Source organism: Schistocerca serialis, chromosome 2 (genome assembly GCF_023864345.2).
Source record: "Schistocerca serialis cubense isolate TAMUIC-IGC-003099 chromosome 2, iqSchSeri2.2, whole genome shotgun sequence".
NCBI classification, from domain to species: Eukaryota; Metazoa; Arthropoda; class Insecta; order Orthoptera; family Acrididae; genus Schistocerca; species Schistocerca serialis.
Window position 1 is genome coordinate 491,748,757 of NC_064639.1, and position 72,089 is coordinate 491,820,845.

At 43.4% G+C, this 72,089-nt stretch overlaps 1 protein-coding gene across 1 annotated transcript; it reads right to left on the reverse strand.

Moving 5' to 3' along the window:
- Positions 1–8,151: 8,151 nt before the first annotated feature.
- Positions 8,152–22,501, reverse strand: LOC126455614 (uncharacterized). Its single transcript, XM_050091377.1, has 3 exons — positions 22,372–22,501; positions 9,553–10,429; positions 8,152–8,543 (listed from the first exon to the last, which is right to left on the reverse strand). The coding sequence occupies exons 2-3, from the start codon at positions 10,408–10,410 to the stop codon at positions 8,154–8,156; spliced, it is 1,248 nt and encodes a 415-aa protein (XP_049947334.1). The 5' UTR covers positions 10,411–10,429; positions 22,372–22,501; the 3' UTR covers positions 8,152–8,153.
- Between the last annotated feature and the right edge of the window lie 49,588 nt (positions 22,502–72,089).

Below are 72,089 nucleotides of genomic sequence, written 5' to 3' on the forward strand. Positions count from 1 at the left end.
TGGTGATTTGCTAAACTGTAACGCACTGAAAACACTATTATTTACACATTGGTTTAATTCTTCATTAATAACGTGTGGCATTTTCTTTATTTATTGTTGAGTCTTGAATTACTGTTTCAAAAATAAATGTGTGTAACTGTAAAAGGCAACCAATAGTAACTGATTTCGCCCCCGTTCACAATCGCAACCGAATACTGCCTTCCCTTGACTAAAACGTTGCAATGCCCATATCCAGTTCTCACCACTGCATTTTATACCTTCGAGGAGACGTATAGATATATTTATACTGTCATTTTGATAGCTTTATCTGTATTGACAATTAGATATTGTTGATAATGTGCTTTGGCAAGGACTGCTTGCACAGCAGATGCAAATTTTTTTTGGCTTATTTGTTCTGAAGTTGTTGTAGTTTCTTTCATATATCTACGATTTTCTACCGCTATTTTTGTAGATTGGTAGTTTACTTCAGGAATTTGCAGTTTATTGTATATCACCTAACTGACCAGTATGTAACCACTGAATATCAGATTAATAGTTTTATTAATAAATAGTACATTTTTACGATGTATACCAGGGGTAGAAGGATGAAACCGGAATTTCCCTACAGATGGTGTTAGCCGTCAGTGTAGGGCCCGTGAGACCGCGTCTGCACCGCCATCTTCTTCCTGTAACGGCTGAGGACGAATGTGAACACGCAGTAACACAAGTTCCATACATCGGTATGTTTCAAATCCGTAAACATGTTGAGGTTTGTGCCTACGAACTATGATTTGCGGACAGAATTGGTTTTCTGTTATAATTTGAAGAAAACTGCTGTAGAATCACATCGAATGCTTGTCGAATTGGGAGCCAGAAGCCGTGTGTGTGTGTTACGTTCTGTTGCATAGCTTAGAGGTAGGGTACGGCAATGCAAGTTGGTTGGCAGGGCACCGAGTTAATCAACACAAAGGGGAACACTGTGTCACCGACCAGCGGAGGATGTGATAACAAGCAGCTCACACTACAACAACGTCGAGTGCGGTAACCGGTCAGTTACGCCAGCAGAGCAACACCAGAATATTCCACCGACCTACTGGGAAGTCACAACAGCAGACATCAGTGGCGGAAAGTCTCGTTTACAGATCATAAACCTGTTGGTCATCATCGACCCTCATGAGGCGTTGGAATGATGCAGAGCCTGTGTCACTCAGTGCCTCCATCGGTTCGGGGTCGTCACTGTCATCGACATAGCCACATTCGTCGTCGCCGAGAAAGTTAAGAGCGGAAGGAAACTTCGCCCAGAAGGCCAACAACAAAAGGATTGCAGTTAATCAATAAATGTTGTTATTCTGTCATCATGTGCCACCGTCTACACATCCCCAATATCTCTTCCTCACGCCCAGCAAGGAACCCACGTTCGAATCCGGCGACGGGCAATGGAGACCCGTGTCTGTTTACATAGAGTGGAAATTCGTTATGGTTTACTGTATTTAATTAAGTATTTATTATTTGGCAGCAGACGTATCTGTTAGTTTTTGTCAAATAGTTACTGTAAATTAACTTATAGGGTATTGTTCTCGAGTATTATTCTGTTTTTAATCTGTCTTTGTATTTTCATGGTTGGTGAGTTGACGCGTACACGTCTGAAGATGGTGTACAGTCACCAAAACCAGTTGGCATAGAATAACGTAACATCTACACGACGGCTGCAGGTAATTCATTTTATTACGTTTTATATTGTTATTTGGTTTGTTAGGCACTAGGTAGGATACGTTCTTCTGCTTCACAAGCACATTTCGAGATTTCACGTGCACTACGTCTTGACTTCAATCAACCCAAAACCTTTTGTCTTATACTTTGCGCCCTTGTTTGGTATATACTGTCTCAATCTCTATCTTGTTGAGAAAGACTGTGATATTTCCCGGTTGTCTGCAAATATAAACCATACACATCGCTGCAGCTAATTATAAGATTATCTGAAATGGACTTCTAGCAACTAATTCAACCTCTTCGCTCCCTTCTCGATTGTTCGTAGTCTGAGTGTAGAGCTCGAAATAGAATGAGGGAAATGTTGTTATTCTTACCTACTCTCTAAATGCCTGTATCCGTCCCATCTGAATGTCAGTTCTAATTTTCGATGTTTCATTAGCATCTGTCTCATAGGCATGCTGTCGCAGTGTTTTAGAGTGTAGGGATCGCTACTTGTCAACGTATCGTCTTCTGTTACTCACCCTGATCTCCTTCTGATTTATTTTCGTTGGTAAAAATGACAGGCTTTGGACAGATATCCTACTGACTGCCCTATACCATTTCTTTGTTTCTTTCTCTCAATTAGTTTCCCACTTTTTACGGCTTCTTCCTTGTTGGTTAAGTCATTCTATATTTTCAGCAATTTTTCTGGCGTAATCTCCCTAAACAAGAAAACCACCATTTTTTATGCAAATATTGCAAGAGTTATGGAATCACAAAGTACACCTAATAACACTCGTGATAACCCTGTAACCGTGTGATGTTAAACAGCTTACATGACCTGGCGCCGGGTGTAGGATATGCAGCAGCACCAATCACTTCACACCAGCACTGTATAGGATGTAATGATATCGTCATGTCGTAACCACGATCAAGACAAGTTGGTTCCATATTTTCAGATTTCCAGAAGACTTTTCTTGCTGTTCCACACAAGTGACTTCTGATGAAAATGCGTGCCTATGGAGTAGCGTCTCAGTTGTGCCACTACATTCGTGGTTTCCTACCGAAAGGTCACAGTTCGTAGTAATTGATGCAAAGTCATCGAGTATAATAGAAGTAGTTTATGACGTCCTCCAAGAAAGTGTTATAGGCCCTCTGCTGTTCCTCACCTACATAAATGATTTAGGAAAAATCGTCGGCAGCACTCTTAGATTGTTTGTAGATGATGCTGTCATTTATCACTTTATAAAGTCATCAGATGGTCAAAACAAATTTCAAAACGGTTTAGACGAGATATCTGTTTGGTGCGAAAATTGGCAATTAACTCTAAATAAGGGAAAGTATGAAGTCATCTACTTGAGTACCAAAAGCAACACGCTAAATTTCGGTTACACGACAAATCACACAAATCTAAAAGTTATAAATTCAACTAAATACTTAGGGATTACAATAATAGATAACTCAAGTTGGAACGATCACATAGATAATACTGTGGGTGAAGCAAACCAAAGACTACAGTTTACTACCAGAGTACTGAGGAAATACAACAGGTCTATTGAAGAGAGTGCCTATACTATGCTTGTACGTACTCTTTCGGAGTACTGTTGTGCTGTGTGAGAGCCGCATCAGGTAGGATCGACAGAGAATATTGAAAAGAGTTCAAAGAAGGGGAACTTGTTTTGTACTGTCGCAAAATAGGAGAGAGAGAGCCACGGAAATCATACATGAATTGAGATGGCAATCATTAAAACATTTTCGTTGTGGCAGGTTCTTCCAATAAAATTTCAGTCAGCAGGTTTCTCCTCAGAGTTTGAAAATATGTTGTTGGCGCTAACCTACGTAGGGAGGAATGATCATCATAATAAAATAAGAGAAATCAGAGCTCGCCCAGAACGACTTAAGCCTTCGTTTTTCTCGCGCGCTCTTCTAGAGCGGAACAGTAGATAAATAGCGTGAAGGTGGTTCGATGAACCTCTGCCAGGCACTTAATAGTGAATTGCAGAGTAATGCACACGCTGATGTAGAAATCCAATTTCGAAGGAAAGGTAGCCAATGAAGTACAACACTTAGCACTGAATGTGAGTTTATCACGAACATCAACGTACAGGCAGATGGAGAGAGTTGCTATTTGTACAAACAATCAAATACACTGTCCAGTCTCATTAATGTGACCACCTGTCAAAAACATGAATAACCACCTTTTGTAGCGCGGACCCCTGCGAGGTGCGCAGGAAAAAGAGTCACTGATGTTGTGGATGGTATTCACAGAGATGCGGAGCCGTGTCGACTCCACTGCCGTGGCCAGATTACTCGGTTGAGTTTCCATGACGCGAACAGCCCGACCGGGGTGGCCCCACCGATTATCGGCTGGCCTTAAATCCTGGGAGTTTGGTAGCCAGGGGGGTTATGGTAAACTTATCCGACTGCTCTTAGAACCACTCACGTACATTGAGAGTTCTGTGACACTTTGCATTTTCCTGCTGGTAAAGGACTCATGCCAAAGAGAAACCGGTTGCATATAGGGGTGGTTATGGTCCGCAGTGATAGATACACACTTGCATTGATCCATTAGGCCTTTCAGAATTGACGATGTCACCCAGGGAACGCCACTGAAACATACCCCGGACCACAAAGGTCAGTCTTGCGACCTGGATCCGTCTGTCGATCCAACGGTCATCTGTCCGATGGACCATAAAACATGATTCATTTGAGAAGGCCACTTGTCGCCACTCAGTGGACGTCCACGTCGGTACTGGCGTCAGAGTTGCAGCTTTCTTTGTCAATAAACAACAGTCAGATTGTCTTTGTATTTCCATTCTTGTAGTAGATGGTTACAGTACGAAATGAAAATTAAACCACCTACAGCCGTCTCCTTAGCATTTAGTTTATTTGTGCAACCAGTTTCTATGTTCCAATAAACCATCTTCAGGCTCCTTGACCTAGGAGCCAATATTAAATAACCGGTGTTCGTTGACCTCCGGTTTACACGACACTATCGCTTCGTCCAGCAACCGATGATTGCCGTCAGCTGAACGGCGTCGGCTGATGAATGAAGTGATTGTGTCGTGTGAACTGGAGATCTACAAACACCAGTTATTTAATATTGGCTCCTATTATGACTGTGCACAAGACTGGATTCCTTCCAGTTTATGTTGGTCAACGGACCTGAGGATAGTGTGATGCAACACCGTAACTGGTTGCACAAATAAATTAAAAACAAAATAGATGCCTGCAGGTGTTTTAATCTGCACTCAATATGCGTGCGTGAACCAGACGCCTACTGCGGAGGGCCATACGCGGCAACGTTCGTGAGCGGCCGTTGAGCTGACGGGGTTGGTAGCGTCTCGGTTGATCTGGATGATCAGTTGCTCGTCTATTCGCCCGTGCACTTCTATACCTCCGCAGCTGTCGCTCACACCAGTCATCTATGGCGCTTCGATGGAGAAATATGTAAATTCCGAGCTCCTCTAAGTGTGCATTTAACTTTTTCTACGTGCGTCAAGCTGCCCGCAGCTCTACCTCTCACAGTACCTCCTTAAAAAAATTAGAAACAGTGCTCCAGAAACTTTTAGTTGGATAATGATGCAGAATGGCCAACATTAACCCGAGTTCAAGACATGTGAGAAAATGGGATTTTTCACATTAATCAGAAGCAGCCTAAGAGGCACTGACAATCTAACGCAAAACAATCAGTGTTACGTTGTGTAGAGCTAAAACGTAGGTGTACCGACTATAAGTAGCCATACAGAAACAGATACGCTGATAACGTGTATCGATAAAATATCTGTATATATGACGCACAGTTCGTCAAAGGTGACAGGAGATTGAGTTGTTCCTCGCTGTGACTATCTGCCAGCATATGCAACAACAGTGTGTCAGATTTGCCACTTTAAAAATCTTTTACAAGATTCGTGTATAGATCAAAGAAACCGCATATGAAGAGGGCAGATAGTAATCTATGACGGGTACGGCAGAAAATACATTTCTGATTTTCTCCACTCAGTGCAGGAGATGTTGCCCAATGCACGAGATTCACCACAGGAACAAAGAGAATTGCTGAAATTCTAAGACTTCTTGAGGCTTCTGGATACCTGCTGTTTCAGTAGCTACTTACGGCCCATACTTAGTGTTTTAAAACAACTTGCCACATATACCCTGCTTTTTAAGATTTCTTTCTCTTGAATCGAAGAAATCATCCGCGATCATGGACCTGAAATATTGTAACTGGTAGTATATACGAATAGTTCCTGAAGTCCACATTGCAGCCATAATTTAAAAGTGCTAAATCAACTGTATTTTCTTCTGAGTAAGCCAGATTAAACGTCATGCGTAGACTCATTGTGATATATTGCTCTGAGATTAACTAGCAGCTCCGTAATGTATGATGGAAAAGAAACGTATTACCAACGGCTTTCCACACTTGGTCCACACAGAAGATAGGGGTAGACAAAAACTAAGATCACTAAGGTAAATCTCTCGATGGACGGATGTGACCATTTTCTGTTCACATTTTTACCTTAACTGGCGATCAGAAGTAGAAGAGAAATTGTTGATAATGCGATGGAAGTAAGTTTTCAAGATCATCTCCCTGATTTACGATGTACTAAAAAGGTTTGTATGACTTCTGTTACTCCAATATTGTAAACTGAAGCTCGGTACATTACACTTGTCGGGACTGTACGTTTCTGAATCGATCGTCATCTCCACTAATCCTTCCCAGGCATGTGATTGTGTCGTTATGTTTTTATGTGGAGAAGAGTTTCGATCATTTGCAAAATTGGCTAGCTTTTGGACTGTTAAGGCTACATGCCGCGCGGGATTAGCCGAGCGGTCTTAGGCGCTGCAGTCATGGACTGTGCGGCTGATCCCGGCGGAGGTTCGAGTCCTCCTTCGGGCATGGGTGTGCGGGTTTGTCCTTCGGATAATTTAGGTTAGGTAGTGTGTAAGCTTAGGGACTGATGACCTTAGCAGTTAAGTCCCATAAGATTTCACACTCATTTGAACATTTTTTTAAGGCTACATGAAATATGTAAATGATGTTTAGTAGTTTCTTGCAGCATACATTCATTGCACAGTAAATGAGAGATGAAAAAGGCAATATGCGATGTTGCTGGTGCCTCACAATGACTAATTAGTGTATTTTTATTTAATTTCACTCCGTCGTGTGAATTGCTACACTCCCAAAGGTAACATGTCAGGCGGTTTGCGCCTTTACTGCTGAAAAATAAGATGATTGGAGAAAAGCGTTAGATCGTTTTATAAAACTGTTTGATGAATTCAGAACTGAAGATGATACATACGGAGAAGAACAATAAAACCGAAAATACAGTAACATCAGATGATGGCAGCACCAGGTCACGTAAGGTGACTGAATCGACGGAAAGCAATTACTCCGTCTCTACTGATAGATTGTGACAGTATAACAAGAAGGAAAAAAGGTAAATCTTACAATGCTAATGAAGAACTGCGAGCAGCAAAATCCTTTTGAAATGATATAATTTGCAACGGGTTGTATACTGGAGACATCTTTATTTATTCTATAAGTATAGGTTGCTGTGGCCGCCTCCAAGAGACATCACGGCGCCTAGAGTATCAGCAACCAAACTGACAGTCTGCAGCCGCGAGTTGCCCGCTTCGCAGGCACACCGAAGCACTACACAACCGACAGGTAATATTGATGAACGGCCATGACAACAAAAACAACAACAACAATAACACAGCAGAGACACCAGCGGTCACCAGGGGCCACTTCCGGCCCACATAAACATAAGGAGGAGGTCGCTGCAGATCCCGGAACTATTTTCACACGTCAAACTACATGATGGAAAATAGTTCTGAGGTGCTCATCCGCCGAAGCGCTACAAGGGCCGGTGCTCGGCCGCACATCGGCAGTTCATCAACCGCCAGCAGACGTGGATAGCTGCCGCCCCGGCAGCCCTGCTTGGATCTTCTCGTTGATCTCTGGATTAGGCTTGGTATATCAGAGAAGTCTCTGGCGGAGACTAGTAGGAAATTATTTCAGTTGTTTTCTATATATTTCTTGTATGTAGTTGTGAGTCGAAGACGGATCACTGTTTTGTGTTGGTGTTATACTTGGAGAATTTTTTTTGTTTTTTTTGTTAATTGAACAGTCCAATAAATTGTTTTCGGACTTTGATCGTTAGTTTCTTCTGCTTAAGCAGACGTATCATAAGTCACGTCTTCCAATTCGATTAAAGTTAATAGCACTTCGTGTATTGCCAATTTATTAATAATCTCTGAACTCTGAAAGTGTTTGCTTTTACTTACCAAGCAGAACAAGTAGCTTTTTCAGGTTCTTCGTGAAAAGAAAGCCGAGATAGAGTTTGGCAGTTTAATGTCATTACTCAAGGATACATCTGTAGTGAGATGAACGTTCAAATAATATTGGCAGATTCCAAAATAAAATTTACAGGATTTACAACACGATAAATTTATCACAGTAATAGACAAGGAAGCAGATCTACTCACAGAAGGCCCTTCTTGTCGTATATAGGTGCAAGGTATTTGAGATAGGACATAATGGTAGGATTTTTGTATGCGTTTTCTAGGACTGAAGAGCCATCTCCTTGGAAGAACTCCTTGAAGTCAGCGCCATACTTCTCCGAAGTGATGGAAAGGCAGCTCATGGCACTGTAGAACACGCCGAGGGTGGCCGCCGCCTCCATTTCATTCCTAAATTCCTGCAGGGTGTAAGCCTCGGCCTGCTGTTCCATGCCCAAGTGCCGTAGCAGGCCCACCAGCGTGCTGTGGTACTCTTGCAGCAGGTCTTCCATGTGATGCCTGTGGACCTCCTCACTGGCATTCGTGTACAGGAAGTACACCAGGTCACCGGCTGGCCCGTGAACTCTGCTAAACTATGACAGTTATGCCTATTTTACTTGAGCGGTACAAGAAAGCCTCTCTATATACAAGATTTAAAGTAGTTGCCTTAAACGTAAAATAAACAACAGCTGTAACCAGGTGGATTGAGATCTGATAAAGGTATGAAACTTCCTGGCAGATTAAAACTGTGAGCCGGATCGTGACTCGAACTCGGGACCTTTGCCTTTCGCGGGCAAGGGCTCTACCAACTGAGCTACCCAAGCACGTCTCACGCCCCGTCCTCACAACTTTCCTTCTGCCAGTACCTCGCCTCCTACCTTTCAAACTTAACAGAAGCTCTCCTGCTCAAGTGGTAGAGCACTTTCCCGCGAAAGGCAAGGGTCCCGAGTTCGAGTCTCGGTCCGGCATACAGTTTTAATCTGCCAGGAAGTTTCATATCAGCGCACACTCCGCTGCAGAGAGAAAATTTCATTCTGATAAAGGTATGTTTCTCTTGAAGATTCATCGACAGCAGTTGATATTCATCATCAATGACAAGATCCACTGCAGCTATAAGGAAACCACAACTTGGTTTCGGGACCTGTGTCGTATCTTCAGCTGCATGTAAATACGAGTCCATAAAATTCTAATAACTTTTATCGACTTACATTTTATATGCACCTGAGGATGGGGCACAGCTCCCGAAACCGGGTTGTGCTTTTCATTTAGGAAATAAAAAAGTTACAACTGTAGCAGATCTTATCGTAGGTGATTAACGAAGAAAGACGCTATCGTACATACAATAGTGCACAAAGTAAAAGCAATATCCCAACAGTCGTGATGTACGAACGCTTATGAAGACAAGTAAAGGGAAAGTTTTGAAGTGTCGTAATGTGAACCAAGTAAAGACCGCATCCCAAAGATGGAAATATTGAAACTATTACAACCGCATGTCAACTGCCCAGTAAAGGATGTAAGTCATAGATGCGGTATGGAAATTTATCAGTAAACATAAAACATCGCTAAATAAAAACACAAATATTGTCCCACATACTCACTCACCTGAAAGTCGAGAATCCTAATGTCTATGGGATTCCCTCCAACGTATTTAAACATGAAATTATTTTTCCAGCAGTCGCCATGCATTACAACATTTAACATATGATTATTAGATTCCCAGTAGGTCTTGTTGTTCTTCACGACTTTTTCCGAAAGGTTCTCATACTTTTCGGCGTATCGCTCGTAGCCAGCAGTCGCTCTGAATTCCCTCGCCACTGCTTTGAAGATCTTGTCAGCCATGCTCTCGAAGAACTCTTGCTGAAGGTCAGTCGATGCTGGGAGAAAACAACGTTCCCGATAGTCTGGCCTCTCCTTGAGTAGCGTGGCCGAGGCGGCGTGTAGGCGAGCGTACGCTCTCAAAGCTAGCACACAGTGCTGGTAGTCGAGTGGTTGGCCAGCTTCGGCCAAGCGGAAGCCATCCGCCGACAGGTCTTCCATCACCAGGAACTCTACGGGCTGCATCCCAAACAGGTAGCAACGGGCCGCCAGCGGGGAGAATCTCTCTCCCTCCACAACTCTCAGCGCACTGTGAACGTCTGGCACCAACTCGCACAGTAACAATGCCTCCTTCTCGAATACTCGGAATTCCTTTCCCACCTCGGTCAGATTGCCTTCCTCTGCGTTGCTGCACTTCACTATGAGTGGAAGTTCATGGCAGGAGGTGCTTTCGTCCAATTTGATGGTGGCTACTACTCTGAAGATGCAGCTCGTGTAACCTAGCCCGTCTTTGATGGCGTAATCGACAGTTGCAGCGTCCACTCTCACCTTACTTTTACTGTCTTTATTTTTCAGTGCCCTCTCTACGAACTTTTTGTCGATCCACGAAGGAGGCGGTGGTCTATGAGACTCGTCTTCCGCCATATTTAGCGCCGTTCTAAGTCTGTGAACAAATAGAAGAAATCGATTAAGTCCTACGTCTAACATCCAACAATACTATTACGGTGTCGACTGAAAAATTAATTTGTCGGCCGGAGTGACCGAGCGGTTCTAGGCGCTTCAGTCGGAACCGCGCCACCGCTACGGTCGCAGGTTCGAATCCTGCCTCGGGAATGGATGTGTGTGATGTCCTTAGGTTAGTTAGGTTTAAGCAGTTCTAAGTTCTAGGGGACTGATGACCACAGATGTTAAGTCCCATAGTGCTCAGAGCCATTTAAAAAATTAATTTAATAGTATACGAAAGCTAGATAAGGACAACAGGCGAAAAATTAGTGTCCCCCTGGAGACACCATGCTCATACTGTGATACTGTGTAACACCACCTCGGTAGTGCCCTTAATTCGGTGAGGTCGAGCGGCTGCGAGTCTTTTCACGTTCGACACCTTCCTTCTGAAGCCACTCACTGATGGTTATAGCCTACAGAGCTACGAAATTTCGAGGATGTCGAGTGCTACGCTTCACCCACAGTTCCAGATAATCCTAGTTATTTTCCAGTGTATTAAGATCGGGTGATTTAGTGGGCTAGATCAGGTTCGAGAGGCGAATGCTCATGATAACAGAAACACGTATGTCCAACTATGTCAATTATGACTTGTTATCTTCGAAGATGAGAGTCGCCACTGCATATGTTTCATGAAGACATAGTAGAAACAACCACGCTTGGTCAGCGAGAAGTTGAAATAAACATCCTAGTTCAAGTTTATAGCTACATGTCCCAAGTCAGTTCCCGTCATACTTGAAACCGATTGTCACTGAAAAGGTGGGATACTCGTCTCTTTGCCTATATGGTTAGGATTTTATGACGTCCACTTTCATTGAGTCGAGTTACGTGTATGCGAGTGATACACAGTTTTTTGCACGCACGTTGGACCGTACGTATTGACGGACAAAATGTCGATAATTTCATTCACAGTACGTTCATGGACACGTTCAAAGGCGATAATTCCTCTCTGCATTCAGATATGTCTGCATGTCAACCCATATTATCGTCATGAATCCTTACAGCCGACTGAAATGTATAGTTCACTTTACTACCATTACTTAGTCAGTGGTACCCGTTACCTACAGCATGCCACAGTGATCATTCTGATGTTTTAAGCAAGTGACTAATATTTTGTCTGGTGAGCTTATTTCTTTCGTATCTGTGCAAATACTACATATTTCCTGTTCTTGAAACTATTTTTAATTTCAGATAGAACTTGCGATGGCAGAGGCTCAAGAAAGATTCAGGTCTTTGGAGTTACGGGGCGACATGAAGTTTTCATTTCTCGAGAGAAAATCTGCAAAGGCCAGTCACACTGAGACGTCACAGGCACCAGGGAGCCGCTTCCTTTCTAACGCTGTGTCGTTCCAAGAATGGGTATTTCCTTGTTGAAGACAAGCCCCTTAGTGGGGAGCCCACAACATCAATAGACCCAACAACAACCGACGCTGTCCTTAAAATGTTTCTTAAGAAGAAGCGCATATCCACCATAATGATTGCTGAGATATTGGACATACTCTTAGGAGCGTGTTGGTTTCATTATTAACAATATCCTAGACATCAGGGATCTTTCTGCATAGTTGGTGCCGAATTATTTGAACAGCGAACAGATCACACAAACTACGACATCCAGAGCTGTTTTGTCCCTATCTGTTACTGCAGAGGACTTTTTGGGTATCTTAGTAACTGCGGAAAATGCCTAGCCTCATGCTTATCATCCTGAAACCAATATAAAAACCAAATGGATGACAACAAAGACGGTTCCCGTGAGTGAAGTACTTCCGCACCCACAAATCAGCCATAAAAGGCATATTTACGTTTTCTGGGGAAAAGAGTTCGTTATATTCGTGAACTACCTAATCAAGAGCACAGTATAACTGAGATAATTACTCCAGCCTGTCGATAGGCTAAAAAGGGCAGTTACCACGAAATGTTATTGTGGTTGACGCGGTAGGGTCCTTCACCTTCCTAAGCGTTTAAATTGGTGCCTGGCAAATTCAGAACGCACATTTTACAGTCAGACTATCGTGCTTCCCCCTCCCAATTCATTCTGTGTAAGGCCTGGAACTTTTCATATACAGCATATTTTGATATGAAGGATGGTTGGTGGACAGTCACATGTTACACAACAATTTTCATCGTCTTATCCCAGTTTCTCGTGTGAATGTACTACACTGAAAGTGCCTATACACAAGTACAAATCCGTGTAATGCAGAATGTGAGTGGCATTTGAAAAGATAACAATCTGTTAAATTATGGTGGACTCTACTAATAACAACTGGTTGAGTCACTTAAAAAATGCAATAAAATTTGCTGAATAAGTCGCACAGTGTTGAAAGGAGAGAATTCGTGATGGGAGTCCCTAAAGGTTCAATATTGGGTTGACTCCTTAAATGTCTGAGCACAACTCACACTTTTTGCATACTGTTTAAAATAAAGACCATAAGACAGAAAGCAAAAGAAGGTGTTAGTGATTTCTTTCAAAGAATGATTCGTTGTTTCGCTGAAAATGGACTGTCCCTTAATATTGAGAAAGTACCCGTCTGAGAAGACGACCGCAATTCTCAGTCAAATCCACATGAATAGTGTTCGAAGGGATCTTCTTCCCCCCTCCCCCCCTCCTCCGTCCCCTTTCCCTTTCTTTTCTCTTCAGCCCTTCAAGACACACATAACTTTCTTGGAAAAAGGCCAATCAGAGAGATTCTAAGCCGAAACACACATATTTTGCTCTCCCAAACAGTTTTTCAGCTACTCCTTTGCCATGATAATAACTAGGCCAATCAAATAACTTCTAAGGCAACACACACACACACACACACACACACACACACACACACACACACACACACACACGCTAATCTGAAAATTTCCGTTAAGAACTATACACCATTTTATTCGACAATGATCTTGGAGTTTTCACCAAGCGGGCATATAGTCTCGTTACTTAACAGCGCTGTAGTTTGGGAAACCCTAAGAAGTTGTCATGCTCCAATCATCATTCACCCTCCAATATTATTTTACACTCGTTTTCTTTCAGTCTGGATTTGAGCTGAGGAAGCGATCAGGAATGGACGGGGGGCAATTTTGTGGGACACCTTGATTATTACCGACAGGGATTTTGGAATAAAGAGACCTCTGTTCGACAGAGAAGCTAGAACAATTTTTGGTGAAGAAAATTCAGAGGAACTGGAATTATTCAATCTTACACTTTCCCAAATTTTCTCATTCGACTGTGCAACTGTCACTTCTTGCAATGTAAGAAACATTATTCTCTGTATTAAGGGACAGCACTTGTGTGGTGTACCTGACAATTCAAATGGCAGTAGGAATACATACTACTAAAAGAACATGAATATATTGATCTTTTTACAGAGCTACTACCCAGATGAAAACCAATCTCATCCTTCAATATTCCTGTAGCTCAGGATTTACGTGGTGTCATTTGTAGGATAGGTGGAATACGGGATTAAACACTAATTGAGTATCAAAATCTAATTGCAAGAAATGATTTTGTATATCATACTCTGCATCAGAATATTTTATGGAAAAAAATATCATTGTTACTTCGCAATAGGTAGCGTAAATAAAGTTAAGTCTAATAAATATAAAATTATTTCCCACAGTAGGCGGTAGGGCAACATCCTCTGTTATCTGCGTGATATAACATAAATCAGAGGATCTTAGGCATGGATATTGCTATAAAATGAGCTCTGAGCGAATATCTACACTGAAATTCATCCAAGTCCGGAGTTCTTGCTATTGCAGATCTAGAAAAAGTTTTCTTGAACCCTATTTTGGGAACTTATAACTTGTGTAACTTGGCACATACATAAAACACAGTCAACATAACGGTGCAATATGTACTCACTGTCTTACAAAGATTCAAAACTTAAGATGCAGGCTAAAGAATCCTGGAACAATCTTTAAGGCATAAGGTGACTGATTCTCATCGAATTTTTGCCTCTAAGATACACGGAGGATTGTTGCAACCCCTTTGTTATACAAACACCGTAACAGTCAGAAACTGTATTAACTGGAAGTTCGCATTTGGAAGCAGTCTTTTCCAAATGTAAAATTATTTGCCCACCACGTAACAAGTGTGTCCTCTTCGACAGCGTCACAGAAATTACAGAGCCACACTGAATGCAGTTTCTCGAGCCGTGATTTGCAAGCAATCCATATTGCCAACAGAATTCTAGGCTTTATCAGTTTCCCGCTAACCAGGAATCAACTGCTTCCAGGTAAGAGACTGCGACATGGACACTGCGCTACATTCAATCATGACCTCCAGTACGCTAATGCGAAGTTTCTCTACTCTCAAGCGACATTCGGTTATCAAAACAGAAAGTAATATCCGTATTTCCAGCCTCGAGAGCTGACCGTTCGATTTATATCGCTCACAGCTAGGCCGAGACTGCAATGTGCGTTGTTTCTAGGAAATTACCCAGTTTTGGAATGTCCATAGTACGGCACAGACATCACACCGAACAACTTTCAATTGTTTCCGAAAATGAAGGCATACATGGACGGCAAAACTGTTGCAGATGATAATACAGTAAAGTTTTAGAGGCGTCAATGAAATAGAGAAGACCGAAAACTTTTACAACGCTGTAACAAAAATACTCGTTCTCATGACAACAAAATAGGAAAGGAAAATTAAAAAATGGTTCAGATGGCTCTTAACACTATGGGACTTAACATCTGAGGTCATCAGTCCCCTAGACTTAGAAGTACTTAAACCTAACTAATTTGAGGACATCACACACATCCATGCCCGAGGCAGGATTCGAACCTGCGACCGTAGCAGCAGCGCGGTTTCAGACAGAAGCGCTAGAACCGCTAGGCCACAGCGGCCGGAGGATAATTAAATAATAAAATCTTCTAAGACAGATTCAGTTAATATGAAAACAAAGTGGATCAGAAACATATATTTTGAGTACTTATTCTTCTAATAACACATCATACTCGCACGTCGTAGCTGACATAAAGGTATCAAAATTGGGTAAATTAGATAATATGTAGTGTGTTAAATGAAATATTTTTGAAAATGAAGATTTCAGGACGTGATGTACTCCCGTCGGCTCATTTTAGTGACACCATTCCCAGACAGACGTAGCGGAAATATTTTTTCTGCTATCTAAAGCCTGTTGGATGTGTTTATTGCCTACGCGAAGGCAACGAAAAATAGGCCAAACTCTGTTATCTAGTATGTTTCACGCAGCATTTGCCAACGCAATCAAAACAACTGTAGCTTTAGTGTCTACTTTCAGTTTATTTTCCTTAAAAAAGTAAGGAATGAAGCCATGAAGTTTACAGTTTAACATCCAGTCGACGACAAGGTTTTTTGAGAAGACTACATCTGTCGTTATTCTTGAAAGTTCCGATGTTGTTTTATGTTTGAACGGGTGTAGCTTGTGGTTGACATACTGAGGAAGAATGAGATTTTTCCATTTGAAACTATGGTATCAGAGCTCTATGAAAAGTTTACAGACTGTATCTCCTTTCCTTTTTGTCGTCAGCTACTAAATAATACTAATAATATGAGTTGAGGATTATGAATGTCAGTGGGTTCGTATGTGAGTCATGGAAATAACATTGCAGCATATAATTTGAGGGTCCATTTTGCCTTACACTAAGCGGTTACAACCCGCTGATCACAAGTGCACAAGAGTGTCGAGTTTACCTTAATAATATTTATTCATTGACATCACATTCAGCAGAAAAACCGTACCAATCATGACGCATTTCGGAAGATCTTTAATCTAATGTCTGTACGAGTACAACTAAAAAAAGCTCAAATATGTTAAACCTGCTTTGTAAACACTTAGACAACCATAACAGTTACTAAGTTTGCTGCTGTCAGCCATCACAGAACAGGATCGCTGACGTAACAAAAACATCGATGTTTTATTGCTTACACTCATTAATACTGCGGACTCTCCCCCACAATCTAGACGAATCTGCACATAAAACTTTAAGCGAACCATTTAGCAAACGAATGGTCTTTAAACTTAGATGTTCCATAAGTTTTAAACTTAAAGAGTGGTTCTTCTGTTGCCGCCCAAAAATCTCGTTGATCAATAACAATATCGCCGAAATTGTGATGGTCGCATTTATTTAAAAACATGCTCAATATTCAATCATTAGTAGACCAAATGACAAAATAGAACCCAGTTTGGTCATCCAGTGGTAATCGGTTATGAAAACCATTTCGTACATAAAATGCTGTGGAGGGATTTGTGGAGAGTAGATGGGGTGTGATGAGGTATGTGATGGCAGCACATTCTCTAGTTCGTTAATTTTTAAAACGTTTTTTCAGCGATTTGCTTTAATTTGTCCAGGCCGACAGGGCCCTTAATCCCTCGCTCCCCTTTCGTCAAAATTTGTTTACGTCTTTGTAGTACTATAATAACTGAAGCCAGCAATTCCATGCACAATTTAATCTTAAAATATGCAAGCATTCTCTCACTATCAAATGACTTAATATGCAAAATTACAGGCAAAACACGCAATGTCATAATTCAATCTTTTGTTGTGACATAATTTACTTTTTTTGAGATAATGTACAACAACCAGTTTTTCCAAATTCTAACCGGCTTGGAGTAGCTCCGCCTGTTAGGGCGCTGAGATAGCAATACTTGAATACGGAAGTCGAGGTGGTTTGTGTACACCTACCGGCAACCTTGAAAATGATTTTCTATGGTTTCCCATTTTCAATTTAGGCAAATACTCGGGTTTGTCCCTTACTATAGGCCACACCCAGTTCCTATCGAGTTCCTTTCTTTCCTGACACATTCCAGTTCCCTTAAAAATGCAGTCCTTCTGCCTAAACGAAAAGAGCCGCATCGAAGGCGAGTCGAGCAACTCTTCCGAGACTCCCAGAAGTAAAAGCAATGGGATAAATAAATAATAATTCCAATTCTCCTCTTTTATGTTCATGCATTTGTAGACATAATCTGGACTGAAAACAACATAAGCGCAGAACTAAAAGTGGAAAACAATATGAAAATGTGCCATCGGACTATGTGCGGTGACTTGAAAAAAGCTAAGGCACTAAAAATGGTTCAAATGGCACTGAGCACTATGGGACTTAATATCTGAGGTCATCAATCCCATAGAACTTAGAACTACTTAAACTTAACTAACCTTAGGACATTACACACATCTATGCCCAAGGCAGGATTAGAACCTGCGACCGTAGCAGTCGCACGGTTCCCGACTGAAGCGCCTAGAACCGCTCGGCCACCGCGTAAGGCACTAAAAGTGCGATTGGTTGTTATGTCGCAGATATTTATAATTACGCAGGTTCGAAAATATTCCAGGCCATTGCAACATAACAAGTGCACTTTAGAATTAGACTCATATGACAAGCAGAACTGTCACTCTATTTATCCACTGTTTGGTTTTAATATTTTCTGTCTATTTACAAATGAAACTGCATTAAAAACGCTAATTAAAGACCTTTAGATGAAAGACTTCTAATAAAACGTTAAATTAGTAATTGTCGCGTGATTAAAAGTCATAAAATATAAAAACATTTTCGTTACCTCTACGAGTCGTAGTTACGTAACAAATAGTGCATATTGTGTTAGAAAGAAGAGTGATGTTGGGATAATTTGAAAATACTGAATAAAAATGATTTATGATTCTGGGAAGACAGGGAAGCCACAAGTTTATCACATTACGATGCACTTCCGTAGGCAGGATAATGTGAGGACGCTCTTATTGTGTCCTTGTACTTGACCTGAGAACAAAAACGAATTTTGGAAACTGCAAAATATCCACTCTTTTGTGCAGTCAGAAGGACCATCAGCCGGTCGCGGTGGCCGTGCGGTTCTAGGCATTTCAGTCCGGAACCGCGTGACTACTACGGTCGCAGGTTCGAATCCTGCCTCGGGCATGGATGTGTGTGATGTGCTTAGGTTAGTTAGGTTTAAGTAGTTCTAAGTTCTAGGGGACTGATGACCTGAGATGTTAAGTCCCATAGTGCTCAGAGCCATTTGAACCTTTTTTGAAGGACCATCTGTTCGACGAGCAAGCTGTAGCTGACCCGTATAACTATTATTTTAACTAAGTGATCAGTTTACAAATACAGTGGTGTGCAAAACTGAGGTACTAGTGTAACTTTCGCACAATGTGTCATTGCCAGGTATCACAGAATATACGTTGAAAGAAATTCTACAATGTAGTACAGGAGGTAAATGAAAAAAATACGGAATGAAACGAACAGAAATGATACTTTTATACAAAGAATAATAACATTGGCGTCACCACAGTTTGTGATGGTCCACTAGACATTAAAAAAACTGTACATTGTTCATAACAGGGCGTGTGATCACCGCGGATGGCTGTGTACGTTCTGCAGCGTGCTCCCGTGGTGGCCACAAGTTTAATTATTTATATTGGGTTTGCGCATAAGCTCGTAGCGTTTCTTCATTAATTTAGTAAACACAACAGAGACTTAAGTCAGCAATAATATGTTCTCGTTCACAGCTTGTAAGTCTGTCAACGTTAGAGAAACTTTTCGATTCTACGACTGCAGAATACACGTGGTTTGTGAGGCGAAGAACTGGTCGAACCATGTTCGGAGCTCATTTTCGGCCGACAATGGAAGTTCCTTGAAGATTGTTCGATAGAGAGCGGAATAGGTGAAAATCTGAGTGCGCAAGATTAGGTGAATGACTTCGCCATCGAACTACTGTACAATGTTTTTGTCAGTCTAACAGAATGGTTCAAAATGGTTCGGATGGCTCTGAGCACAATGGGACTTAACATCTGACGTCATCAGTCCCCTAGAACTTAGAACTACTTAAACCTAACTAACCTTCGGACATCACACACATCCATGCCCGCGACAGGATTTGAACCTACGACCGTAGCAGTCGAGCGGTTCCAGACTTAAGTGCCTAGAACGGCTCGGCCAACGCGGCTGGCCCTAACAGAATACGGGAAGGCGTTATAGTGGCGTGGCATCACTTGACACAGCATTTCCGGTTATTGCCTTGAACCGCGTGTGCAAGACATCTCAGTTGCTGACAATAAATGTCAGCAGTGGTGGTTACACTCGGGGAAGCAAATCGTAGTACACCATACGGCCGCTGTTCCACCAGGTGGATAACATTATCTTTTGTAGATGCGCGCAGGTCTTTGTACGAGGAGCTACTGCTGTGTTTGGGCACAATCATTACTTTCTTTTCCTTACGTTACCATAAGGACTCCGCTTACCGTCATCAGTAACTATACAGGATAGGAACGGTGGGTGTTGGTCACGAGCCAATTGACGACCTGCAAGCATGGATGCACATATGGCCACCTGCTTTTTTTCTCGAGTACACTGATGTATCACTGTGGATTATTGCGTTTAAACGATCTCTATCAAATCCCGAAGGTCTTCCTGAATCTGGCGAGTGACTAATGTCAAAACAATCCTCGTTAAAACGAGAAAATCATTTTCTTGCCTTTTCTGTCCAATGTCATTATGCACACACTAACCGCAAATGTTTGTGGCTGCTTATCCTACTGCCATCCCTCTAGGCGCTTCAGTCTGGAAGTAGTTCTAGGGGACTGATGACCTCAGATGTTAAGTCCCATAGTGCTCAGAGCCATTTGAACCATTTTTGTAGGAAACGCTCCGATTTCTTCACTTGGAAATCCATTTTATAGCGTCCACATGTCCATTCACTATCTCCAAATGACAAAATGACAGTATGTAAACTCAAATGGCAACAGTGAACTACAAATAAAAAATGACAATCGATAAACAAACGTATAGCAACCGAAAAATCAACATGCAAAACAAAACCACTACGAACTTATGCACCAACCTAATAAAATGAATTTGTTTTCTGTTAAGTTCTATTATGTGATGTTATTATGTGAAACTCTAAAATACTAAATAAATATCTTGAAAAAGAGGGTGGTCAGAAACAGAGTGAAAAGCTTGCAAGGGTGTTGCAGGAGAAGCTGTGTTGAGACGTAATTGTTAAGAAAAAAATTCAATACGTTGCGCCATTTTCCAGTTACTTAGAATTGAAGTTAGCCAGTCTGGTCATCCGGCTCACAAGTTCAAATAGCCCATAAAAGGACGCACAGTGTTACAATAACGTTAACTGGTGAGCGTTCCATCTTCAAAGATTCGGTTAGTACTCCCAAGCAACATTATTCCTCTTCACACCACTACATTTGAACCATCTAAACGCTCATGCTCGACAATGTTGCTGACAGCATCACGTGTTCCCACTCCCACCATGCAAGATACACGGCAAGGGGGCACGCTGAAGAGCATGCATTGCCATTTGTGGTGATCACGTACAGTGTTAAGAACCATATCCCGTCTTTTGTAATGTCCGGGCAACATTATAAATCGCAGAGGCTTCGGAGTAGTTATTGTCTTTGTACAGAAGTATGACTTCTGTTCCTCTCATCACATGCTTAATAATGTTACCTAGGAGTTCCTGCTATGTATGGGTCACTGGAGAAACTTTCGTGCGAAAGTTACTTTCATCCTTACGCTTTGCGCGTCATTGTATAATATTTACATCTTCACAAATTCAAACAAGCAAAGAAAAAGGCGTTTGAATGTATAGAAAGAATATTTATATACCTATGGCGGAACAAGGTCCCACCAGATAAAGAAGTTTTGACACGGTGGGGATAAATTCCAACTCGACTGAGGTGATATCTCCGTAGCGCAGACTATTATTTTAAACGGGCTTATTTTTCTTTTACAGTTCAAATGATTCAAATGGCTCTGAGCACTATGGGACTTAACATCTCAGGTCATCAGTCCCCTAGAACTTAGAACTACTTAAACGTAACTAATCTAAGGACTTCACACACATCCATGTCCGAGGTAGGATTCGAACCTGCGACCGTAGCGATTTTTACAGTTTTCAACAGTTAATATAGCTAGTAAAGAGAACCATCGGATTCTTAAAACTATTGCTTAGTGAGAATAAATTATTATCTGTCGTTAATAATAGGGATTCTTTTAAAAAGAGCGTAGCGTTAGCATTCACTCAGTAAATCAGAAAGTGATTTACGCTTAATCATTTCATAGAATGGTGTGCTTTATTTAATTTACAATAATTTCCAATGGGAGCGAAAAATTTGTGTCGATGGCAGATTGTCAGATTTGTGATGCTTCTTGTGGACACTCCTTTTATTGAAACTTCCTGGCAGATTAAAACTGTGTGCCGGACCGAGACTCGAACTCGGGACCTTTGCCTTTCGCTGGCAAGTGCTCTACCAACTGAGCTATCTGGCAGAAGTAAAGCTGTGAGGACGGGGCGTGAGTCATGCTTGGGGAGCTCAGTTTCAACAACGAACTTGAACTGATGTCTTACGACGCCCGCCCTGAGCAGATGCAACGAACAAAAGCGGACAAAAAATGAGATTAAAAAAAAAAAGTTGGTAGAGCACTTGCCCGCGAAAGGCAAAGGTACCGAGTTCGCGTCTCGGTCCGGCACACAATTTTAATCTCCCAGGAAGTTTCATATCAGCACACACTCCGCTGTACAGTGAAAAACTCATTCTGACTCCTTTTATTTCTTGCATAAGTTCCTCGATGTTGATTACAGCCGTGCTCTACAAGGTGTTGCTTCTTTACACTACTTCACAAATCTATTTTTTAAATTATTGTTTCAATTTTTATCAGTTATGCAGTGATTCTAGAGTCGATTGTCTTTGGCTGACATATTCCCAACGACCCTGAGAAAAACGAAATAAAAATGACAGTTTAACTGATCTCATGCGTCGTTCATGTTGATGGTCAGATCAGAAAGCAACGTTATCGGGATATTTTTAAAGATCGTGTATGCAGAGAGAAATCAAGCGAGCCTTTCTTTCATAAATTTTGACCACGTGTTAAAAAATGGCACGTACACATAACACTGTTGCACTTACTGAAACTGAAAGGTTGCAGCCGCACTTGGTAAACCAGACTGATCCAGGAGAGATGCAGAGCTGGCTATCAGGCTGGCTTCACTGTGCGTCCAGGCGATATCGCGCTCTCAGGTGTTCTGTTCGCTGGTCCCCTCCACCGCTCTCCTACTGTGCTTTCCGCGAGTGGGAGATACGGTCCGGACTTCAGCCGATGCGGCAGAGGTCTTTCTCTCGACTGTTTAGCTCCATTCGCTGGCCATATCGCCTTATCACAGCCTGACTGTCACAACTGGCGCCCGGCAGATCGACGTTAAACAGGAAGTAACTGGTAGCGTCATCAGTTACACTCTGATCATACCACAGTTTAAACAATCTTCAGCAGTATCACCTTCTTTGAAAATCAGTTCCAAAGATACATGTATACTCGCATGACAGATATCGTGGGATATTAATTCTAAGAAGAAAAACAGGAAAAGGAAACGATGCACCACGAACGAACTATCCCAATGGGATGGAAATGACAAATGATTACAATTTCAGAAAAACTGAATCATTTATCCAAGAGAAAGAGTCTCACAAATTGAGCAAGTCATTAGCAGGTTGGCCCACATCTGGCCCTTGTCCAAGCAATTATTTAACTTGACGTTGATTGACCGGAGTTTTTAGATGTCTTCCTGAGGGATATTGTGCAGCATTCTGACAAATTGGTGCGTCAGATCGTTAAAATCCCGTTATGCAAACATTCCTAATTGGAGAGACTTCCAGCTACCATGCAGTTCAAGGTAGGGTTTGTTGTTGTTGTGGTCGTCAGTCCAGAGACTGGTTAATGCAGCTCTCCATGCTACTCTATCCTGTGCAAGGTTCTTCATCTCCCAGTACCTACTGCAACCTACATCCTTCTGAATCTGTTCAAAATGTGTGTGACAGCGGGACTTAACTGCTAAGGTCATCAGTCCCTAAGCTTACACACTAATTAACCTAAATTATCCTAAGGACAAACACACACATCCATGCCCGAAAGCGGACTGGAACCTCCGCCGGGACCAGCCACACAGTCCATGACGGCAGCGTCCTAGACCGCTCGACTAATCCCGCGCGGCTCTGAATCTGTTTAGTCTATTCATCTCTTGGTCTCCGTCTACGATTTTTACCCTCCAGGCTGCCCTCCAATACTAAATTGGTGATCCCTTGATGCCTCAGAATATGCCCTACCAACCGATCCCTTCTTCTAGCCAAGTTGTACCACAAATTTCTCTTCTCTCCAATTCTGTTCAATACCTCCTCATTAGTTATGTGATCTACCCATCCAATCTTCAGCATTCTTCTGTAGCACCACATTTCGAAAGCTTCTATTCTCTTCTTGTCTAAACTATTTATCGTCCACGTTTCACTTCCATGCATGGCTACACTCCATACAAATACTTTCAGAAACGACTTTCGGACACTTAAATCTCTACTCGAGGTTAACAAATTTCCCTTCTTCAGAAAAGACAAGTAGCAGGAATTCTCGCTGTGAGCAGAAGGGCATTATCTTGTAGAAATGTAAATCCAGGATGGCTCCCCATGAAAGGCAATAAAAAGGGGCATGGAACATCATCGCCATACTGCTGTGCTGTAAGGGTGCAGCGGATGACAAAGAAAGGGCTCCTGCTATAGAATGGAATGGCACACTAGACCACCACTCCTCGTCATCGGGCTGTATGGTAGCCGACAGTAAGGCTGGTGTGCCACCAGTGTTCGGGGCATCCTCAGACGCGTCTTAGCTGATCATCGGGGCTCATTTTGAAATGGGACTCATCACTGAAGACAAACTCCAGCCAATGATATTCCAGGCCCTGGTGACCAACAGAGGCGTGTCTCGACACGCTAGAGACAGTGTTGAGAAAGCAAACTAACTGTCGCCCACTATACGGCCAGTCAACCAGGAGAAATGGTCTGGGGCGTCATTTCATTTCAAAGTCGGTCCCCTTTGGTTATCATCCGCAACACTCTCACGGTACAGCGGTACGTCGTCATTGTGTGCAGGACTTCCAGTCACCTCGGTATTTTGACAATTTAACGCGCCAGTTGGACCGAATTTGGCACCGCATCTCATAGGAGGACATCTAATCACTCTACCAATCAATGAAAAGCTGAATATCTTCTTGCATAAGGGCAAGAGGTGGATCATATTAAATGAAATGAATAACCAAACATCACCCATTGGGATATTTTGTGATCTCTCAAAGGCTTTTGATTGTGTGAATCATGAAATTCTTCTAGATAAGCTTAAGTATTGTGGTATGAGTGGAACAGTGCACAAGTGATTTCATTCATACTTAACTGAAAGAATGCAGAAGGTTGAAATTAACAATACAGATAGTCTACAAAAACCAGCAGAGTGGGAAGGTATCAAGAATGGTGTCCCATAGGGTTCAATCTTGGATCCCTTATTGTTCTTAATATATATTAACGAATTGCTACTCTGTATTCATGAAGATGCCAAGTTAGTTCTTTTTGCTGATGATACAAGTATAGTAATCACACCCATGAAGGAAGAATCAGCTGAGGAAATTGCAAATAATGTCTTTCATAAAATTATTAAGTGGTTCTCTGCAAATGGATTCTCAGTAAATTTCGAGAAAACAGAGTTTATACAATTCTTTACAGTAAGTGCCATAACTCCATTTATAAATATAGACTTTGGTTGGTTGTTTTGGGGAAGAAGACCAGACAGCGAGGTCATCGGTCTCATCGGATCAGGGAAGGATGGGGAAGGAAGTCGCCCGTGCCCTTTGAAAGGAACCATCAGGATGGCCGGACGCGAGATTGAACCGTCGTCCTCCCGAATGCGAGTCCAGTGTCTAACCACTGCGCCACCTCGCTCTGTAAATATAGACTTTGAACGGAAGTCTGTTGCTAAGGTGGAATACTCAAAATTTCTGGGAATGTGCAATGATGAGAAATGGAATTGGAAGAAACACATAAATGATCCGCTGAAACGGTTAGGTTCAGCTACTTACGCTATTAGGTTTATTGCAAATTTTGGTGATAAAAATATCAGTAAATTAGCCTACTATGCCTGTTTCCATTCATATGGCATCATATTTTGGGACAATTCGTCATGAAGAGAGAAAGTATTCATTTCACAAAAGCGTGTAGTCAGAATAGTAGCTGGAGCCCACTCAAGATCACCTTGCAGACATTTATTTAAGGAACTCGGGATATTCACAGTACCTTCGCAATACATATATTCGCTTATGAAGTTTGTCATTAATAACCCATCCCAATTCAAAAATAACAGCGAAGTGCATAGCTACAACACTAGAAGAAAGGATTATATTCACTATTCTGGATTAAATCTCACTGTGGGACAGGAAGGGGTGAATTATGCTGCCACAAATATCTTTGGTCATTTGCGAAATAGTATTAAAAGTCTGACAGATAGCCAACCAACATTTAAAAGCAAATTAAAAGAATTTCTGAATGACAACTCCTTCTATTCAATAGATGAATTCTTAGATATGAAGTAGTAATTGTAAAAAAATAATTAATTAATTATTTTGTGTAAAGAAAACTTATGTTAAAGTGACACGTTACACATCGTTACGAAATGTTGTACTCATGACCTATGGAACAAGGATTAATGTATGTTTGTATGTATGTATGTGTCAACTCTGCTTGCTGGCTTGCTAAATTTGTAAAGCTCTTTCTCTTGAATAAACCATCCAATTTTTCTGAAATCGTAATCATTTGTTTGCCTGTAAATGTACATCACATATGCCGATTTCCAAACCACTTATACCTTGAATTTGCTCAATATTATCTCAACTTCCAAGAACTGACTAGACCAAGGAAGGGGTGGCGAGACTTACATATTCTTGGCATTCGTGTATGGAGGATCACAGGTAAGATCAGAAATTCCCAATAATATCCCTTCGTTTCTGTAATAGATTTATGTTGTAAGACCGTGACGATCATGTAGTTCTTGAAATTCTCCACAAAAATCATCAAACTTAATCTAGCATAACAGCCACAAAGACAAAAATAAGTTTGAAAAGAGTGGTTATAGACAGTCCTTCTTTTAACCCGTCATTTACGAATGAAGATGAAATGTGGCGTGAAATGGGCGAGGTTAGAGAGGGACAGCTGACCTAGACTCACTCTTCAGAAACGATATTTAGACTGCCTGTCCGCTTTGTGATATACTGACGGATGAATTACTGGTAGGTGAAGATGTTTTTCACACAGAATAACAAGCGGAGTGAAGAAAGAGACGTATGACATAGCTGGCTGGGAGAACCATAGATACAGGTTCAACTGTTCAGTCGAAAAATGTTTTCTTTGTCCTCGCTGTATATGAGAATTGTGTGTCTTCGGTGTGTCAGTTGATAATAGGTGACTGTAACGAATAAGTGTATTATGTCACATCATACTTGTGTACTACAATTCTGAGAGACGGGAGAGAGCAAATGGTAGTGCCTCTACGTAGCCTACTCCTGACGAATGGCGGCAGGAGGACCGCCGATCCTGAAGTCCCCCTTAGACGGACGTATCGGCGTAAAGAGCGTCACTCGCCCTCGCTACAAGAGGCACTGCGGAGGGAGATCGGGGTGTAATGGGGCCCCTTAGGGAAATGGCAGCAAGAGAGGGGAAGAAAACCAATGTGCACTCCGTGTGCATACCGGGGGGAGTCATTCCATATGTGGAAAGGGTCCTTCCGGATGCCATGAAGGATACAGGGTGCATCCATCTGCAGGTGGTCGCTCATGTCGGCACCAATGATGTGTGTCGCTATGGATCGGAGGAAATCCTCTCTGGCTTCCGGCGGCTATCTGATTTGGTGAAGACTGCCAGTCTCGCTAGCGGGATGAAAGCAGAGCTCACCATTTGCAGCATCGTCGACAGGACTGACTGCGGACCTTTGGTACAGAGCCGAGTGGAGGGTCTGAATCAGAGGCTGAGACGGTTCTGCGACCGTGTGGGCTGCAGATTCCTCGACTTGCGCCATAGGGTGGTGGGGTTTCGGGTTCCGCTGGATAGGTCAGGAGTCCACTACACGCAACAAGCGGATACACGGGTAGCAGGGGTTGTGTGGCGTGGGCTGGGCGGTTTTTTAGGTTAGATGGCCTTGGGCAAGTACAGAAAGGGCAACAGCCTCAACGGGTGCGGGGCAAAGTCAGGACATGCGGGGACCAAGCAGCAATCGTTATTGTAATTGTCAACTGTCGAAGCTGCGTTGGTAAAGTACCAGAACTTCAAGCGCTGATAGAAAGCACCGAAGCTGAAATCGTTATAGGTACAGAAAGCTGGCTTAAGCCAGAGATAAATTCTGCCGAAATTTTTACAAAAGTACAGACGGTGTTTAGAAAGGATAGATTGCATGCAACCGGTGGTGGAGTGTTCGTCGCTGTTAGTAGTAGTTTATCCTGTAGTGAAGTAGAAGTGAATAGTTCCTGTGAATTACTATGGGTGGAGGTTACACTCAACAACCGAACTAGGTTAATAATTGGCTCCTTTTACCGACCTCCCGACTCAGCAGCATTAGTGGCAGAACAACTGAGAGAAAATTTGGAATACATTTCACATAAATTTTCTCAGCATGTTATAGTCTTAGGTGGAGATTTCAATTTACCAGATATAGACTGGGACACTCAGATGTTTAGGACGGGTGGTAGGGACAGAGCATCTAGTGACATTATACTGAGTGCACTATCCGAAAATTACTTCGAGCAATTAAACAGAGAACCGACTCGTGGAGATAACATCTTGGACCTACTGATAACAAACAGACCCGAACTTTTCAACTCTGTATGTACAGAACAGGGAATCAGTGATCATAAGGCCGTTGCAGCATCCCTGAATATGGAAGTTAATAGGAATATAAAAAAAGGGAGGAAGGTTTATCTGTTTAGCAAGAGTAATAGAAGGCAGATTTCAGACTACCTAACAGATCAAAACGAAAATTTCTTTTCCGACACTGACAACGTTGAGTGTTTATGGAAAAAGTTCAAGACAATCGTAAAATGCGTTTTAGACAGGTACGTGCCGAGTAAAACTGTGAGGGACGGGAAAAACCCACCGTGGTACAACAACAAAGTTAGGAAACTACTGCGAAAGCAAAGAGAGCCCCACTCCAAGTTTAAACGCAGCCAAAACCTCTCAGACAAACAGAAGCTAAACGATGTCAAAGTTAGCGTAAGGAGGGCTATGCGTGAAGCGTTCAGTGAATTCGAAAGTAAAATTCTATGTACCGACATGACAGAAAATCCTGGGAAGTTCTGGTCTTACGTTAAATCAGTAAGTGGCTCGAAACAGCATATCCAGACACTACGGGATGATGATGGCATTGAAACAGAGGATGACACGCGTAAAGCTGAAATACTAAACACCTTTTTCCAAAACTGTTTCACAGAGGAAGACCGCACTGCAGTTCCTTCTATAAATCCTCGCACAAACGAAAAAATGGCTGACATCGAAATAAGTGTCCAAGGAATAGAAAAGCAACTCAGATCACTCAATAGAGGAAAGTCCACTGGACCTGACGGGATACCAATTCGATTCTACACAGAGTACGCGAAAGAACTTGCCCCCCTTCTAACAGCCGTGTACCGCAAGTCTCTAGAGGAACGGAGGGTTCCAAATGATTGGAAAAGAGCACAGATAGTCCCAGTCTTCAAGAAGGGTCGTCGAGCAGATGCGCAAAACTATAGACCTATATCTCTGACGTCGATCTGTTGTAGAATTTTAGAACATGTTTTTTGCTCGAGTATCATGTCGTTTTTGGAAACCCAGAATCTACTACGTAGGAATCAACATGGATTCCGGAAACAGCGATCGTGTGAGACCCAACTCGCTTTATTTGTTCATGAGACGCAGAAAATATTAGATACAGGCTCCCAGGTAGATGCTATTTTTCTTTACTTCCGGAAGGCGTTCGATACAGTTCCGCACTGTCGCCTGATAAACAAAGTAAGAGCCTACGGAATATCAGACCAGCTGTGGGGCTGGATTGAAGAGTTTTTAGCAAACAGAACACAGCATGTTGTTATCAATGGAGAGACGTCTACAGACGTTAAAGTAACCTCTGGCGTGCCACAGGGGAGTGTTATGCGACCATTGCTTTTCACAATATATATAAATGACCTAGTAGATAGTGTCGGAAGTTCCATGCGGCTTTTCGCGGATGATGCTGTAGTATACAGAGAAGTTGCAGCATTAGAAAATTGTAGCGAAATGCAGGAAGATCTGCAGCGGATAGGCACTTGGTGCAGGGAGTGGCAACTGACCCTTAACATAGACAAATGTAATGTATTGTGAATACATAGAAAGAAGGATCCTTTATTGTATGATTATATGATAGCGGAACAAACACTGGTAGCAGTTACTTCTGTAAAATATCCGGGAGTATGCGTGCGGAACGATTTGAAGTGGAATGATCATATAAAATTAATTGTTGGTAAGGCGGGTACCAGGTTGAGATTCATTGGGAGAGTGCTTAGAAAATGTAGTCCATCAACAAAGGAGGTGGCTTACAAAACACTCGTTCGACCTATACTTGAGTATTGCTCATCAGTGTGGGATCCGTACCAGATCGGTCTGACGGAGGAAATAGAGAAGATCCAAAGAAGAGCGGCGCGTTTCGTCACAGGGTTATTTGGTAACCGTGATAGCGTTACGGAGATGTTTAATAACCTCAAATGGCAGACTCTGCAAGAGAGGCGCTCTGCATCGCGGTGTAGCTTGCTCGCCAGGTTTCGAGAGGGTGCGTTTCTGGATGAGGTATCGAATATATTGCTTCCCCCTACTTATACCTCCCGAGGAGATCACGAATGTAAAATTAGAGAGATTAGAGCACGCACGGCGGCTTTCAGACAGTCGTTCTTCCCGCGAACCATACGCGACTGGAACAGGAAAGGGAGGTAATGACAGTGGCACGTAAAGTGCCCTCCGCCACACACCGTTGGGTGGCTTGCGGAGTATAAATGTAGATGTAGATGTAGAATGTGCGACACTAGTCACTCGCCAGATTCACGAAGACCTAAGGGATTTTAGCGTGGTCATCTCTCTTACATTCACTGACCAAATACTGAAAGTGGAGGTTTCTTATACTACTTTCTTTGACTAGCAGCGCTGTACTTAGATTGCAATTCTATGGAAACCTTTCACGCATTTCTGCTACTAACTATTTTTCTGTTAAGAAAGAGAATTTTCAGTCAGTTTATTTTTAAATTTGTATTCCTGTTTCATAAAGGTTTTTATTACACAAGTAATCACATGTCAAAGGAACCTTTACCTTGTTCTGTAACTCTCACAACAACCTGTTACAACAACTTGTTTTAGAAAAACAGCTGTCGTTTCTGAAGTATTTTTAACATTTTAGACACTTGTTACATAATCTCAGATGTGCGTTTTAAAGCAGCACCACAAAAAAAATCATGAGTGCACAATACAGATATACATATGTCTCATCCGAGGGCATTCCTTTGAAGATGCTATACAGATTGTAGCAGATGCGGTTTCTCACCGCACCAGACAACTGTTTTTGTTCTTTTGCATGCTACAAGGTACCATACAAACTCCCGCCCACCGATTTGATTCAGATTGAAAAGACATGTAGGGCATGACTAGGACTTCAACATATGTGAACAGGAAGACGCAACTCTCAACCGTTTTCTAGAAAATCGAGTTGGAAAATGCTAGGTGTTCTCATATATTTTTCAAGGTCGCTAATGTTCAAGAACGCCGCAGGCGACCGAAAAACGGCTTAGTTTTATAAGCACGAGGTCTCTGGATCCAATCTAGCCGCCGGTAGCTTGTTCTTCATTCCCATTTAACTGTAACAGCGTATTTGTCATGACTGTGCAAACTATCAGTATTTAATGTTTCATCAACCATTTTCGTAATCCCTATCATGAAAAAAGAAGAAAAAAAGACGTGTTAAGAACACTGGAAATAAGAAAATGGTACACGAGAACTTTCTAATGAGTATCGTCATTTTACTCGTATTTACGTTATTGTATCTGCATTTGTGACAAATGTATTTCATAACCAATGAAGAACTGCACGAATCAGGATGATATTAATCGTAGAAACATGCAAAACAATAATAATTGCGATATACATCACATGTAATAAGTGCTGAAGTTTTACATATGCATGTTCTTTTTTTCAGTGTTTCTGTTGCAAAACAAACTCGATCTACCTTCATAAACGGTTGTCGGTCGCCACACAGTTTTGTGGCGTTCCACGCGTATCGAAGCGTATCACCGAGTATTTGTGCAAACGTCTCATAAAAATGTAGCTGCGACCTCGTGGTTCTTAAACTAAACGCCAGTTTGCTCGGCGTGAGTTGTAGCGACCATACAGGGTATATAAGCACATCTAAAATTTTCACACTCGATTTTCACGAAAACGGTGTAGGGTTGTGCCTTCCTGTTTGCATATGTTGAAGTCCAAGTCGTGCCCTACACAGCCTTCCAATACGAATCCTTGTAAGCATAGAGTCAACCTTGATACACGGTGACGTGCTTAGAGTGAAAAGACACTCTATGAGTAATACTGATCAGCAAACGCACGACTAGTGAGCTTGCATGAAGCTTTAGGCGCGTTCGGCTGGATGATATTAAAACGTTCCTCAAAGTTCCGTAGCGTCGCATGAAATCACACTCCCGGCCACGGCAGCCATCCCTGCATTCTTGGAAAAGTGGGGCGCACGTGACAAATTACACAATGTGCAGCTCCGCAGATTTAATCGGAACCGTACACTGCTGGTTTCGGATAAATCCTTGCACAGATATACTCTCAGTCAGTCTTAATAAGGGCGTCGCTTTCACCAGAGAGACGGGGTTAAGCATCCCAATACTCCAAAGTCAATTTATGGAATACGTGCAGCAATTTAACTACTTTCAGGTAATAAATGAAAAGCACCAGTTTGCTTTTGTTCTACAATATTACTTTTATTGTAAACCGGTTACTGAGTATTATCATCAAAGAAGTTAAATGTTAGCAGACAACATTGGAAGAGAAGTAACACATCTAGACTGATGTACACTCCTGGAAATTGAAATAAGAACACCGTGAATTCATTGTCCCAGGAAGGGGAAACTTTATTGACACATTCCTGGGGTCAGATACATCACATGATCACACTGACAGAACCACAGGCACATAGACACAGGCAACAGAGCATGCACAATGTCAGCACTAGTACAGTGTATATCCACCTTTCGCAGCAATGCAGGCTGCTATTCTCCCATGGAGATGATTGTAGAGATGCTGGATGTAGTCCTGTGGAACGGCTTGCCATGCCATTTCCACCTGGCGCCTCATTTGGACCAGCGTTCGTGCTGGACGTGCAGACCGCGTGAGACGACGCTTCATCCAGTCCCAAACATGCTCAATGGGGGACAGATCCGGAGATCTTGCTGGCCAGGGTAGTTGACTTACACCTTCTAGAGCACGTTGGGTGGCACGGGATACATGCGGACGTGCATTGTCCTGTTGGGACAGCAAGTTCCCTTGCCGGTCTAGGAATGGTAGAACGATGGGTTCGATGACGGTTTGGATGTAGCGTGCACTATTCAGTGTCCCCTCGACGATCACCTGTGGTGTACGGCCAGTGTAGGAGATCGCTCCCCACACCATGATGCCGGGTGTTGGCCCTGTGTGCCTCGGTCGTATGCAGTCCTGATTGTGGCGCTCACCTGCACGGCGCCAAACACGCATACGACCATCATTGGCACCAAGGCAGAAGCGACTCTCATCGCTGAAGACGATACGTCTCCATTCGTCCCTCCATTCACGCCTGTCGCGACACCACTGGAGGCGGGCAGCACGATGTTGGGGCGTGAGTGGAAGACGGCCTAACGGTGTGCGGGACCGTAGCCCAGCTTCATGGAGACGGTTGCGAATGGTCCTCGCCGATACCCCAGGAGCAACAGTGTCCCTAATTTGCTGGGAAGTGGCGGTGCGGTCCCCTACGGCACTGGGTAGGATCCTACGGTCTTGGCGTGCATCCGTGCGTCGCTGCGGTCCGGTCCCAGGTCGATGGGCACGTGCACCTTCCGCCGACCACTGGTGACAACTGTGGAGACCTCACGCCCCACGTTTTAGCAATTCGGCGGTACGTCCACCCGGCCTCCCGCATGCCCACTATACGCCCTCGCTCAAAGTCCGCCAACTGCACATACGGTTCACGTCCACGCTGTCGCGGCATGCTACCTGTGTTAAAGACTGCGATGGAGCTCCGTATGCCACGGCAAACTGGCTGACACTGACTGCGGCGGTGCACAAATGCTGCGCAGCTAGCGCCATTCGACGGCCAACACCGCGGTTCCTGGTGTGTCCGCTGTGCCGTGCGTGTGATCATTGCTTGTACAGCCCTCTCGCAGTGTCCGGAGCAAGTATGGTGGGTCTGACACACCGGTGTCAATGTGTTCTTTTTTCCATTTCCAGGAGTGTAGAAACATACAGTAAGTAACATCTTTGCAATGAAAAAGTAAAAACTGAACTGTACATGAATAACAATGGAGTAGACAGGAAAACCTTTAGCACAAAATAGGAATAGCATGCCTACATAACAGTTTCTATTAATAAACAAAACTAATAAAATAAAATAAAATTAGTACTAGACAAGGCTTCATCAGGAGGTATGAAACATTGAGAGTGATACACAACAAATTAAAAGTAGAGACTGCTATCAGTTTAAATACAGAATACATAAGGAAATTAAGCAATATCAATAAGATAAACAGAAATAAATAAATGCAGGAAAATGGAGGTGTTTGAGGGAACCTACAGTGTAAGAGTGTGGTGGTACTGCATTTTAGCATTAACATTATAATCAAAGCAGTGGCTGTGTAACAGGTTTCATTAAATAAATGAGCAAAGTAAAATATGAACAGTATTTGAGACAACCACAAGGGGTGTTAAACATGGTTAGTAATACAAGTACCAGTTAAAATAAAGCCTTAACTATTGAAACTACAGTCTATGTGGAATACAAAGACAACTTCAACAAAACAAAACAACTTAATGAATACAGGAGAATGGGAATATGTAGGAAGAGAGAGTGTGGGAAGTAATGAACAACAAAGATGGTTATATGAAGTTTAGGAGAGGGGAAGTGTTGAGCTGTGTCTGGTCATTTAGGATGAGATCTGGACTGTGAGCAAGATGTTTGTTAATTTCCAGGGCTTCGAGCAGGTTGAGTTTATGGCCTTTGTTTGCTAAGTGAAGTACATGGGACACAGGCTGGTAGTTGTGACCCTCACTCAGTACATGCTCAGCAAATGCAGAGTCTGAATTCTGCAACCTCCACCTGCGTTCATGTTCAGTCAGCCTAGTTGATATGTCTCTGCCTGACTGACCAATGTAAAATTTGTCACAATCAGAACAGGCGATTTTGTATACCCCACTGTTGGCTAATAACTGTATCTTGTCTTTGCTATTAAAAACACACTGGGCTGTCGTGTTTCTAACATATTAGGAAACCATATACTTGCAGGATTTCAGTGCTTTGACCACAATCTGTGATACCTGACCTAGAAATGGTAGTGTACACCATTTCTTACAGACAGTGGATGGGGAAGCAGGTGGGGCGTAAAGGAGGGGTATAATTTTTCGTTTTTATTTCCTGTGCAAGACGTGGTCAATAAGGTAATGTAAGGTTATGAGATCCAGGTACTGGAATGGAATGCGTGCACTCCTACTGGTTACTAGCACTACCACTTATAATCACCACAACAACAAAACTGGAATACTGTTGGAAGTCAATAGCGAAAAAGTTTTACAAAAAGACCACGCTCAAATTTGCACGGAAACAAATGAAATTTATTGGTATTTATAAACCCTAGACAATTCCGTTACTTTCATCCAACAGCACTCCCAAGTAGCTAATCGTTACACTCTGTTCTGAGGCCTCTTTTTACACACGTCGAGATGAACTGGAAAGAGTCTAAAGCGCCCTCTAGACGATGAATAACACTGTGCAACCTTGTGCAATAACAGTGAAGTTCTGTAAAGGTTGGTCAATAATACGATCGGAATGTCGACGACAAACACTGCTGCTATTATAATTTCTCTACTTTGGAACAAGCCCCAAACGATGGTTCACGAAAAATTGGTTTAAGGGGCGTCAAAGCTCACGCAGGGGGAACAAAAAAGAAAATTATCATTACTTCGTCTGTACCTGTCCATGGTCCAACATTTGATAGAGTACTGGAAACTGTTGTTACCTTACACAGAAGTATCCATTCATTGGCATTTTCCGCAGCCTCCCCCCCCCACTTCCCCCTTCCCACCACTTGGAATGTGATGTGGCATATGTAATTTATATTCATTACTTGTACATTTCTGGAACTGATCTGATGTGATTCCCCGAAACCTTCCCGTTAACCAAATGTTGCGTTACTTGACTGCTCACAGAGAGACAATTGCTCTAGCAATTGCTGTATGATTGTACGTTTGTTGGTTTTAAGTATCAAAGTAATGTACCTATAACAAATGTTAAATGGATGCTATCAATTCTCAATGGTATAATAAATTTTTTGTGTCATCTGCGAAATTTAGTTCTTGTGGCATGGCATCTACAAACTTACCACCTGATTTATATAAAAAATGGCAATTTTAGAGCCTTGCCCATCTCCTCCCTATATAAATTACTGCTGTCGCCCACACCGCCATGAACACAAAACAAAATTTAGCTAAGAGGGAACTTCATCAAGGCAGCACGTATCTGTTACACGGTGCTGCCTTGTAAGTGGCACGTCTATCGAAGACTTCAAAATTTACAAATGTAGTTTCATCTTAAAGTAGTGCAGACATGTAATGCAATATATTCTATGAGGTAACGTATACACACACACATAAATATTTATACATACTGTATTTTTATACACAACTCTTCATCAGTTATTTCTCTTTAAACCATCGACCTTCGTAGCCATTCACTACAATGTGTGAGCAACAAATCATACGATTCATTCTTAAAGTTTCTCTCTTGGTACTCTTCTCGTGAAATATCTCACAATGCCGGTAATGATTTACAGCTTTCCATGTCCTTTAATAATAATGCTCTTTCGTGTTGTTTTGAATTCATTTTAAATACAACAAAAACGAACAGTAAACAAAGAAGTATGCAGAGCCTGTAGCATGTCACAGACCAACAACGATTTTGTCAGTACTGTCCACCTGCAGATGGCACAATATTTTCGGACAGTGCAATATATCTCAAATGTTTCTGATGTTCTCAATATTACTGCGCAGCCTCTCGCAGAGGAAACTCCCCATCGCAACCCCTCCCCTCCCCCCAGATTCAGTGGTAAAATAGCCCTGTGAATAGCCCGTCAAAAACTGGACACAGATCATGCATGAAAACAGGAAGAAGGTGTACTGAACTGTGGAAAAAGAAGCAAAATGGAAACGAACTAGGAACAGTGAGCGGTCCGAGCTTACGATGTGAACATCGAGCAAATTGCAAGAGCCACGGCGTGGTTGTTGTGTCGTCACGTTGTTGGACTGCGAAGGGGAGATCTGCATTCAACTCCCTTGTGCCCATTTTTGTTTTGCTTTTTTGTTTCCAGTATTATGAACTTTCAGTCCGGTCACTGACGTGTCTATTCTCCTTCTACACTGTGTGTATGAGTCATGTGGACACAATATATTACCATCACAAGCAAATCTGATAGTGCAAGCAAGCAAGCTAGCTGCCGCTTGGCCTCCTCATAAAAATGAAAACAAGAAATAAACGGGTGTGAACTATGTTGCGACAAAGGAATTCAAGATTCAAAAGTTCCAAAACGGAACGCAAGAGTCATAGCACGTGGTACTTGTACAGAACAAATAGGAGGTCCGTATGTCTGGATGTCCCTTTGTTACACCTCGCTATTGCAAACGGACAGTACACTACGACACACACACACAAATCTGAATTCAGCGAATAGGCACGTCAGTGACCAGACGGAAATTTTATAATTTTGTGAAAAAAAAAATGGAAATGGGCACGAGGAAGAGTTGAATGCAGATTTCCCCTTGGAATTCCAGCATCGTGGTCACATAACCGCTAAGCCGGGATCCGTGCAATTCGCTCGACGATGCACATCTTGAGCTAGGACCGTTCATTGCTTATATTTTCCTTCCTTTTCACAGTTCGCCGGACGGACTGACCGAGCCCTTCTAGGCGTTTCAGTCTGGAACCACGCGATCGCTACGGTCGCAGGTTCGAATCCTGCCTCGGGCGTGGATGTGTGTGATGTCCTTAGGTTAGTTAGGTTTAAGTAGTTCAAAGTGCTAGGGGACTGATGACCTCAGATGTTAAGTCTCATAGTGCTCAGAGCCATTTGAAACAACCTTTTCACAGTTCAATACGCCTTCTCCCGTTTCCATGCCTGACCTGTGTGCAGGTTTTGACGGACGATCCACTGATCCAGTTTACCACTAAATCTGATAGAGGTGCGATTGGGAATTTCCCTTGTCAGCATCGCCCGTAGACGCTCAATGTTATTACGGATCAGGAAATTTACCGTCTAGATTTCGATTAAGTAGAATTCGACGCCCTTGCAGGGCACCACACTTTTGGATGTTCGTAGGCCCTCCGCATCGGAAAAATAACCTCTTTAATTAATGAGAATGAATGACTCCAGAATCCGAAACGAGCCCCTCAACACTCCATGAAACTATTTTAAATTTAGCCCTTTCAGCCAATCAGGAACAGTATGTAGACATGCTCATTGACCGTTTTCTGTTCTCATTTATACTCCTTCTGTAAGGTGCCGCAGAATGCGAGGACTCTTAGAAGCTTTTTGCTGTCTGTTGGCAAACACAAGCCGTCAAGGGAACTTACCGTCCTTGCAGAACCGTCCAGTTAGCCCCGACCGTTACCCATTCAGGAGAGTTAGGGAAAGACCAGCCTATCAAAACCAGGCTGAGAACGGCTCCTCTCACTGGAAACCTTCACTGTGGCGGCAACAACCACAGGGGGATCTCACAGGCACATCCAAGAATGAAATGTCATAATGTCTCCCTCTGGAGGCTGCTGTGAGCAAGGAATGTATACATTACCGTCATTGTGTTTAATCCCGGTATTCTATAGCATGCCTAGGTAATGTATAGAATGCCTAATGATTGTAGGTAGAACGTGAAATATAAGTTTTTTGTGAAAATGTTACTTACTTTTCTAGGGCATTCTACGCAATTCCTGGGCATTATACGCAATGACCAGTACCGTTTACGCAAAGTGTTAAAAGGGCACTAGAAGAGAACGTTGCTGTTATCGTTTTCTGAAGAGTGTCCATATTTGGGCCATACTTTCAACATGTATGAGCACCGCTTGTTTCCTTTAAGCAGACACAACAGATATCAGAAAAAGATGGATTTTCGGTAACCACAGAAATGGAATGCTCTTTGATAACCATGGCTTCGTCACTATTTTGATCTCGTCCATCATGGAGTGGATTCTCATCTATGGCTTCTGCAGAGAGATGTGCCGCTTGCATTGATTCAACTCGTCTTCCTTTGTGCTGTTGTGTTGTTTGTACGCTCTCTGTTATTTTTCCCAGTTCCTCCTCAATCTCTACGTCTTGTAAAACTTCACCAGGCAGGGACGTCATCGAGAGACCTACTCTAGCTTTGGTCCCAGAACGAAAAGGTCTATTTCTCATAATTTTTGCGCACCGCAATCCTTCATTCCAGCAGCTAGTTTTTTCATCTTGCATGCAAGCACACAGCAGATTTTCAGTCTCGATCAGCTCTTTCGACGTTCTCTTGACTTTGTTAGTTCCGCTGCTTACCTTGGTCCATTACTCCTTTAGGTTGCTTACCATGTTGTTGTTGTTGTGGTTTTCAGTCCTGAGACTGGTTTGATGCAGCTCCCCATGCTACTCTATCCTGTGCAAGCTTCTTCATCTCCCAGTACTTACTGCAACCTACATCCTTCTGAATCTGCTTAGTGTATTCATCTCTTGGTCTCCCTCTACGATTTTTACCCTCCACGCTGCACTCCGAAGCTAAATTGGTGATCCCTTGATGCCTCAGAACATGTCCTACTAACCGGTCCCTTATTCTAGTCAAGTTATGCCGCAAACTCCTTTTCTCCCCAATTCTATTCAATACCTGCTGATTAGTTATGTGATCTACCCATGTAATCTTAAGCATTCTTCTGTGGCACCACATTTCGAAAGCTTCTATTCTCTTCTTGTCCAAACTATTTATCGTCCATGTTTCACTTCCATACATGGCTACACTCCATACAAATACCTTCAGAAACGACTTCCTGACACTTAAATCAATACTCGATGTTAACAAATTTTTCTTCTTCAGATACGCTTTCCTTGCCATTGCCAGTCTACATTTTATATCCTCTCTACTTCGACCATCATCAGTTATTTTGCTCCCCAAATAGCAAAACTCATTTACTACTTTAAGTGTCTCATTTCCTAAATTAATTCCCTCAGCATCACCCGACTTAATTCGACTACATTCCATTATCCTCGTTTTGTTTTTGTTGATGTTGATCTTATATCCTCCTTTCAAGACACTGTCCATTCGGTTCAACTGCTCTTCCAAGTCCTTTGCTGTCTCTGACAGAATTACAATGTCATCGGAGAACCTAAAAGTTTTTATTTCTTCTCCATGGACTTTAATACCTACTCCGAATTTTTCTTTTGTTTCCTTTACTGCTTGCTCAATATACATATTGAATAACATCGGGGACAGGCTACAACCCTGTCTCACTCCCTTCCCAACCGCTGCTTCCCTTTCATGCCCCTCAACTCTTATAACTGCCATCTGGTTTCTGTAAAAATTGTAAATAGCCTATCGCTCCCTGTATTTTACCCCTGCCACCTTTAGAATTTGAAAGAGAGTATTCCAGTCAACATTGTCAAAAGCTTTCTCTAAGTCTACAAATGCTAGAAATGTAGGTTTGCCTTTCCTTAATCTATTTTCTAAGATAAGTCGTAGGATCAGTATTGCCTCACGTGTTCCAATACTTCTGCGGAATCCAAACTGATCTTCGCCGAGGTCGGCTTCTACCAGTTTTTCCATTCGTCTGTAAAGAATTCGCGTTAGTATTTTGCAGCTATGACTTATTAAACTGATAGTTCTCTAATTTTCACATCTGTCAACACCTGCTTTCTTTGGGATTGGAATTATTATATTCTTCTTGAAGTCTGAGGGTATTTCGCCTGTCTCATACATCTTGCTCACCAGATGGTAGAGTTTTGTCAGGACTGGCTCTCCCAAGGCTGTCAGTAGTTCCAATGGAATGTTGTCTACTCCCGGGACCTTGTTTCGACTCAGGTCTTTCAGTGCTCTGTCAAAATCTTCACGCAGTATCGTATCTCCCATTTCATCTTCATCTACATCCTCTTCCATTTCCATAATATTGTCCTCAGGTACATCGCCCTTGTATAGACCCTCTATACACTCCTTCGACTTTTCTGCTTTCCCTTCTTTGCTTAGAACTGGGTTTCCATCTGAGCTCTTGATATTCATACAAGTCGTTCTCTTATCTCCAAAGGTATTTCTAATTTTCCTGTAGGCAGTATCTATCTTACCCCTAGTGAGATAAACCTCTACATCCTTACATTTGTCCTCTAGCCATCCCTGCTTAGCCATTTTGCGCTTCCTGTCGATCTCATTTTTGAGTCGTTTGTATTCCTTTTTGCCTGCTTCATTTGCTGCATTTTTATATTTTCTCCTTTCATCAATTAAATTCAATATTTCTTCAGTTACCCAAGGATTTCTACTAGCCCTCGTCTTTTTACCTACTTGATCCTCTGCTGCCTTCACTTCTTCATCCCTCAGAGCTACGTATTCTTCTTCTACTGTATTTCTTTCCCCCATTCCCGTCAATTGTTGCCTTATGCTCTCCCTGAGACTCTGTACAACTTCTGGTTTAGTCAGTTTATCCAGGTTCCATCTCCTTAAATTCCCTCCTTTTTGAAGTTTCTTCAGTTTTAATCTACAGTTCATAACCAATAGATTGTGGTCAGAGTCCACATTTGCCCCTGGAAATGTCTTACAATTTAAAGTCTGGTTCCTAAATCTCTGTCTTACCATTATATAATCTATCTGATACCTTGAAGTATCTCCAGGATTCTTCCATGTATACAACCTTCTTTTATGAATTTTGAACCAAGTGTTAGCTATGATTAAGTTATGGTCTGTGCAAAATTCTACCAGACGGCTTCCTCTTTCATTTCTCTCCCCCAATCCATATTCACCCACTATGTTTCCTTCTCTCCCTTTTTCTACTCTCGAATTCCAGTCACCCATGACTATTAAATTTTTGTCTCCCTTCACTACCTGAATAATTTCTTTTATCTCATCATACATTTCAACAATTTCTTCATCATCTGCAGAGCTAGTTGGCATATAAACTTGTACTACTGTAGTAGGCATGGGCTTCGTGTCTGTCTTGGCCACAATAATGCGTTCACTATGCTGTTGGTAGTAGCTTACCCGCACTCCTATTTTTTTATTCATTATTAAACCTTCTCCTGCATTACCCCTATTTGATTTTGTATTTATAATCCTGTATTCACCTGACCAGAAGTCTTGTACCTCCTGACCAAACTTCATTAATTCCCACTATATCTAATTTCAACCTATCGATTTCCCTTTTTAAATTTTCTAACCTACCTGCCCGATTAAGGGATCTGACATTCCACGCTCTGATCCGTAGAACGCCAGTTTTCTTTGTCCTGATAACGACGTCCTCTTGAGTTGTCCCCGCCGGGAGATCCGAATGGGGGACTATTTTATCTCCGGAATATTTTAGCCAAGAGGACGCCATCATCATTTAACAATACAGTGAAGCTGCATGCCCTCGGGAAAAATTACGGCTGTAGTTTCCCCTTGCTTTCAGCTGTTCGCAGCACCAGCACAGCAAGACCGTTTTGGTTAGTGTTGCAAGGCTAGATCAGTCAATCATCCTGACTGTTGCCCCTGCAACTACTGAAAAGGCTGCTGCCCCTCTTCAGGAACCACACGTTTGTCTGGCCTCTCAACAGATACCCGTCCGTTGAGGTTGCACCTACGGTACAGCCATCTGTATCGCTGAGGCACGCAAGCCTCCCCACCAACGGCAATGTCCATGGTTCATGGGGGCGGGCTGCTTACCATATTGTTTGCAAATTCCGTGCCGTTTCCGAACTGTAGAATTGTTGGAGCACAGAGAAACATACATATATCGATGAGGTTGTTGGCTACTTCTTCCACTATCTTTGATTTCAGATGGAGAATTAGAAACTTTTTGAGATAATCTTGGTAGATCATTATTATCTTGTACTGTCTTTCAGGATGGGACTTAAAATCAGTGAGACCGACCTGACAACGGGAACTGAATCCCGAAAAAACCATTGGGTTGACCACAAACACCTCTTTTAACAGCGGTATGCTTTTTCTGGCAAGGCTCGCAAAGGTGAATGTACAGCTCAATAGGCCGACGGGTGTTGTTCATACACGTCTATGAAAGTTCTTTCAAGATCCTGTCTCTCCCTCCATGACCAGTAGCCAAATGAGCTTTATAAAGTATGTCAAATAACTCGGAGGCTGCGACGCAAAATTGAATAGCATTCGTACCTTCTTTTACAGGATAGCTCAACTTAGTCTAATTCTAGACCATCGTTACAACATAATGTTTCAGCAGCCAATAATCCTGTGGTTCTTTCTTCGTGGTCGTCTTAGCTTTTTTCACATCGTTGACTAACATTTTTTAATTTGTTTCGGTTAGGAAAACAGAAGTTTTAGCAGCACTGTCTCTTACTTGAGATAATTCATTGCAGAACCGTTGTCGTGTGCCGGCATGGCGTGATTCCTGTCTTGGAGCTACACTCCCTTCCGGAATGGTGATGAAAGAACGGCGGGAAAGGATGACGGGAGAGCTTCTGTGGAACTTCAAATGGTTCAAATGGCTCTGAGCACTATGCGACTTAACTTCTGAGGTCATCAGTCGCCTAGAACTTAGAACTAATTAAACCTAACTAACCTAAGGACATCACACACATCCATGCCCGAGGCAGGATTCGAACCTGCGACCGTAGCGGTCGCTCGTCTCCAGAATGTAGCGCCCAGAACCGCTCGGCCACTCGGACCGGCGTGGAACTTCAGCGGATGTTATACGCTGGAGAACTAGAAATCAGTGGCGTGATGGTTGAAAGTCGTACAACAGTACGCTCTCTTCACAACCATTAAGTAAGTATCCGACCGCCACCGCAGTGCTGGATGGGAAAAAATGGCAGGATTAGGCGTATTACATTATTTGCCTCCAATGTGGAAAAGTCTACTGCCTAGGCAATGTATAAGACATTAAACATTTCATATATTGTCAATCGATTTTAGACATGGTATGCATTACCTACGCATTCTGCGGAATGTCGGATTTCACACGACTCCGCTAACAAATATATTTACAAGAGACAGTAATACTTCCTGTGCTTTTGTTCTACACTCCTGGAAATGGAAAAAAGAACACATTGACACCGGTGTGTCAGACCCACCATACTTGCTCCGGACACTGCGAGAGGGCTGTACAAGCAATGATCACACGCACGGCGCAGTGGACACACCAGGAACCGCGGTGTTGGCCGTCGAATGGCGCTAGCTGCGCAGCATTTGTGCACCGCCGCCGTCAGTGTCAGCCAGTTTGCCGTGGCATACGGAGCTCCATCGCAGTCTTTAACACTGGTAGCATGCCGCGACAGCGTGGACGGTAACCGTATGTGCAGTTGACGGACTTTGAGCGAGGGCGTATAGTGGGCATGCGGGAGGCCGGGTGGACGTACCGCCGAATTGCTCAACACGTGGGGCGTGAGGACTCCACAGTACATCGATGTTGTCGCCAGTGGCCGGCGGAAGGTGCACGTGCCCGTCGACCTGGGACCGGACCGCAGCGACGCACGGATGCACGCCAAGACCGTAGGATCCTACGCAGTGCCGTAGGGGCCGCACCGCCACTTCCCAGCAAATTAGGGACACTGTTGCTCCTGGGGTATCGGCGAGGACCATTCGCAACCGTCTCCATGAAGCTGGGCTACGGTCCCGCACACCGTTACACCGTCTTCCGCTCACGCCCCAACATCGTGCAGCCCGCCTCCAGTGCTGTCGCGACAGGCGTGAATGGAGGGACGAATGGAGACGTGTCGTCTTCAGCGATGAGAGTCGCTTCTGCCTTGGTGCCAATGATGGTCGTATGCGTGTTTGGCGCCGTGCAGGTGAGCGCCACAATCAAGACTGCATACGACAGAGGCACACAGGGCCAACACCCGGCATCATGGTGTGGGGAGCGATCTCCTACACTGGCCGTACACCACTGGTGATCGTCGAGGGGACACTGAATAGTGCACGGTACATCCGAACCGTCATCGATCCCATTGTTCTACCATTCCTAGACCGGCAAGGGAACTTGCTGTTCCAACAGGACAATGCACGTCCGCATGTATCCCGTGCCACCCAACGTGCTCTAGAAGGTGTAAGTCAACTACCCTGGCCAGCAAGATCTCCGGATCTGTACCCCATTGAGCATGTTTGGGACTGGATGAAGCGTCGTCTCACGCGGTCTGCACGTCCAGCACGAACGCTGGTCCAACTGAGGCGCCAGGTGGAAATGGCATGGCAAGCCGTTCCACAGGACTACATCCAGCATCTCTACGATCGTCTCCATGGGAGAATAGCAACCTGCATTGCTGCGAAAGGTGGATATACACTGTACTAGTGCCGACATTGTGCATGCTTCTTTGCCTGTGTCTATGTGCCTGTGGTTCTGTCTGTGTGATCATGTGATGTATCTGACCCCAGGAATGTGTCAATAAAGTTTCCCCTTCCTGGGACAATGAATTCACGGTGTTCTTATTTCAATTTCCAGGAGTGTAGTTTAAGTCAGTATTGCAATGTACACCTTTTGGTTTTGTACACATAAACTGTCAAATGCATCACTCGGTGCTGTGTGCTTTCTCTGCATGGCTTTCTTAATACATTCATATATTAGTTGGTAAGATTTCTCTTTATTTAAACTGTCCGTAGTACTTATTAGAAAGTGTCATTTTTAAAGACGTAATTAGTTTGGAGACAGACTGAAAACTTTTATTTCCCGATAGATGCAAGACAGAGTTAAAACAATTAGCTACTCGTACGCAAGAGATATACATGGTGTCGCAGCAGCAATGATCACTATTCATGCATATGACAGGAACGATCATTTCAAGCAAAACACCTCATATGAACAGATGCCCTACTCGAAATGGTTTCCAACATAGAACTCATTTAATGTTCATTTTTATTTATTTTTTGTTCAACAGTTACCAAACATTACAACATGCATTTTACAAAGTATCAACTGAAAAATTAAGTGTTTTTAACACTCTAAGCATTATTATACATTTCGCGCTGTAGCTGTTGCACAGTTCACAACAAGTTTTTAAATATTCCACTGTCAACTTCAGTGCATTTGACAACTCTTCCGAGGACATGTGTTGCTTGTCTGTATGTGTCTGCGCCTTCTCTAATGAGGGCGGCAGCGTCCATGATGTGACAAAGTAATTCTTCTAGCCTATTCATCTATCGTTTGTACGCCTCAGGCGTCATCCAGCTCCATTAACGAAAATCTAATGGCCTAATGGTTTAATGCCTGGTGACCCGCCCGATCTTGACGTTCTGTCTCATATCTGGTAAAATTCTCGTCATACTGGAAGTACATCGCAGCTCGCACAGCCAAAGGAACGTCCTCCACCTCAAAGGGGTTGTGAATGAATGACCCATCGTGCGCGGCTCTCGTCCAAAGCCAAAAGTACATCAGATATGTTCTATTTCGGACGCCATTCACAATAGAGCATTTGTCTACATTACGTTTTTGATTCAAATGAGCTCCCTGTCATATCCTTTAATGTTGACCATTCTGAAGACTGAATGTGGTCTGCAAAGTCAGTAACAAGTACCGGAGTCTCAGTCAGTTTTATCACTCAGGAACCAGCAACTATGGGCAGTTAATCATTGTTGCGGATAAGGTAAACGGCGTTTCTTCAGGTTTTTAATCATGGCTGCAGTCGAGCGGGTACTGAACACGTAGCATAGTCATCATCAAAGTGAACAACCGTCACTGTGAAAAGCTTTGCCCCATTTGTTAAATGGCTCCTAACATTCAGTTGGATATGAATCTCGTCGATGGTGACCATTATATTGAGTGTTCTAAACAAGCAAATGAAGTTCACCATTAGCAGATTGCTGAAAATCATTTCTGCCTAAATGTACACTTCCAGTGACTGGAAGTTTGTGTCCGTGTTCTCGCACTAGCCATACATTTCTTGCCTCATCTAGATTCTCAGTGCCAACTATTATAAAGCAACGAACTGAGTCGTTGAGAACAGTAAGCGCCTAGACAACATCGTCCTCGATATCGAGATTGTAGCGTATATGCATGCTCCTGAGATCTGTGGATCTTATGGCGAATCAGCTTTATCTACGAGTATATTACTGATCCACAATGAATACACGAACATTCATGAAAATCTGTCTCAAGGATTTCTGTGATATTCATTTTTATATGGACTCACAACACAAAGCATAATATTGTTGCTCCGCGTTGGTTGCCGACATAATGTAGTACCTGCATTATGTACATAATAGTAATACTTCAGAGGTATATTGGCAGTTTTTTCTGAATCCCAAGCCACAGACTATGCTTGATCAAAATATGTTCAAATGCGTGTGAATTCCTAAGGGACCACACTGCTTAGGACATCGGTCCCTAGACTTACACATTACTGAAACTAACACAAACTAACTTATGCTAAGAACAAGACACACATCCATGAACGAGGGATGACTCGAACATCCGGCAAAGGGGCAGCGCAATCCGTGGCACGACGCCTCAAACTGCGCGGCCACTCCGCGTGGCTATGCTTGATCAAAATGATGATAATGAAGACAGTGAAGAGTTGTAGTAGGCCATAACTGTGTATGTGTTACATTCAGTATCTGTTCTTTATGTTCTGATTCCAGTTTCTAAATTACCTTAGTACTCTAGAATGAGATTTTCACTCTGCAACGGAGTGTGCACTGATATGAAACTTCCTGGCAGATTAAAACTGTGTTCCCGACCGAGACTCGAACTCGGGACCTTTGCCTTTCGCGGGCAAGTGCTCTGCCTCCTGAAAGAAAGGAGTGCTAGTTCTGCAATGTTCGCAGGAGAGCTTCTGTAAAGTTTGGAAGGTAGGAGACGAGATACTGGCAGAAGTAAAGCTGTGAGGACCGGGCGTGAGTCGTGCTTCAGTAGCTCAGATGGCAGAGCACTTGCCTGCGAAAGCCAAAGTTCCCGAGTTGGAGTCTAGGTCGGGCACACAGTTTTAATCTGCCAGGAAGTTTCATACCTTAATACTTTAAAACTGTCGAAACACAGTATTCTCACTAGCCGATATAGGGAAATACTGTGAATTGACATAAATAACAAACATAATCCTAAATATTAATTAATATTTCATAACATAGGAAGTATAGACTGTTGAGACTTGGTTAAAAAACAAATCAGACTTATGACACTGTGGGTTAGTCTACAAATTTGATTTTTAGAAACATATATTTTTCTCAGAACTTTGTATCTGTCCTTTGAGCCTTATGGTTGTCAGTGCCTCAACAGAAAACTTGTAATTAATAAGGATTTATAAGTAATTACACTGTGTGTTGTATTTTTATGCATAAAATTTGTTTAAGCTCAAGTTTATCGAATGCCGTACATTGTAGCACAGTACACGTTACACACAATTTCCATTTTACATTAACACCGCTGTTGTAATTTCACTTCCGTGGTGGGGTGGAGCAGGGGGGGGGGGGGGGGATGGGGAGCAGGTGCTTTTCTGTATCTGTATTTCTGACGATATTCATATCAAATTCTGTGCGTCATGTTGAATACTGAAGAAACGTGGACGCCCAGCAATTTCTCTCATTAGGTCGATTGTTTTCAGTCGATCAGTGTGCACCAGAGGTTGCCTCACCACGTAATATTTGCGTAATACTGCCTGTTTACTTTCTGATACCGAACAGATATCAGTCATGCTAAGTCGACATGTAGCATTTCAATTGATAAGGCAATCATTTCAGTTCATGTGGGTGTTTTCTTAGATGAAGAAGATCGTTGTTTTCATTTACAATTTACACTGATGTGCCGAGTTGGTTAGTACAGAGATGATACATCTTTGGAAACGCTATACAACAGCGATTCTGTTTGGCATGCATTCTACAAGCCCTTCATAGGTGTCCAGGGGAATGTCACGCCAGATGTCTACACACAGGTCAGTCAGTTCCCGTAAACTATGAACCAGTATTTTTGCCGGTCTTTGTGACGTAGCGGTTCTAGGCGCTACAGTCCGGAGCTGCGCTGCTGCAACGGTCGCAGTTTTGAATCCTGCCTCGGGCATGGATGTGGGTGATGTCCTTAGGTTAGTTAGGTTTAAGTAGTTCTAAATCTAGGGGACTGATGACCTCAGATGTTAATTCCCATAGTGCTCAGAGCCATTTGAACCAGTGTTTTATGGCCGTCGAGCTGGCTAACGACAGCGCCACGGATGTGGTCGGGTTTAGATCAGATGAAACTTGTTGCCAAGACATCAGTGTTAGCTCACTAGCGTGCTCCCACATTCTGAAACCACTGTAGTACCAATCTCGTCTTTTCACACGGACAGTTATCCCGATGAAAAATGCCACCGCTGCCAAGGAAGCGATCAATCACGAACAGATGCAGCTTGTGGTATCCTGAGATGCCACACAAGGAGAGTCTGAGACAGTTAGAATCAGAAGTACCGTAGACGTCCGTGCACAATAGCAACATCGCTGCGCGGTAACCAGTCATGCTGCTCGCGATAATCACGCCCCTGGAGCGGCAGCGCTTCCAGGAAGAGATGCGCGCTCGTAAGTAGCCGTGCACTAGCAGAACTTGACAGTTGCAAGTTGTAAGTCAGTCCGGGTCTTGCTAGGTTGTTCTTTGAGATTGTTCGTCACGCCATCAGATCTTCAAGTCGTCGAGTGAAACAGAAACAGTGATCGACAGACAGGCTGTGGCTAGTATTCAGTAGAAACAGAACAGTGAATAGAATTATGGGTTATGGGCAGAGGCCGCCTGTCTAGAGATTGAAATGAGTATTGTTAGTGTGGAACTGTTCTTCAAATAGTACATCAAGACAGAAGATTAGTTTTCTTCCAAGTTTAGTACAGAGAACGTTTTTAGTTTGTGTTCTTGGTGCTGTAGACAGTGTAGCACAGATAGGCTAAACCTTCATCCTACAATTGCTGCAACCAGCGTCACCAAAGTTGAGTAATATACTGATATTTCACTATTTATTCTGTGTTACTTTCATTGTGTGTGCGCAGTACTAGAACCCACGAATCTTTCCTACCAAGACACCTATATTAATCCTTTTTAGCGGCAGCGAGATTTTCATCAAAGTGGACGCCCCTAGTCCACAACACAGGTGACTCCCATCTCGGTGGCAGCGTGCCCCCTGACCATTGGTCACAGTGTTTTGGCTCATCGGTGTACATAGTTCTTTACGAACTTGACGACAAACGGAAATGGGTTCTACTGTAATTCCTACAATTTTGAGTCCACCACAGTAACTATTTACTCAAGTTTTTTCATAAATATAGAGCTGACTGACAGAAATTTTGGGACTCGGTCGTTAAGAGTGGTAGCTACAACAAAATAGGATGTTGTTTAGCAACGCGTGAGATATCGTCCCGACTTCTTCCCACATATAGTAATCCTTAGTTCTCTTGGGCTAAGTTCTCCTGATGCTTTGTCGACTAAATATTAAATATGCTGAAGAACGAAAAATGGAAAACGTAACCACCTGGCTACTTATGTGTGATTTTGATCTGACGCCCGACTGTCTACATAGTCTTTGAAGTTCGCTCGGTGTTACCTGCTTGCACTTTCACAGAACAATCTGACGTCTTCCTCTCAAATTCCCTATGGTGTGACGTATACAGACGCTTCGAACAGATCAGGGAGACCTTAGTTTGCATAGTGTGGTCTTATGTAGCATTACTGTGGCGAAGACACATTAAATTTGCTTGGTAGTTTCTTTATAATGTATGAGCTCGTCGCTTTTCCGTAGTTACTCGAAAATTCATTGAAAATAGTAATTCCTGAACTACATAGGCACCATACCGTAAATGTCTTAGTGTTTTTGTGTTGATCCATTGTAAATGTGTGAGAATCCAGCAATTGTTGAAAAGTTTCCTTAATCCATTATTAGACCGTAGAATACTGTAAATGTTGACCGGTTTCAGTGGATGACCATCAGTTCTGCTGAACAGGATAGTCAGTTTCTATTCTGTTCGCAGTACTACATTTTGTAATGTTTTCGTAAGCCGTTATTAACGGGTAGCACTCTCCGCATGTGGATGTAGATTCGGTCGTCCTCCAAGCGCCGATAAAATTCACGATAGATATAGAAGTGATCAAAGGCATAGCGTCAGAAGTTCCAAGAAACTGTTCACAGAGCTGTTACATAAAATACAGACAAATCAGAACGACAGGAAACTGTAGTGGAGTTGTGGAAGACCTACGGAGGATCGGCATTTTATGAAGCCTGGCAGTCCGTGTAGAACCTAAATAAATGTAACGCACTGAAGTTAAATAGAAAATCCCATTATTGTTCCCTTACACGGATGGAGGAGAATGACCACTGGAAACAGTCACAACTTTAGTATATCTGCGAGTATCCTTCCGGAGCAACCTCTATTAAAGAATATGCAAGGCTAAGAAACAATGAAAGAATCCTTATAAAAGGAAATTTATTCACGGAACAATTAACTAAGAAAACGTAGACTGTGTTTTGAGCATTCCTCGTCGGTCCGAGGCTCGCTCCAGATACGTTACGTTGATGAGTTAGGTAAGATGCGAAGAAGGGCAGAGTCATGTTTCACCCAGCTGCAGTGTCATCTTATAAGACAAACGTAGTAAATCAGGGAGAGACTTACTCTTGAAGTCCCGAGTACGAACATCCCAAAAGCATTGCAGCAACATATTAATACCTCTCAGATGCCCGTCGCAAAATAACCGTGGCGGTAAAGTCATTAGCGGTACACGGATAGAATAGTGCAGCGACTCGAAGTAACTTCGCTACACAACTTGTGGAGGTTACAGACAACAACTAGGTTGATCTGCAATTACACGTCTTGAATGATTCCCAAAGTCCAAATAGATGAACCCCACTGAAAATCAGAGAGACCGCCTGCAATAATGTGTCAAACACGTTGCGTAATATCCATGAAGTCTGACTCAATTAAGTGTGTTGTTGCGACAGAAGAGGACGGACATTGGTGTCTGATACAAGCAAAAATATACGATGGCCATGCGCTTACGCCTGAGGAGAGAGGAGATTTACTTGTTGTTTGGTGAGCCTTCACTGCGCCAAGGGTCAACACTTTCGAATGCTGACTATTGTCGTAAAACGCTGTAACTTTATAGTTTCAACATAGGAATGGGGTTACACTCAAGAGCGAGGCTACGTAGCTGCTAATGGTCTGGTTTTATCACTAACAGATAATCTCATGAACGCAGGTGATATGACTTAGCTAACATTGTAACATGCTTTAATCACGTATTCTGCGAAAAGATAACCTGTTGTTGCCCTGAATGCGCAATATTATGTTATGTGGAATATACACTCCTGGAAATTGAAATAAGAACACCGTGAATTCATTGTCCCAGGAAGGGGAAACTTTATTGACACATTCCTGGGGTCAGATACATCACATGATCACACTGACAGAACCACAGGCACATAGACACAGGCAACAGAGCATGCACAATGTCGGCACTAGTACAGTGTATATCCACCTTTCGCAGCAATGCAGGCTGCTATTCTCCCATGGAGACGATCATAGAGATGCTGGATGTAGTCCTGTGGAACGGCTTGCCATGCCATTTCCACCTGGCGCCTCAGTTGGACCAGCGTTCGTGCTGGACGTGCAGACCGCATGAGACGACGCTTCATCCAGTCCCAAACATGCTCAATGGGGGACAGATCCGGAGATCTGGCTGGCCAGGGTAGTTGACTTACACCTTCTAGAGCACGTTGGGTAGCACGGGATACATGCGGACGTGCATTGTCCTGTTGGAACAGCAAGTTCCCTTGCCGGTCTAGGAACGGTAGAACGATGGGTTCGATGACGGTTTGGATGTACCGTGCACTATTCAGTGTCCCCTCGACGATCACCAGTGGTGTACGGCCAGTGTAGGAGATCGCTCCCCACACCATGATGCCGGGTGTTGGCCCTGTGTGCCTCGGTCGTATGCAGTCCTGATTGTGGCGCTCACCTGCACGGCGCCAAACACGCATACGACCATCATTGGCACCAAGGCAGAAGCGACTCTCATCGCTGAAGACGACACGTCTCCATTCGTCCCTCCATTCACGCCTGTCGCGACACCACTGGAGGCGGGCTGCACGATGTTGGGGCGTGAGCGGAAGACGGCGTAACGGTGTGCGGGACCGTAGCCCAGCTTCATGGAGACGGTTGCGAATGGTCCTCGCCGATACCCCAGGAGCAACAGTGTCCCTAATTTGCTGGGAAGTGGCGGTGCGGTCCCCTACGGCACTGCGTAGGATCCTACGGTCTTGGCGTGCATCCGTGCGTCGCTGCGGTCCGGTCCCAGATCGACGGGCACGTGCAGCTTCCGCCGACCACTGGCGACAACATCGATGTACTGTGGAGACCTCACGCCCCACGTGTTGAGAAATTCGGCGGTACGTCCACCCGGCCTCCCGCATGCCCACTATACGCCCTCGCTCAAAGTCCGTCAACTGCACATACGGTTCACGTCCACGCTGTCGCGGCATGCTACCAGTGTTAAAGACTTTTTTTTTTTTTTTTTTTCACTTGCTGCTCTTTATTTATTGACCCACCTTCTAATTGCTTATGGTGGGTCGTATTAAGCCTCTTAGCCACTGTGACTGGGCTCGGGCCCAGGAGTGGTTATGTGAGTTACCTCCCCTGTTCCCGATCCCACTCACACTGTTGCCCAAGTCTTGCCACGTGGAGGCGGGCTTTTACGTTATTTGTTCGTTTTTGTTCGTTGTGCAGCTTTTAGATACATTACAAATAATATAAATAATACGGAAATGGAAAACAATTTCATTTTGAATTTAAGAAGGAGTAAACAGAAAGATAGGAAAGAAAAGGATAGAGAAATTACCACCACCTATGTGTGGGTTGCGGTCAGGGTCTTGGAATGACCTTCAAGACGCTGGCCGCCACTCACAGTTCACATATGTACTTGTATACTTCATTAGCTTATTACTACTTACATAGTGCAAAATTAAATATTAACTAGTCTAGATGTGATGGAGTGATTTTATTGAATTTGTTTAGGTCTGTGTTTGTGTCATTATGTGTGGTTGTGGGTGTGTGTGTGTGCTTGTCAGACAAGTTCTCGCTTGATGAATGATTGGCACCTCCCGGCTATATGGCAACTCAGCCTGGACGGTGGTTTTCCCCGATCTACATTGTGTATCTGTCGGGTTGGGCCCAGCTAAGGGGAACCACAATTAAGATCCTTCCATCCAGGCCCAGTGTTGCCTCTCGTCGGGAGGCGTAGGTTCGTATGGTAGGTGCCTATCTTGGAGTTAACCCTTGTTTACAGGTGTCATGTCACCTTTTACTGCATATCCTCTTGTGTGTGTTCTTGTATATATGTGCTATGTGCGTGTGTGTGTATGTGTGTACATGTGCATGTAAGACCAGTTCCCGCCTCCTGGTTACGCGGCAACTCAGCCTGGACGGTGGTTTTCCCCGATCTACGTTAAGTATCCGTCGGGTTGGGCCCAGCTAAGGGGAACCACAGTTAAGATCCTTCCATCCAGGCTGGGTGTTGCTTCTCGCCAGGATGCGTAGGTCCCTGGGGTAAGTGCCTGGCTTTTGACTATTACTCATTTGTGATTTTGTGTGCATGTGTGTGTTCTTTAGTGTTGGATGTTGTTCAGGTACCTAGACTACTCATACGCAGGTTGCCACAATGGGTCGTCGACATGGCTTATCTCAACATCTGTGTCTTCGCCCGAGGTGTTTGTACTGCTATCCATCTCATGGGCACTCTGTGGTCTGCGTCCCCAGCCTTGCCTTCTGAATGGTCTATTGTTTAGATATTCGGTATACAGAGACCTGGATATTTCGTCAGTTAGTGTATTAAGTTTGTCACATAGGTCTGGGTCTCGTAGAATGGTGTATATTTCATCTTGGGTATTCTGCCGGGTAATGTGTAGTGTGTGTCTAATGTTTGTGCGTTGCCCGCAGAATAGGACAGTGTGTTCTGGGGAGCCTTCTTCCCCACATGTGCATCTGGTAGTCTGCTGCAGACTCATGCGGCTCAGGTGCGTGGGATAAGGGCCGTGGCCTGTCAGAAAATGTACCATACCGCGGCTAGGATCGATATGCTTCAGTCTTAATCGTTCTTTGATGTCAGGGAAAAAGCTATAGACTCGTCGGCCCTTATCGCTGTTAGCCCACTCGCTCTGCCAGGTATCCACACGCCATGCTTTGAGTTGACGTGATGTAGCATATGGTACACCAGTGATCTGCCGAACCTGGTCTAGTTTCCCCATCTTTAGCCAGTACCTTGCCGCACGGTATCTTATGGTTACGTCTATTGGGAAGATTCCCATCACGACGCAAAGTGCGTCGACTGAGGTTGTGTTGAAGGCCCCTGTTAGTCGAAGCAGAATGCTTCTTTGCCCCCGCCGTACGGCGGTTCTGTTAGTGGATAGGCTGAGTCTATGGGCCCACGTGCTGGCAGCAAAACATAGTACCGACTCGAAGAGAGCGCAATGATATGTTCGTATGACTGACAGTGGTAGTCTGTATTGTTTCGAGTTTAGCCTTGCCAGTTTGTGCAGTATTTTTTCTGCTTTGTCCGTGGATATTCGTATGTGTTCGTGGAAGTTCAACCGTTCGTCTATGTAGACTCCAAGGTAGCGTGTTACTTTTGATCTTTTAATGTTTGTGTCCCCGATTTTGACTGCTGGGTTCCTATGCAGGATGCCCTTTAGTAGTGTGTAAGTTGTTTTATTTTCTGCTACCTTGAGCTTGTTGTCTGTGCACCGTTGTGTAATTGTTTTGAGTGTATCATTGGCTCTGTCTTCTAGCTGGGCACGGTTGTTTGCTGACACTGCCACAAGCAGGTCGTCAGCGTAAGCGACAACTCCATCTGTCGCACTGTGCTCCTCAAGTAATTCTAGGAGCGGTTCTAACATTATGTCCCAGAAGATGGGGCCGCAGATCGATCCTTGTGGACAGCCTTTGGTAATGCGTTTGATTACTTTCTTGTCGTCCATGTGCCAAGCGACTGTTCTGTCCCTGCAGTAGTCTACAAGACTGTTGTACAGGGATTCCGGTACCTGCAGGTGTCTGAGCCTCTTGAAGAGGGCCGGCCACCATAGATTGTCAAATGCACCCGAGATGTCAATCATAATGGCTAGTGTGTACTTTGTAGGTGTGTTGTGTACAATTTGAAGTGCTTTGTTGATTGCATCGTCAATAGACTTTCCTTCCCGAAAGCCATATTGGTGTGGTGTCAGTCCCCGAAGTGTGCGATGTGTTTGTAATCTTTTGCAAAGGAGTTTTTCTTGTGTTTTAGCGAGTGTATTGATGAGGCATATGGGTTTGTATGATTTGGGTTCTGAGGGGTCTTTGTCTGGTGCTTTTTTGATGATGACCGCCCAAGAGGCTTTCCACACTGCAGGCACACGGCCTAGCCTTAATGCGTCGTTCAGCAGTGTTGTGAGGTATGGGGTGATCTGCGGTGCTATCTGTTTTAGTACCTCAGAGTGGATACCATCTGGTCCAGGCGCTTTCTTATTTTTAAGTTCTGAGATCGCTATCGCCACCTCTTCCTGCGCAAACGGACAGGTGACGGTTGGTGTGGTGTAGGCTGTGGTAAGTTCTCGTCTCAATGCTGCTTGTTCAGGTGTGTCTGTGGTGGCGATGTCGTCAGGAAGGAGTTTGCCTAGCAGGTACTCCGCTGTGCCTCTCCATCCTTTAGTCATCACCCCGTCATCCTGTCGTAGCGTTCCCAGAACCAGTGGGCTCTTGATTTTTTCGGTCACGATCTTGTAAGGTTCCCCCCATATGTTAAGTTGTGTTTGTCTTGCTACGTAGTCATTCCATTGGTCTTTTCTAGTCTTATTTAGTTCTTGTTTGTATCTGTCCTTGGCAAGCCGGTATTCATGTAGTCTTACTTGTCTTTCTCTGTCTGAGATTGCCCTTTGGTAAAGTCTGCGTCTACGTCTGGTGTCCTGCTTGAGTTGTGTTAGGTGTGCTGTCCAAGGGCTGGTCTGCTGTTTTGTTTTGCGTGATGTGGGGATGCAGGTGTTTTGTATGTGTGTAATGATTTCTGTTAACTTGTGTGCTCTGTAGTCAACACTGCCTCTGATGTTCTGCAGTGATTGTTCCTGTATCTTGTGTCTTACTGTGTCCCAGTCTGTCCTATCAAAGAGCAGTCTTCTGGGTTGTGTTGCAGTGTTGTTGTTTGCTGTCTTCTGTAGAGTTAGTGTGATAACATTATGGTCACTCGTGGTAATGTGGTCATGTACCGTCCAGTCTAGTATGTAGGTAGTCGCGGCGTTATTTGCAAGGGTGATGTCTATGTTGGATGAGGAGCCGTCATGCCCTGTGAATGTAGGATGGTGTCCTTCCTCGTTGATGACGTTCAGTCCATTTTCATGTATTACGTCATTGATTATTCGTCCTCTGTCATCTGTTCTGTTGGAGTGCCATAGAGTGGATTTTGCATTAATATCTGCACAGATTAATAATTTTTTATTGCCGGCGTATTGTGCAATTTTTCTGATAGCATTTGCATAGGGATTAATGCAATGGCTGTATTGAGCATAAATCGATGCAACGACCCATGTATCGCCCCTGTACGTAGTCTCCACTGTAGCAACGTGTTCTGTGCATAATTCCGTTATTTTAACTGGGTGAATGTCTGTGTTGAGGATTATGACTGACGCCTTGCAGTCTGCCTTACCCGATAATGATATCGCGTGGGTGGGGATATTGGTGATATGGCCTTGTTTCGTATATGGCTCCTGTATGCACAGGATATCGCAGTTTAGCTCATTCAGGACCTGTGGAAGTTCCAGACTGACGTGTGTGCTTCTCATGGCGTTCAGTTGAGCAACCCTCAGATCGGATGCTTCACGTGAACGTAGCACTTACTTCCTGTTTGACTGAAATCGAAGTAGGTCCTTCCATAGGCCCTAACGTGATCTTTGTATAATTTTTCGAGATCAAATTTTTCTTCTCTGCGAGCGCAAACCTGCAGGAGTAGGTCTAGCAGACTATCTGAGTCCGTGGGGATGTTCTCTGTTTTCAGGATTATTCTGTCCGTCTGCTCCGTTGTACGAAAGCAGACTGAGTTGCCATGGGGGTGGTATAGCCTAATGATCATTCTTTGCGCTGTTTCGAAGAGCTCCCTTTTTTCTAATCTACTTAATTTTAAGTTTAAATCTATGTTGTTATAATTAAAATCGCTGGTGGTGGCAGCGGGTGTCGGCGTCTGCGCCGTCTTGGGGTGTCGTGGCTGAGTGGCAGCTACACGCTGCCCCTCTGCGATGGGTGCTTTGTTGATGCTGCTGTTGGTGTGCGCAGGGGGAGCAGCTGGTGGTGCTGGTGTTCCTCTTGCAGATACGGACTTGGGTGATGAGAGGGGGCCGGGGTCGCCTGTAGAAGGAACTTTTGTGGCACTGGGTGGAGGCGCCCGCGGTTGTCGGAAATTATCGTCACACGCAACTACTTTCCCCTCGCGTTTCGGTTGTTTAGACTCCTTGGATGTTTCTGTCACACGTGTGCTGTTGGCTCTTTCGGGTGTCGCTTCAGGTTGCCCAGGGGTGGTCTTGTTACTTTGATGATTGTGTACGCTGCACTCATTGGCGTAAGGGCAGTGTTAAAGACTGCGATGGAGCTCCGTATGCCACGGCAAACTGGCTGACACTGACGGCGGCGGTGCACAAATGCTGCGCAGCTAGCGCCATTCGACGGCCAACACCGCGGTTCCTGGTGTGTCCGCTGTGCCGTGCGTGTGATCATTGCTTGTACAGCCCTCTCGCAGTGTCCGGAGCAAGTATGGTGGGTCTGACACACCGGTGTCAATGTGTTCTTTTTTCCATTTCCAGGAGTGTATTCAGTTCGTTAGGTCACGAGAACCTTTTACAGCTGTGTACATATAAAGTTGTACTGTTGCAGTAAAATGAAAAGACGCTATAGGAGTCGCCGAAACGCAGACACATTCCACATAATTAGCACCGAATTTGCGCTACTTAGGTACTAGGAAATCTATCATGTTTGTTGCACGCATTAAGTTCCCTAATATCGATGATTATCTTGTTTGATATTTCCTGTTACGCTCCAAAAGTCTTTTTCAGTCGTTCGTTTGGTCAATTTGTGAAGAAGAAAGGAATGAATGAGAACTAAGATTTTATGTTCCGTCGGCAACTTCGTCATTAGTAAGAGCGTACGAGCAAAATTGCATATCAACGTACGCAAAGCGCTATGAAGTGCAGGGTAAAGGATTCTTAACATGGCACCACGCGGTAGGAGTTCTTCCAGCTAATCGCGTCTAGAGTACGTGTTGTAATTAGTGTACTCTTGTCTTCACGGTCATTGCGAATGCGATACATTGGGGGATAAAGTGTGATTCTATATTCTTCGCTTAATACTGATTCTTGAAAACTTCTAAGCGAGTTTTCGCGGGATAATTGGCACCTATTCATCTTTTTTCGGTATCTATGTGAAACTCTCCTGTAAGTCAAACATACCTGTGAGGTATCTTGCCGTCCATCTTTGTCTGCGTTCAGATCGCACACACTTGGGCGACATTCAAAGATGGTACACGCAAGTGATTTGTAAGCAAATCTCCTTTGCAGAGTCACAGGATTTTTTCCACTATCCCGTATGTGAAATAAGATTGCCACCTGCCTTAACTATGACTAAGCCTTAGTGATAACTATAATTCATACTCCTGTAAATTGTTACACGCGATGTATTTACATGAGTTGACTGATTCCAGTTGTGACTCATATTGTTGCACGACAGAACATCTCTGCGTTTTCTGGATCTCACAGTTTTACATTTCTGAACATTTAATAGGAACTGCCAGTCTTTGGACCACATTGAAATCTTATCAAGTTCTAATTGAATATTTGCCATTTGTTTACAGATAGCACCTTCTTACAGATAACGCTATCGTCTGCTAATAGTCTGTTGTGACTGTTAATATTGTCTGCCAATTCGTGGGACCAATCTTCGATTGTTTTCTTTTTAAGCACCAGTCAAGTATTCGCCTTAAGAGGTAAGCGAAATAACTTACTTTGAAATCAGCGGACTTAGATCTGAACATCCTTCCTTCAGAAAGCACGTCCAGTGTGTTGCCTCTGCGCACACTGTATTAAATCACGCACCGTGCGGATAAGGGTTTTGTAAGGTTTACTGTTTGACAGAAATCTGTTGTGACATTAGACTCCGTAGTCATCATATTTGCCACAGACTTTGTGTCAGAGAAAAAGGAAAGGAAGACAGCAGGCTGTAGTAACGCCGAGAACTAATCATGAGAAAGAGCCGCAGTTGACACAGAGAATCATACGAACAAGGTATCGAAGATACTGAGAACTCGAAATAAAGAATCTGGTGATTTCAGTCCAGAAGGGATGAAACAACAGGCAGAGCAGTACTGGAATGTATTTCCACATTCAGCATTAGATTCTAGCAATCAGTTATGAAAGAAGAAAGACGAGCAGACAGCGTCCATCAGCAACAACACAGGTTGTGATTAGAATTGTGAAGTACATGAAGAATGAGACGGTCCTGTGCCTGGGTGCCACTAACACGGTACTGGTGAAGAAAATACTATTCTTCATAGTTACTTCAGTACAATGATCATTAATATTCTCACCGAGCGATGTTGTGCAACGTTAGGACACTGTAGCTACTTTCGAGAACATCGAGGTGTAAGTGTAATTCCCCGTCCAGATATCCAACTTGATGTTTTCCGTGGTTTCTCCAAATCGATTAAGCAACTAAGACGAAGTTGAGATTTATTTGAAAAGGACATTGACAATTTTTTTCTCCATCCTTCCCCAAACCGAGCTTGTCGCCTGTATCCAGTTACCTCGATGTCGATTAAATCATAATTTTCCTTCCTTCTTCATTTCCAAGGTAACGACTTTGTTTGACATAGACGGATTGTAAAGATTGGTTGTGAATATTTAAGTGGCAGGTAACCAGTTCCTGTATTTACGTCACAGTCAACACAAAACCCTCGAAATTTTGGTCGGAACCTGAGGAATTGAGTTATTTGCAGTTGGTTCCTGGAAAACACATACCAGTCAAAAACATCAAAGCATAGCAACACATAGATTGTAACGGGTATGTGTGCAGATACTTTTATTGGTTGCACAGGTTAATTTCCAACTTTTTTTCAACTGTAATAAATGTCTTGATGTTTCTTCTTGGTCTTCCACGTGTGTGTTCTGAATTTTTGCACACAGCAGTTCCACTGCATTAAATATATCCACTTGTTTTGTAAATAAAACTGCCTTAAATAGTTCACTTCGCGACTTTTTGTAAAAAAGTAATTACTTACGATTTGCTTTTTTTACAAAAAAGTCGCCAAGTGAACTGTTTAATAATCTAAAACTAACAAAACTGTATCGTTATAGATCCCGCTGATGATGCCTTAGAACAGGAGAAGGCGAAACGCGTATTGGAAAAATAAAGTAACTAGCAGCAGGGAACGGCAGTTTTATTAACAAAACAAGTGTTTATGTGCTTGCTGCGGAGGATGGCCACACAAACAAACTTGTTATATATATCCACATTTCTGTATTGGGAAGTACCACAGTCCTCTCTCCATTGGAGATACTTCCCAACACGGAAATGTGAATATATTTAATACAGTGAAAGTGCTGTGTGCAAAAACTCAACACATACGCGTGTAAGACGAAAGACTACCCGGCTTCGGAAGCTGCTTTAGAATAAAGCGAAACGCGTCCAGTCTCAATAACACTTTTATTACAGTTGCAAAAGATTGCGTGTAACCTACACTGATAAACCAATACATTATGACAACTGCCTTTTGCGAGGTACGATGTTGCCTGATGATGTTGCGGGAATTTAACGGATAAGGAATTTATATAAGCAGAGCAGAGACGAATGGGGCAATCATTTTATCGACGATACGGGCCGGAAATAGATAAATCCACTGAAATAGGAGTCTTTGGCAAAGGGCAGATTATTATTACCTGAAGCCCGTGAACGGGTATCTCTAAGACGGCGAATCTGGTCGAATATTCCAGAGCCTGCTTTCGTGAGTTGTAGAAGGGCAGTAAACTACCACTAGGCGCTAAATGGTTGGACGTCTAGGACCCTACACAGAACATGGAGTACGGAGGATTGGTTGGTCTGTAACGTAGGACGGGCTGCGATCTGTGGAATCCCTGGCGAAGAAGCACAACGCTCGTGCAGGTACAAGTGCTTCGGAGCATTCAGCCCACATTATCGCATGGGCTCCGTAGTAGATGATCCCTATCTGTTCCCAAGATGACCAAACGACATCGTCAGTTACGATTGCAGTGAGCACGGGATCAGCAGGATTGGACAGCGGATTAATGGAAACTTGTCACATGGGTAGATGACTCACAATTCTTGTTATACCAGGCCGATGGTAATCTCCATAAACGCCATCATCGAAGTGAATGGCGGATCGGAAAGTACAGGATTCCATGGACACAGGCTGGTGGGAGCAGTATTGTACTATGGGATACATTCTCCTTCGCTTGCACGGGGCCTGTGGTCCTAATCCAAAAACAAGTTGACAGCTGCGAATCACCTGCATCCCATCATGCTTGATGTTTTCCAGGACGGCTACTTCGCCTTTCAGCAGTTTAATTACCCCATTATCTACAGGAATTACATGACAAGTGCTTAGATATCCGCTACCACGTAACTCCACAAGCCTAGCAACGAAATGTAGAACAGATGGCTCAACAAGCTATTAACCAGCTGGTCATAATGTTTTGGCTCCACTGTGTATACAGCTAGTGTCTGTGCAGCTGTGGAAGAAAGAGGCCGAAAAACAAAGAAGACTTTTATTGGCGACTGAGCACAGTGTACTGAACAACGTTATGTATTTAGGTTGGTTAATGCCTCCAAGTACATGTGGCAAGAGAAAGCCATTAATGCTTATTTTGCCTTGGGCGGCAGGCCAGATGTTAAAGTATGGTTGCATGGACGCAAGAGGTCTAGTCTACACTGACAAGCGTAGTCCACATAGTGATGCAGTTACGACTGTGCAGAAAACATCAGCTCATAAAGTTTGTGACGTGTTTGTCAGGCGACTGTTCGAAACAGAGAAGAAACAACCAACACACTAAAGTCAGTACACAACCAACACACTGAAGTCAATACACAATAAGGTACCACACATAAATATATCTGCAATTATACCCGTTGCACCCTGTATGTGTTACGTGTATCTACCTACGTGTTTAAGAACGTAAAGTCGATAATCTGCTCCATTGCACTGCAGTATACTTCACGCTGACGAGATGTTTGCACGCTGCATGTAGCATACATAACAGAGAGTACAGTTTTTAATGATATTTGCGACCTACTTTTTTTTTCACTGTAAATAATCAGCTGTATCTTTAGGATTCAAGATTATTTACACACAAATCTGTCTTTTGTTATTGAGCATTTCAACTCATTTGTATCAGTTAGAAAATTTCAACGGCCGGCCGAAGTGGCCGAGCGGTTCTAGGCGCTTCAGTCTGGAACCGCGCGACCGCTACGGTCGCAGGTTCGAATCCTGCCTCGGGCATGGATGTAGGTGATGTCCTTAGGTTTGTTAGGTTTAAGTAGTTCTAAGTTCTAGGGTACTGATGACCTCAGAAGTTAAGTCCCATAGTGCTCAGAGCCATTTGAACCATTTGAACCAAATTTTCAGCTAAACTGCGAAAATGTTTTGCATCATCTGGATATCTATGAACGTACCTAGACTCAGGTTTAAGGGAAATAAAAATAAAAAGACTAAGCCTTATGAAACTCTTGAAGCAAGTAACTTTACTGCGAACTAGAAACAAAACAATACAGAAAATAATGGCTGCCAGTTCGAAAGAATACATCTTAACACATTTGTGACATTGAAATCTGCTACCATTCAGTAGCGTTTTGCTCCTCCCCGTGTACTGTACGATGTTTATATCTTTCTCGGCTAGCTGTCCACAAGGTGTTGGAGACGCTGTCATTCAAGCCAGTCTACTCACGTAGGGCCTCTCTCCTGTGGCCATCCGGTGTGTGACGAGACTTCCTGCTACGACGCTCTAAAATTTTCAGCTGGCTCCAGGCATTCTTAGTCAGATTTAAGTCAGGAGACACTGCAGCACCGTCCATTCACTTAATTCATACCTCCGGTACGATGACGCTTTTGAGGTGGGTGTGCTGCACTCCTGATGAAACTCGAACCCACCGTCTAAATGCTGACTGTAGGAGGGTCTGTACCGATGCTATACATGTGGTATTGTAGCCAGTCAATACCACATATGGTGCAATCGTTCCGTGTACAGCGTCTGGCACTGAAACTTCCGCAGATGTCCGACAGCGACCGGCACCACCTAGCCGCTGACCGCCCGAGTGCCACGCCTCCTGACCTAAAGTCACGTGATATGGGACTGCCCGACAGCAGTCCTTGCCAGTTATAGCCCAGTTCTTGCTGAGCTCTTGTCTAGTTATCGAGTGCTCTAGTACGCACCGGCCGAGGACCGTCATAGCGAAGTCGCAACTTTCTTTACGAAAGTAGTGCATCAGAACTGGCCCCATACTTCCGTATAGTGAACCGTTGAAGTGTTTGACTTATTCCCGCTTTGCGAAGGATTTGTATAAGGATTTCGACAAGTACGCTCTGTACCAAAGTTGAGTGAGCCGTGCGGGGCTCGTTTTCATCCAGTTTATTGGCTGTCATCTGCTCTTAAGTTACTGCCGCCTCGTTTTCTTTTTCCATTTATTGGCGTCACTAACTTCGTGGCTTACTTGCCCGTGAGTGGCAGCAGCAGCGCTTATCGATAAGTGCACTGTCGTACCATCTCTCGAGGGCCGATAGTATTTCTGGGTCGTCGTGAGTCTGGGGTGGAGTTGGGAGCTCAGTCAGGGCGCAGTAGCAGTGAATCGGCGACGGAGCGCCAGTGAGGTGCGAATAGCCAGTGTTGGCCGACAGCTGGCGACACACATGAACTGTCTGACGGAAGGAGATTGGACCGGGACGACCGTTGGATGGTCGTTCAGTTGGCCGTCTCATCGGGCGACGTGTATTTTGTCTTTTGACCGTTTCTGGTCATCGCGCCGGAAGTGGGTAGGTTCCTTCCTTGCGCAGAGATGTCGTGGCCAATAGGAAAGTGTTACCTCTGCATGGATGGGTCCGAGCCAGTGTGGCCAGGTCGCCGTGTCTCCGAGTTCCGAACGGACATGGAGTTGAGTCGAGATGGAGCTGTAGTCAGCTTCGAACAGCCAAGACTCGCCCGAGCGTAGGCGACACAAGTAACTTGAGTGGGAACGACCTGAGTTGGTCATTCGGTCGGTCGTCTCATCCGACGACGTGTATTTGATCACCGACCGCTTGTGAAAACATTCTGTGTGGCGAATTGATTCGTCCTTGTTGTTCAGCAGTGATTGCTTCTAGGATTGTTCAGGTTCTTGTGCAAGTGTGTTTACGTGGAACCGTGCGTAACTTCTGTGATTTCCACTGAGCAGATGAATGCTGTCTGTGTACTGGAGTAGTCAGTCGGTCGGTTGAAATAGAGCAGTGAGTGTGTCGGGTGGAAGGGAACTGATTAAGCTGTTGATTGGTTCCTCAGCCATCCCGAGGTCGTGTTGCCACTCGATTGTTTAGTGCTACGCTTGGCTGCCTGTCTCACCTAAACTGTGGTAAGGGTTTCCTCCCCAGGCCGATCCTTCCAACACTTCTGAGTACCAATGTGCGTTGTTTGTGATTGTCATTTTATTTGGACGCAGGTTCTGTGCCAGACCTTCAGCAGCGTATTAATATTGTCTGTTTTAGTATAATGACAACTATTTTAAATTTCTTGTTGCTCTGTTTCCAGGATTTCAGCCGCGTTTGTTTAGAATCTGTGACTTTAATCTGTAAAGTCTTGTCTGTAAGGCTGAATTCTTGAAACGGCCTTCAGCCGTTCTCTGTAAATGTTTACCTTATGGTGGTCTTTAATTACTCGTGAGTAATTGTTTGGGCCTTCAGCCAACAAGATACTTCAAGTTTTCTTAAGATGTTTTTCTGTTGTACTGTGTAAAAGCTTATGTTTAAAGCCTCTCTTTTATTAAGCAAAATTTTTTTATTAGTCTTTCAGCCGAAGAATTAATTCAAATTTTACTTCATGTGGCCTTAGCCCAAATTTGTAAATGCTTGGCTTTTAAAGAATTTCCTTAGCTGATCTGAAATATTATTTAGGCCTTTAGCCGAGAAGATATTTCAATTTTAGTTAAGTAAGGCCTTCGGCGTGACTCTAAATCCTGCTGTTTTAAAAGGAATCATTTCTGCAGAGGTTTCTTGGGCCATCAGCTGTGAAGTGACCTTTGTTGTTTTAATGAGAAAACCGTCCATTGGTTTGAGGAATGAAGTGCGTGTGTGTTGTTGTACAACTAACAGTAATTGACCTTGGCCACTTTCCACAACCTGATCCGCTCTGTCCCGCGAAACCAGATTTCCTTGAGTGTAGTACGCTGAGGAACTAAAGAAACTGCTACACCTGCCTAATGCTGTGTAGGGCCCCACGAGCACGCAGAAGTGCCGCAACACGATATGACATGGACTCAACTAATGTCTGAAGTTGTTATGGAGGGAACTGACACCATGAATCCTGCAGGGCTATCTACAAATCCGTAAGAGTACGAGGGGGTGAAGATATCTTCTGAACAGCACGTTGCAAGACATCCAAAATATGCTCGGCAATAATGTTCATGTCTGGGGAGTTTGGTGACCATCGGAAGTGTTTAAAGTCAGAAGAGTGTTCCTGGAACTACTCTGTAGTAATTCTGGACGTGTGTGGTGTCGTATTGTCCTGCTGGAATTGCCCAAGTCCGTCGGAATGCAAAATGGGCATCAATTGATGCAGGTGATCAGACAGGATGCTTACATATGTGCCATCTGTCTGATTCGTATTAGAGGTATCAGCGTCCCATATCACTCCAACTTCACACGCCCCACACCATTACAGTGCCTCCACTAGCTTTAACAGTCTACTGCTGATATGCGGGGTCCATGACGTTGTCTCCATACACGTTCATTCGCTCGATACAATTTTAACCGAGACTCGGCCGACCAGGCAACATGTTTCCAGTCATCGACAGCCCTGCTTCGGTGTTGACAGGCCCAAGTCGGGTGTAGACCTTTGTGTCATGCAGTCATCAAGGGTACACAAGTGGGCCGTTGGCTCAGAAAGCTCATATGCATGATGCTTCGTTGAATGGCTCGCACGCTGACACTTGTTCATGTCCCAGCATTGAAATATGCAGCAATTTGCGGAAGGGTTGCACTTCCGTCACGTTGAACGATTCTCTTCGTTCGTCGTCGGTCCCGTTCTTGCAGGATTTTTTTCCGGCCGCAGCGATGTCGGAGATTTGATGTTTTACCGGATTCCTTACATTCACGGTACACTCGTGAAATTGTTGTACGGGAAAATCCCCACTTTACCGCTACCTTGGAGATGCTATGTCCCATCGCTCGCGCGCCGACTGTAACACCGCGTTCAAACCCACTTAAATCTGATAACCTCACATTGTAGCAGCAGAAACCGATCTATCAACTGCGCCAACTCTTGTTGTCTGGCGGCCGGAGTAGCCGTGCGGTTCTAGGCGCTACAGTCTGGAACCGAGAGACCGCTACGGTCACAGGTTCGAATACTGCCTCGGGCATAGATGAGTGTGATGTCCTAAGGTTAGTTAGGTTTAATTAGTTCTAAGTTCTAGGCGACTGATGACCTCAGAAGTTAAGACGCATAGCGCTCAGAGCTATTTGAACCATTTTTGAACTTGTTGTCTTATATGGGCGTTGGCGACCGCAGCGCCGTATTCTGCCTGTTTACACATCTCTGTATTTGAATACGCATGCCTATACCAGCTTCTCTGGCGCTTCAGTGTGTAACTTCCCCCTTACTAATGGGCCTATCCTGCTTGCGATATAAAATATTACCGTGGATTGCGTGTACGCCTAATGGATTTTTACTGATTGGATAAGGATATCTCTCCTGAAGAAGTAATACCGAAAAGTAGGACGAAAGTGTACAACCGACCCTCCTGATGGAAAAGTCTACTAAACAATAAAAAGGAATTAAACCGAACAAGGCTATAAAACTGAAAGTTATTTTGTGCATTCACTCACGAGCAACACTGGAAAGAGAAGGGGTACGATGGTCAAGAATCCAAAAATTGCACTAACGAACGAAAAGGAAATAATTAACGGTGGCCAGCGCACTGGAGTAATTTACATCCAAAATCCTGTACAAGATGATGGGAAAGAAAAGACATGCGTCATTAAACACTGACGTGGCAACTGAAAGTTGTAATGTTTCTTTGACAGTAATTCTAAGTGAGTATGTAGTGATAAAGAAAACTGAGAAATCATTCTTACGTTATGTTTAGAATTAAATTTTGAAAGTGGTAATCGAGTAATGATTTGAAATTGTGCACTTAAACTGTGTATTAGTATTGAACTTCGTTATGTGAGCAATGACTTTCAGTGACCTTAACATAACGTCATCAAAGAAATTTAGAACAAAAGCAAGCACTTTTTCCTTTGCAGTTACTTATTTTGCAAACTGCATTTCACATTATTGTCTGAACAACTAAGCCCTTTTTTGAGTTTAACTGATTATTATTTAAATAAATTTTATCAATCAAATCACATTCAGTTGTGCTGCTGGGTTAGCCGTAAATACTTTCTACCAATGAACATTCTCACTTCACTGCTGTGCTTACGACGAAACTCGGAGCCGACGACGATACTATGTTGCTGGAACTGCTGCTGTTCTTGAAGACGGTAGCATCTTTTGGAGCCACGGCCAATGACAGGATCAGACAATCGTAATTAATACAGCCTCTTCCGCCCGTCCACTGTCCGTACTCCTGTTACTAGACATCTGGCCGTCGCAAGTACATGATGCTACCGAAGATGGTACTCTCTACTGTGAGAGCGTTAACACCACTCTCCCGCACACTAAAAGTGCTGGAACCTGTCTCTCTCTCTCTCCGCGCGCTCCGTGCAACAACCCCCTACCCAAAGATTTTACAACGCAGAAGCTGTGCTATTATCGTTGCTAGTCGGTGCAAATAACAATTCCTTTGGCTTATTCCCAGAGCTTATAAGTTTCACAGTAAGACACAGATAAATACAATGAAATGTCAGCAGACTTCTACCTAAATTTACACATACAGTGAATCAATGTCCTTAGTTATTAAAAGAAAGTATTTAAATTACAATTATTAACATATAGTTCAGCTAAAAATTTATATATCGGTGTTACAAGTGTAGAATATTGTGATTGTGTTCGCTCATTCTTTTGATTTATTCCTCAAAACCAACGCACCGCCGAACGGGACCTTGTACTTTTGGGCTTACTGGATCACTTCAGTACAACCCCCAAATTCGTATCTACAGCGAAGAGACGCGTTCGACATCCACACATAATACCGGCACCTACGTTGTTTGACCCACCACCCTTCTGTAGCTGTACCACTACATACCCGAGACACGTATTGCTACCTGGCTGTCTTTACTCCTTCTACGGCTGTCATCAGGCTTCAAACAAATTCTGAACTTGCAAGTGAAGTGAACTGGATGCAATTGACACAGGTTCGATTTCATGTGTTTCTTTGTCCATCTTCTTCGTGTACCACAGTGTTGGAGTGGATGTGCTGTTGTACGTAATGGTTTCCTAGAAGCCAAACTGAACGTTTGAAGACGTTTTCTACAGCCTGGGCCTACAGACACCTCCAAGTTTCCTTCGAAAAACCAAAGCACATTTCTGTTGCACTCTCCTCGCGGTACCCACAAGCCGTAATTTCTAGGTATCCGTCGTTAAGTGGGGATTTCGGCCGCAAGCGACCACTGTGAGAAAGGTATTCAGTGTTTTGCGTCTCATGGTCGCGTATGCATGTTCGAAATACGTAGCTGTGGTGCATACCAAATCACAGGAAGCTTCTCCACGCTGACAATTCTTTGTCCTGATAAAGAAAATGCGGAACAATGTTAGCTTCGAGGCACTCTCAAGAGGACTTTCTGGTCTCGGGAATCCAGTTCGGGATGAGACTTCGAAGGTTGGTAGTGTATCTCAAGGGTGTCCACTTATAGAAACCTTTAAGCGCACTATCCAGAAAATTCCGAGAAAAAGGACAGTTTTAAGCGTAGCCCATACGCACCTCATATGCAGTCAGAAGGAGCACTGCAGAATACAGGTGAAATAGCACTTCGTTGTCCCCGAGGCCGTTACGATAGCCATGAAGGCCTCAGCAGAACCCCGAAATATCATCCCTCACACGTTGGTCAGGTGACACTGCAAGTAATTACGAACGAAAATGACAAAGTACTCAGAAAGGAATTAAAACTCGCACTAAAGACTCGAAGAATTTAGGTGAGCTCCTAGAGATTCTGTAAGCAGAAATCCATAGGTCGCCGGTTCGAATCCAGGCCGGAGGAAACATTTTTATAGCTGTAGCTCGAAGGGCAATTGACAATAAGCTGACGGTTGTTCTTAGAGCGCTATGGGAATTCTCGTTCACCGGACTGAGTCTTCACCTGGGAAACGGTCATTATCGCAAGGAGGAGCCCGAAGCCTTCACGTGCCATGAGACGTTAAGGTTATTCATAGAGACAAAATGAAATATATATGAATGATTTAATATTAATACTGTAATCACTTATATTAAGGCCGCGGTTTAGTTTACATGTATGTTTTACATTACAGAAAGTTTCGTAATACGTGGTTTATTTTGTACTCTGTGGTGGCAAATAAACCAACTTGACACGTTATAAAAAAGAATGTCGGTAGCATGCTAGAACGTCACAGGCCTATCAGGGTTCCATTTTATCTCTGCACTCGATTTTGTTTTCTTAACTGTTTTAAAAATTATAAAGACTTTTAAATAAAGTTAATGACATGAAGCATTATCAATCAAATAATACATAATTTTCTTTTCTTTAAGAAATGACCGTCGCAGGCTACTTAAAATGCTAATTATACTCGTGAACACTTCATTTTTAAAAAGTTGAATGACTTCAAATGCATTATTAATGGAGGTAAACGTAAGCGTTAATTACTGTCACTATTTGTTATTAGAAAACCGGACTATATTATAAGATGCGGAAAGGTTATAAATACTCGTCGTAAAGTCAAGGAACCGGTGTCTTCGTGGAAAAAGAGCATGGCTGTTGTCCTACTGTACATAAAAACAGGAAGATGGTCAGGAAGTGTCAAGGCCGTCACGGAACTAATCGAGCGACGAGCCTTACCTGCTACAGTGCCAGTTCATTCCTGACTGTACTGTGAAATATTATCGGAATCTTTACAATATAGTGAATTAAAAATGTCTGTCATGAATACATCGCAAAAGTATCAGAAGTTGCAGATTCATTATACAGGGAGGTGTTGGAGGTGTTGTTAAAAGATGCGGTTGTTTATTATGAAAGCTTGCATGTTGCAAATAATTTGATTGTATCGGAATCTTCAACGACAGTTTCTCGTGAAGCAATGTTGATGGGTGAAGAAATTACAGACTTACTACGGACATGTTGGCTGCAGAAGCACTTGTGACTGATTGTGAAGATGCTCACGAAAATGAAAACTTCGAAGGCACGACCTTTCGAAAAGTACGAATATGAACCAGTAGAAAAGAAGTCAAATGAAGTAGACCGTCTTTCTTTGAACTAAAAAATTAGCGTTGTTTGTATCGCAAAGGCTTATCCCAAATAGAAATTGCAAACATTTCTAAAAAGGATGCAGCCGGTTAAGGAGGAAGGAATATTTATCTCAATTGGAAGTATAAATAAAAAAGGAGGCTATTTCAGAAGTAGGCAGCAATTAGTTACTGGACGTATAATCGTTTTGTTGAAATCCGTGACAATTATCAGCAGGTGACTACACGGCATTTACAAGAGTGGCCTTTAGCAACAGCACAACAGTCTACAGATTTTGAATTTAAAGCTTCTAGCAGCTGGATTTATAGATTAAAAAATAAGCACGTAATTCGTCAGCGAAAAGCGACAGGACTTGTTTCAAAAAAAGAAATATCGACAATCAAAGAAACTTTAGCTGCTGCAGTCACTTTTCGAACCCAGACGTTTAAAGTTGATACCGAGTTTCAACAAATATTTTGTTATCAAAACTGACCAGACAGATATTTATGGCAGGGTATTTAAAAGTTCATTTTTACCTCTATTTTTACGATTTTCTGACAAAATACTTCAATTTCGGTTCTTTTTTTCTTTCCGGGATGAGAGTATCAGTCGATGTACGGCAGGATTATAAAGTGACGCATTCATATACCGCTCAATATGCTCTCTCACTCTTGTCTGGAAACATCCTACCTCAACTGTTTGTTTCATTGCGAGAGGCAATCGGTACCTTCGGTCCATGAGTTCAAGAAACATTAAAAGAATATGAGCAAAAGTATAAAAACATTGTAACAACGTCTTTCAAATCTGGGGCGCT

What these genes read in the sequence shown, in the direction of transcription:
- LOC126455614 (XM_050091377.1), bottom strand. Translation starts at nt 10,410, where the DNA reads ATGGCGGAAGACGAGTCTCATAGACCACCGCCTCCTTCGTGGATCGAC. An exon ending in TTAGGATTCTCGACTTTCAG is followed by an intron (nt 8,544 to 9,552) that starts GTGAGTGAGTAT and finishes TAACTGTCATAG; the next exon opens with TTTAGCAGAGTTCACGGGCC.